The sequence below is a fragment of the Bidens hawaiensis genome, unplaced genomic scaffold, assembly GCF_021521415.1.
Source record: "Bidens hawaiensis isolate Kalapana, Puna unplaced genomic scaffold, B.hawaiensis_p1.1 tig00014981_1, whole genome shotgun sequence".
Taxonomy (NCBI): Eukaryota; Viridiplantae; Streptophyta; class Magnoliopsida; order Asterales; family Asteraceae; genus Bidens; species Bidens hawaiensis.
In genome coordinates this window covers 487751-558967 of record NW_027492330.1, presented here as the reverse complement: position 1 = coordinate 558967, position 71217 = coordinate 487751, and the positions used below count along the sequence as shown (strand labels likewise).

The 71217-nt window shown below is 36.3% G+C and overlaps 3 protein-coding genes and 2 pseudogenes across 5 annotated transcripts; 2 read left to right on the top strand and 3 right to left on the bottom strand.

The window, feature by feature from the left end:
- The first annotated feature begins 6952 nt into the window (after positions 1-6952).
- LOC143548243 (uncharacterized) lies at positions 6953-10643 on the top strand. Its single transcript, XM_077039463.1, has 3 exons — positions 6953-7133; positions 7254-7436; positions 10246-10643. The coding sequence occupies exons 1-3, from the start codon at positions 6953-6955 to the stop codon at positions 10641-10643; spliced, it is 762 nt and encodes a 253-aa protein (XP_076895578.1).
- Positions 10644-20283: 9640 nt separating this feature from the next.
- On the bottom strand, positions 20284-25337 carry LOC143548255 (2-alkenal reductase (NADP(+)-dependent)-like; annotated as a pseudogene). Its single transcript, XR_013137921.1, has 5 exons — positions 25231-25337; positions 24693-24715; positions 21702-21845; positions 21505-21587; positions 20284-20718 (listed from the first exon to the last, which is right to left on the bottom strand). The product of XR_013137921.1 is annotated as a 2-alkenal reductase (NADP(+)-dependent)-like (transcript).
- Positions 25338-32876: 7539 nt separating this feature from the next.
- On the bottom strand, positions 32877-40787 carry LOC143548253 (2-alkenal reductase (NADP(+)-dependent)-like; annotated as a pseudogene). Its single transcript, XR_013137920.1, has 6 exons — positions 40557-40787; position 36900; positions 34502-34678; positions 33602-33768; positions 33409-33491; positions 32877-33255 (listed from the first exon to the last, which is right to left on the bottom strand). The product of XR_013137920.1 is annotated as a 2-alkenal reductase (NADP(+)-dependent)-like (transcript).
- Positions 40788-42015: 1228 nt separating this feature from the next.
- LOC143548226 (2-alkenal reductase (NADP(+)-dependent)-like) lies at positions 42016-44801 on the bottom strand. The gene is made up of 5 exons (XM_077039452.1): positions 44575-44801; positions 43171-43348; positions 42926-43092; positions 42727-42809; positions 42016-42446 (listed from the first exon to the last, which is right to left on the bottom strand). Exons 1-5 carry the CDS (start codon positions 44797-44799, stop codon positions 42065-42067), a joined length of 1035 nt encoding a protein of 344 aa, XP_076895567.1. The 5' UTR covers positions 44800-44801; the 3' UTR covers positions 42016-42064.
- A 14207-nt stretch (positions 44802-59008) lies between these two features.
- LOC143548225 (polygalacturonase-like) lies at positions 59009-60964 on the top strand. Its single transcript, XM_077039451.1, has 4 exons — positions 59009-59449; positions 59595-59884; positions 60005-60233; positions 60546-60964. The coding sequence occupies exons 1-4, from the start codon at positions 59009-59011 to the stop codon at positions 60765-60767; spliced, it is 1182 nt and encodes a 393-aa protein (XP_076895566.1). The 3' UTR covers positions 60768-60964.
- Positions 60965-71217: the final 10253 nt, after the last annotated feature.

The window sequence follows — 71217 nt, the reverse complement described above, 5'->3', positions numbered from 1 at the left end:
TCGGTTTGAAGCTTTTGCAACACCAACCGAAGATGTTGCTCATGCTCGGCCTTGGTCTTAGAATACACCAGAACGTCATCGATAAACACAATCACGAATTTATCCAAGAAAGGCCTACACACCCGATTCATTAGATCCATGAAAACGGCGGGTGCGTTGGTTAAACCGAAGGACATGACCAAGAATTCAAAATGGCCATAGCGGGTTCGAAAAGCAGTCTTCGGAACATCTTCATCGCGGATGCGCAACTGGTGATAGCCAGAGCGGAGATCAATCTTCGAGAAACAAGAGGCACCTTGGAGTTGATCAAAGAGGTCGTCAATACGCGGTAAGGGATACCGGTTCTTAATGGTGAGTTTGTTCAACTCGCGGTAATCGATACACATGCGAAACGATCCATCTTTCTTTTTAACGAACAACACCGGAGCACCCCAGGGCGAAGAGCTAGGGCGAATGAATCCTTTAGCAGTCAACTCTTGAAGTTGGCTTGCCAATTCTTGCATCTCAGCGGGCGCAAGACGGTAAGGAGATTTAGCTACGGGGGAAGCACCAGGGACAAGATCAACACGAAACTCGACTTCACGAGCGGGAGGGATACCAGGAAGATCATCAGGAAAAACTTCAGGAAAATCACGCACAACAGGGATATCGCGAAGCTTCTTCTCTTCAGCAGGTTTGACCACATGGGCTAAGAATGCAATACACCTTTTCCGCATGAGCCTACGGGCTTCGGCGCAAGACATAAGTTTAAGACCACTGGAGGGTTTTTCGCCGTAGATATGAAGATCACCATTTTCTCGAGGTATGCGAATCATCTTCTTGGCGCAAATAACTTCGGCGCGATTATGCGTAAGCCAGTCCATACCAATAATAACATCAAAGCTCCCAAGAGGCATGGGGATGAGGTCGATCAGAAAATCGTTTTCGTTAAGGTTAAGCGTACAATCCTTGATCACAGAGTTTATTAAAATAGTTTCACCATTAGCCAATTCAACTGAAAAATCTTCTTTTAAGTTATCGCGCGGTCGCGCAAGCTTCTGCTCAAAGGCGCGAGAGATAAAACTTCGATCGGCGCCAGTATCAAAAAGTATAGAAGCATAAAATCCGTTAAGCAAAAATGTACCATTAACTACGTCATTATTCGCTTGCGCTTGGTGCGCGGTTATGTTAAAAGCTCGTCCGCGCGTCACTTGGTTTGAAATCTGGTTCACCGGATTCGCTTGTGTGATTTGCACTCGTAGTCTCGGGCACGCGTTCCGGAAATGACTGGGATCACCGTAGTTAAAGCACGATCTGGGTCGTGGGTTTTGGTAGGTTGGTTGTGGGTTCTGCGGGTAGACTGGTGGTGTTGGCGCAATTGGATTGGCGGGAAGGACTCTACAGTTTTCTGCAAGGTGACCAGCGCGGCCACATCGGGTACAAAGTCGACATGGGACTTGAGGTGGGTGGTGGAGTCTACAGGTTGGGCAAAAGGGGTGGTTTCCTGTGTAAGGTTTCTTAGTTGGCGGGGCAGGGAGTGCTGGATTGGTTAAGGCATAGTTGTGGACTACAGGAGGTGTTGGGTAGGCTGACAGAGGGTTAGGCGCATAAACTGGGTGTTGGTAGGTGGGTTGCTGGACAACGGGCGGGTTGGTAAGCGCGTAAGCTTGTCTGCGCCTACGTTTCTGGTTATGGTTTAAGGATTCTGGTTTGGTTTCTGTTGGTTCAGGGACAGTCTTGGTGAGTTTGGTCTTCTCAGATCCCCGCAGGAACAGGGTTCCTGCTCTGACATGGTTGTCACTGAGCACAGCGGCCAATTCGATGGCGTCAGAGAGGGTTACTGGGTTTCTGGCCCATACAGAATCTTGAATTTCCATGGGGAGACCCCCAAGGAATTTCTCGATTGCTCGGCGTGAAGGGGTAACAAGGTGAGGGACAAGCAAACTTAGTTCATGGAAGCGCGTCGCGTACTCGCGCGCTTCACCGCTGTATTGCTTCAAGTTCCAAAATTCCTCCTCCAGGCGCTTAAGTTCGTTGGGAGGGCAGAATTCTCGCGTCAAGAGATCCTTAAATTCCTCCCAGAGCATGCTGGAAGCAGCTTCTGCGCCACGCGCATGAGCTACTCCATTCCACCATGTAAGCGCTCTAGATTCCAGGACACTGGAAGCATATAGGGTTCGTCTGTCTGAGGGGCATTGGGTGTGGAGGAAAGTGTTTTCTATTTTCTCAAGCCACTGGAGCATCACGGTGGCTCCTTCAAGACCTGTGAACTTTGGAGGGTTACCCGCGTTAAAGGACTTAATGTTGTAACCAGAGGTGTTGGTATTGTTTTGGCTCAAAGCTTGGGCTATTGCGGTGGCCATTTCCTGGGAACGTTGCAGCGATCGCCTGCGCGCGGCTTCTTTCTTCCTAAGATGGCGAGCTGATAGTGGAGGCATTCTATAAAAGTTTTAATTTTAGTTAATATCTTGGTTTTATCGCAAAGTATAACCTTATAAAGCTTGGTTTCGCAGAGTTAGATACTATCAAAAGTTAAAGTAAAATAAATGACTTTAAATGCAGACTTAATAAAGGTAACGAATTCGAATCAAGAATCGACAATTCATGTATCACCATGACTTTCCGAATTCCCAATTTAAAATATACGAGCAAACGAGTATTGGAGATTGACGATTCATGTATCACCATGACTTTTCAATCTTCAATATAAAACATACAAGAAAATGAGTATTGGAGGTTGACAATTCATGTATCACCATGACTTTTCAAGTCTCCAACCTCAGAACATAATCGTAAATGGAAATTGAAACTCAACTATTCATGTATCACCATGACTTTTCGGATTTTCAAATCCAACAAACGAGTATGTAAGTAAAATCAATAAAAATCGAAATTCAACAAAAATCGAAATATCGCGGAATAAAACATAAAATCATATACTGCGCAAGCGCGAGCATATTCATAAATAACGAGTAATTAACAATAAGCGCGCAAACATGAGATTTCTCTCATGCGCGAGAAGGGACTCTTAGGTATTCTAGGCCGTTACGTCTAACCACCTATCCTAAAGTCAACGAGCTCTGATACCAATCTGTAACACCCCGACCAAAGGCGGATTATACATCGGGGCGCCACATATTGTTTCATTACTCGTGACACTATTGGGTGTCAATATTTAATAAATACATTCATTCGCGCACGCGCAGAGTAAACACAAGATAACATAATCATCATAAATCAATATATTATAAATCATAATATTCGAACAGCAATAACTTGTCTTGATACATTTTAATCTAGGTCCAAAATAAAGAAAACTTCCTAGGTTATCTCGAGCTCCAAAACAGCTACTGCAAACCTGAACATGTGTTAAAATAAAACGTCAAACACTTGCGTGTTGGTGAGAAATCAAGTTTAATAGTTAATACATAGATAACAATAAATCTGCGCGCAACATGTGTAGGTCTGGTTTTCAACAAGGGTGTAATCTGATCGGGACCAACTCTAAGATTCATAGACTGCCAGTGCTCACAATTGAGCTCACAAACAAGACAAACTGTGCATGTGCAAACAAAAGAGAAAATCATAAACGATAGTTCTCCCGTGTTCATCTAATGGTACCATGAAAACTGCGGAATAGACCGACAAGACGGTTAATGATCCACACATACAAATAAACAGCCAAGTCTACGTCCTCAACACATGGGATACTGCGCGACTAAAGTTCATAAACAGTTTAAGACTAAGTTTGTATGAACACATGAACATCCCAAAACATTAAAAATAAAAAGGGATTAGGTACGAGATTACTCACTTGATAAACGATGTGAGGATAGGTAAAGCAAGAACCAAACAAGCAAAGTTAACCTATAATTAAAGATTATTGTTTTAATGATTTGTTTTAATGTCTTGATTACAAGTTAGCATAATTAATAAGTAAATTATTATATAATATATATTACCGGAAAAGCAGGGTAGAACAGGGAGGGAGACGAAGGAGACGGCAGAGGAAGAACAACGGCAAGGAGAAGATTTAAATTAAGTGTTTGTGTGTGATGTGTTAAGAAAATAACATTATTATTTATAAGGAAACCCTAGGGAACACAATCCCTAGAAAAGGGGAAAAGATCTCCAAAAAGTAAAAGATTCCAAAAGCAAAAGATATCAAAAGATATGGCAGCTGCAGGGGACAAGGGAAAAGCTGACAGGAACAGTAAAAAGGCATGGGCGGTTCAGATAAAGGTACTGGTCAAGCATGGAAAAAGCAGATCTCCAAAAGATAATGTCAGTCACTTTTTCTGCCAACCAATGGGGTTGGTGCGCATGCTGCGCCGAAAGTAACTTTTCAGACATAAGACAGGTTAGGTCAACAGCACAGAAGATAAGACATCACAAAAGCAAACGGCTAGATTAAACAGGAGAAAAGACTCAAGGGTTAAACGCGAGAAGGCATCGAGCGCGAAGGCAAAAGTGCGCGAGCGCGAAGGCAGACAGAACCAACCTTAACGCGTCGCGGGAAGAATTATATTTCTAAGCGCGCCGCGGGAAGAACTTCAATTCTAAGCGCGTCGCGAGAACTATATTCCTTAGCGCGTCGCGGGAAGAACAGTATCCATAGCGCGCCGCGGGAAGAACTAAAATCCTTAGCGCGCTGCGGGGACAGTTCGTCTCGCGTATCGCAGTAACAGGTGGTCTTCACGCAGGCTTCCTTGTAAAGAGTCTGGCGCGTGGAGCTGCGCAGACATCCTTAGGCGGGAAGGAACAAAGGACAGAGGTTCAAGGTTTAAGGGCGGGACGGCGACAAGAGGGAAAAGAAGGCGGAAAGAGAGAAGAGAGACGGGACGGCGGGAAGGAAAAGAGAGAGAGGCGGGAAGGAAAATATATATTATTATTAAAAGTAAAATATAAGTAAAAATAAATATTAAATCATAAAAGAAAGAGATCGGACCAGAGAAACGGGTACCTGGGTCGGGTCGGATTGGGGCAGATGTCACACAAACAACCATAATAACACCATCGCACTTAATATCTAAAATTAGTGTTCTAAATAGCTTATTAGGTATGAAATTAGGGTTTCCGACGGACAACAACCACATCGCCGTTAAGATCTAAAATAAGGGTTTCCGGCGGAACACTAATCGAGGTCTTGGTACACTTACCGTCCCTTTATTCATTTGGTCACTAGTCCGATTGGACTTCTAATCATCGTCTAATGCTTCAATCACCACCAATCGCTACAAAGGGAGCTTCTTTTGGTCGCCGGAAAACGAGAAGGCTTGTACCCTCTACTGTCGTCGCAAACAAGCAACCTCGTGATGCCCAAACCATGTTAGTATACACCGGTTTTGTGGCTGCCCTGATGGTGGTGGTGTTAGTAACGGTGGCAGGTGGAGGTCATGGTGGCTAGGAGAGAGAGAGATGAGAGAAAGAGATGGGGATAAAGAGTGTGTAACAATTACAGCATGTGATGGTGTTAGTAACCGAATCCCTAATCAGAGGAAGGCAGGTGATGGTATAAGGCAGGTGATGTTACCGGATCTGTGTGTTAATAGATACAGAAGAAGAAGAAGAAGGGTAGGCAAAAAGACAAAACTACCCTCACATGCTTCTCACGTGATGGGATTTAACAGAGTTTTTCTAACTCAGTTAGCGTAAAGGACATAACTTGTAGGAAAAAAAAGTTTAAAGTACACCGCCTGCAAGGAAACTTAGAAAAGGACACGAACCGTAATTCGTCTTATTTTAAAGGACAAAATTTATAATTCTGTCCTTTTCTTTATAGAAACACTTTTTTTTTTACTCACCGCACCTATCAAATTGAAGATCTTGTCTTGTTCTGTTTAGACTATGTTGGTTTAATCGGGTTTACGTTAGTTTTATAGTTTGGCTTGAGCGTTCTCATAGAAAACCATACCGCCGACTGTCACTTGACAGTCGTTGTACCATCACAAGAGCTCTCTAGCCTAATACACAGTGGGACGAAAATCCGGGTGGTATCAGGATTTGAACTGACAACCTTACAAAACCTAGCTCAAATCCTTCATTGCCATAATCTGCCAAAAATGACAAGTGGAGATCAAACTTTGGTTTCCACTGGTCCTACCACTTGGCTAAAAGTGGTGGATTCAAAGGAAGCAATACGTTTGTAGCGTTTGGTATGCATGACTGAGAGCATGAATGAAATGACTCATCGTAAGAGAATGAAAAAAGTGGTGTTGGGTTGCATAATTGATTGAATGGCAAGAAAATATAGTTTTGCCCAATGTTTTAAAAACCGATTTTTTACTCGTATCGGATTAGGTTAAAATGGTAAAACCGGGTTGTACCGAAAGTTTCAACCGATTTATGTAGTTTACCTTGGAATTTAATATAGTTGTAACTTCAACTCAAAAAATAACCCAATAACATATGATTTTATAATAAAATATAATACAAAAGTTAATCCCTATTTAAAAATAATACAGCACTACTCGTTTTTAAAAAATAAAATTGGATTCTAATAATCCAAACTGTTGAGCATTAACCAACAATAATCCCAACTGACAATGTGGGTTGTAATAATCTCAACTTTCAGTTTCGTTATCAACAACAACCTTAATCTAACTGAACATTAACTCCGTTAATTTTTTGATGACATGACATGTTATTTACTAATTAAATTATATTATTAATAAAATATCCACCTCATCTTCTTCAACCTATAAACTCTAAGACTCGTCGCTATGGGGGCGCGGAAGGGGGGAAACACCATGGCGGGGCATGGTGAGGTGGGGCGCGGAGAGGGTTAGGGTGGAGGGGACGATGGGCGCGGTGAGGGGTGAGGTGGGGGGCCCACCACCAACGGCTAAATTTTTTTAACCGTTAAAAAAAAATTAAATAATATAAAATACTATATATATATATATACCATTCACCCAATCTCTACAAACATCTCATTCTCCTATTTAAACTTTATAAAACTTTCTTCCCAAATATGTCTTCCGACTCATCTTTGACACCCGACTTCAAGCCCGATATTGATGATATTTCCAATTCGGATTTAGAGGATGAAGCGATATTTAGTGCCGTTCTAGAGGCTGCGCGACTCGTAGTCCAGCATTATGAAAGCTCACAACCACTAAAAAGACGGCCTCATCTTCAACGGGATCGCGTAGGTGCGCATGACCGGTTGATGAAAGATTATTTTTCGCCGGACACGAATTTTGATTCGGAACGATTTCGGCGCCGTTTTCGGATGAGTCGCCAACTATTTTTATGAATAGTTGGTGATTTAGAAAGCGTTTATGCATTCTTCCAACAACGGGCGGACGCAAGAGGTAAACCGGGATATTCAACAATGCAAAAATGCACGGCAGCAATTCGCCAACTAGCGTACGGGACTGCGAGCGACGCCATGAAAGAGTACTTACAGATGTTTGAGACAGTGGCTCGTGAAGCGCTTCACACATTCTGCGAATGTGAGTATTAATATTCTAATTATTTATTTCAAAACCGTAACATTTTGAGCATGAAGTTCATAAGTTATGTTAAACTTAGGTATTCCACAACTATATCATAAAAAATATTTGAGGAAGCCGACTCAAAGCGACGTACAAAAAATATACGAGGTGCATCAACAAATATACGGTTTTCCCGGGATGCTTGGTAGCCTCGATTGCACGCATTGGGAATGGGAAGTCTGTTCTGTTGTGTGACATTTGTCAATTTCGGGTTATTTTATACTTGTATTCTTAATGTAAACCCGACCCGTTTTGTATCCCGAACCTTTCGATATTATTAAAATGATGAATTGTATGTTAAATATTTGTTTTATAGTTATTGGATAAAAAAAACATCCTTTTCGGTTCTTAAAATTCCCCGAAAACGCTCAAAACGAACTCCAGGGACTAAAACTATCAAAATGGAGACTTGAAGGGCCCATTTGTAGTTTGTGCTTTCTTGGGTCTATAACCAACCCATTTTCATGAAACACCCTTTATGAAAGACCCATTCAACTTACCATATATATACACACCCATCTTCTTCATTTGTGTTTGCTCATTTCTTCATTTCTCTCTCAAATTCTTGAATTCTAAGGTTGTTCTTCATAAGCTAATCTTTCATTTTAACTAACTTCTCAATACTTAAAGCTTGATGTTACAACATATATATAATATACACTCCTTGTTTACCTTCGGTCTTTCATTTCTCCGGTCTCGGCCGGTTGAAATGTCGGGCTAGTAAGGCAAGGTTACATGGAGAACTTTATAGTCCTTGTTTATATATTTGACAAATCTAACCTTATAACTTGTTATACTTGCTTAACTTCTACATATTTTAGTTTATTGTTCATATTTGTCAAGTTCCATGGTATTGGGTATGTGGTGACTAGCCTCGGTTTCATCCCGAGTTGAGAACCGAACCAAAAACCGAACTTTTGTTTAAAATCATTATTGTTAACTTTTTGAATGTAAAACTTGAGTATTATTATTTATAAGTTATTTTACAAGTTCCATGGTAATTGGGTATGTGGTAACCATCCTCGGTCTTATTCCGAGTCAAGGACCGAACCAAAAACCGAACTTTTGTTTAAAAGCTTTATTGTAAACTTTTTGAATGTAAAACTTGAGTATTATTATTTATAAGTTATTTTACAAGTTCCATGGTAATTGAGTATGTGGTAACCATCCTCGGTCTTATTCCGAGTCAAGGACCGAACCAAAAACCGAACTAAACCGAGTTCACTCGCTTAAGACACACAAGTGTGTTTTTAGCCACCAAAACTCATATTTTTCTTCAAGATTATATTTTGAATCAATTTTAGTTAATTTCTAAACATACTTGGCATGTCGGTAACCAACTTGATCTTATAACAAGTTCGAACCGATAAGGTCGTATACTCGCTTAACGAACGTTAAGGTTCTTCACAATAGAACTACATACTTGGTTAAGTCTATTTTGATTTTATTGAGTTATCTCATAACATTTATTATTTTGGGAAGTTAACTGTGAGCTTGGTCAATTATCAAGTCTCGAACCGACAAACCCGAACACTCGTTTAAACCTCGTTTTGGTATTCTTATAACCAAGGGTTTTGCAATATCGCATTTTAACCCACATTATTACTTAACATAGGTTGAGTAAAAAAAAAGAAAAAAACTAATGAATAGAATACCGAGACCCGGTTTCGAGTAAACTTATTTTACAAAACTCGTTTATTTAATTTCTCAAATATTTACATTTTAAATCCTAAACTTTATTTATTTACTTTATTTGTCATGCATTTTATTTTAAACCCTTCCAAGATTACCTACTAACACAAGACCCGTTTAATATAGGTCTTGCTCGTTAAACCGATCTCTCCGATTATTCACGACACTATCTTTCAAGTTACTTGTTAATGTGAGTACTTTTTCATCCCCCGTTTTCCATCTTTCGTTTTGGGGGTGGCATTGCATACTTATTCAAATTTAAATGATTTATACTTGAGTCTTAAACCACAACACGTACTGTATATGTTTACTTAAATAAATGCTCGATTTGGTGTTATATGTTTTACATGATTATGTGCAAATTCTTGAATGCTAAGGCGGGTAGCCTCATCAAAGTATGATCATATGTTAATTCTGAGTCTTAAACCACAACACGTATTGTATATGTTTACTTAAATAAATGCTCGATTTGGTGTTATATGTTTTACATGATTATGTGCAAATTCTTGAATGCTAAGGCGGGTAGCCTCATCAAAGTATGATCATATGTTAATTCCGAGTATCTATGGTATCCCCATATAGAAAGGTGTCGTCAATGTATTCTTATTGACGATTTCATTATTGTCGTCAATGTATTCTTATTGACGGTTCGTCAATGTATTCTTATTGACGGTTTTATTATCTAAATTGTTGCTATTATTTATTGTTTTCATATACTAGTTGTGGATTTCACACTATATACTTATTGTCCAAAACTATGAAAATTGCTCACCAACCTTCGTGTTGACAAACTCTATTTTATGCAATGTTACAGGTTTGATGTTAGCTTGATTTGATTACTTTAAGAAACTTATTATCTTGGCTTTAGGATATTAGAAAATAAAAGAACAAGTTATATGTTTATCTATCTATTTGGCATTTTGTATGAACAATTGTTGTGTTATTTATGATGATATGGATTTAAATGAGTTGTTTAAATATTGTAACTTTATAGTGTCATTGTGCAATGAACAATCATGTCGCGCCTCGACATTTCCGCCTTCATTGGTCAGGGTGTGACATGTTGCTTGGCAAGGTCAATATCATCAGGGTGATCATGATGGCCCAACAGTTATTCTTGAGGCGGCTACATCATTTGATCTTTGGATATGGCATGCGTTTTTTGGGACGCCCGGTGCAAACAATGATGTAGCTGTGATTAATGCGTCCCCTATTTTTGACCGCCTCACAGACGGAGTCTCACCCGACATCTCATTTTCCACGAACGATGTCAACTACGAATACGGATATTATCTAGTCGACGGTATTTATCCGGAGTGGGCCACGTTGGTTCTTAGCTTTACGTGCCCGACTGATGAAAAACATCAGTATTTCAAGAAAAAACACGAGTCGGCAAGAAAAGACATCAAAAGGGCATTCAGTGTATTAAAGAAACGTTGGTCTATCATTAGACAACCGGCTCGTTTTCTATAAATGGATAAGTTAAGAAACATAATGTACACTTGCATTATCTTGCATAATATGATATTGGAGGACTCGGGTAGAGCAGTTTGCCAAGGCGAGTACAACGATGAGCCAGAGCCGATCTGTACACTAAATGAAGATGAGAAACTTGCTAATTTATTAAAAACACAAAAAAGGGAAACGAATTTCAGCCTTCGATCGGATTTGGTTAAACATCTTTGGAGTAATAAGCAAGATGATGGAGAGGACGACGACTAAAAATAGCTTTAACTTTTTTATATGTTGTTTTTATTTAATTTATTTTGTATTTTAGTATTATTGTATTTTTTTATTATTGTATTATATATTATTGTATTGGTTTTTTTGTTTAAAAAAAATAAAATAAAAAAGGTTGGGCTTCGAAGCCCCCTCACCATAGAGGGGCATTATGCCCTGGGGCTTCGATGCCCCGAGTGCCTACGTGGCGCTGACGTGGCACTTTGGAGGGGCTTCGAAGCCCCCCACCATAGCACGCAGCCTAACCCATGGCAACCACCACCCAGCTGCTAGAACCGACCATCACCACCATCGAAAACGACCATCACCATCGCCGGATACACACCAGGCCATACAAAAACTGCTCCCCAACACCAGCCGCCCCAAACCACCGGTTTCAGAGGCGACGATTCAAGTCCAGCAACTTCTGATTTGTGCTATGAAAACCTTAGATCTGGAAACATTGCTCCAATGGTGGTGCAAAACAGTGGCGGTTTGTGTTTTGAAAACCCTGATATGCGAAACCCGGTATCACCTGTTCAACCGGCCGGTATGAACCGGTATTTAAAACACTGGTTCTGCCAAACTAGTTTTGCCAAACATATCCTAAATATAGTTAAAATACAAACAAGAAAATTATGTAATTAAATGACAAGAATTGATAAGTAACTTAAAAACGTAAATCACAACCTCTTAAAAGGAACGAGCCTAACATCATAGTGCAACATCTTTTGAGGTTCGGATTCTTACCCCTCCACTTGTTATTTTCGTGCTCGATTGTTAAAATCCGTTGCTGTTTCGCATTCTTTTGGAACTCCTAAATGTCTTTGGAATATTAATCGGATCTAATTTATTTCGCCTTAAGGCTCGGTTATCGCCGTTTGGCCAACTAGTGGCATAAATGTTGTTTGCACCCACCATGACGGCGAGATTGCCTCCATTGTACTAGCGAGGTACTCGGCCAATTAGGAGGCGTATTAATCGATCATAGGTTATATGTATTTGATATTTGCGGATGGCTGGTGTATGCCAACACCCCCATCACACTATTGGGTGCATAGTCTGCAACCTATGTAGCCGCACTGATATGTTATATGTTTCGGCTCGTGGGTATCATCCATATGATACGATTTACCTTATTGGCTTGCATACTTGCATCATATCATTTTATATCATGTCATATAGTATTTTTTTTATCTTGTTATAAACAAATGTTTACTTAATTATTATTATTCCTTTACTTGAGCATTTTATTCGTACTGAGTATTCGACTCATTCTGTAAATCTTTTTCATAACAGATTCATAGGTTACTCCGGGTGAGGAGCCAAGAGAGAGAAAATAATTGAGTTCTAAGATTTGAATGCAAAATGTTAGTCGTTTTTGTAGCATCTCTACTTAAGCTAGATTTGGCAACTCTACTATATGTAATAAATAATCAACATTTGGGCTTTGTACTTTAGCATTTAACTTTGAAATGAGGTCTCACATATTGAATACTATGATATTGACACGCCACCCCTCTTTAGGGTGGGGTGTATCTTGCCGTATCCTTCTTAGTTCCCTCATGTGTTGATACATTCAGATTGTAATTAGTACCTCCTCACATCTGTTGGTGATTTGACTCTGATTTTCTCCCCTGCCTTCATTGATTTTGCTTTGATCTCTTGGTTTGTGTAGAATAAAGAAAACCCCGTCAGGTGTAATGTATTATTGATCAACTATATATAGGATTGCAAGCGATAAATACAAGAAAATATAATCAAATACAATCTCCTAATTACGGTAACAGTATAATAATCAAACTCTAATAATATATTCTATAATATTCTCTCTAATATTCTCCCGCAGTCAGAGCAGTTGAAAATCAGATGCTTTGACTGGAGGGCAAAGCTTGTGAAGATACACGATTGACTGTCACATGGAGAAGGAACTCGATTGGTTATAGAATCTAAGAAGATCGGTAGCGTCTTGACCTTAGTTAGGCAACGGATAGGCATGATGATAGGAGCTTCGACTGCAACTGAAGGAGCTAAAACTGAGTAGGCCGAAGCAACGACTTGACAGCACAACGGCAACATAATAATAAATAAAAACTACCTTTTCTTTTTACAAAATTAATGACGGAGAAAAAAAAACAAAAGCTAAACAAATTACAGAGCAAAAGAACTTTGTAATGGGACATAAACTAAATAAATAAAAAAAGGAAATTTGGAAATAAATAATCCCACGTTTTGTGTATTAGTCGATAATAATCCAACCTTTAAAAATCACTAGCAACGGTCCCACCTTTTAACTATTTTTTCTCACTGGTCCTCCGTTCTTAACGTCGTTATGTTTTTCCCTGGTTTCAAACCGATGTTTTAGGGCTTTTGATCGGAAGAACGATATGAGTCGACTGATATAAAACTTATCTCGAAACGGTGATTCAAATGGCTTGATTTAAGCACCCGAATTGAAACATTGTTTCATCATTTGGATCACCATTTTGAGATAAGTTTTACATCGGTCGATCGTATCCTTCTTCCGATCAAAAGCCCTAAAACATCGATTTGAAACTAGGAAAAAACTTAACGACGTTAAGTATTTTTTAACGAATGACCATTGTGATAAAAATAGTTGAAAGGTGGGACCATTGGTAGTGATTTTTAAAGGTGAAATTATTATCGGCCAATACATAAAAGGTGAGATTATTTATTTCTAATTTTCCAGAAAAAAACTACACTTTTTTTTCAATCAAACGATAAGGTTTTTTTCTTAATTAGAAAAAAAGTAAAAACAAAGGCAATAACAAGATAAATATAAGAATTGCCGAGAAGGCAAAAATAAATACTCTAAAAGGAAAAATAAAGTTGAGAATGATCAAATAACTCAAAAGTCAAAAGTGGTTCTTCAAGTTTAAAACACGATTCTATATTGCACTCAGAACCGAAAAACATAACCAAATAGTTGGCAGCGTGTGATGAAGCGTTGGCTTTTACTTCTGTCCTTAGGTGTGTCATGTATGGATTTGAGATAGAAAGTGGCGACAGGGATAGACCTTAGTCTATGGCGGTGGCGGTAAATTATAATCTACAGCGACCAATCAAAATGCGGCAGCGGCCAGCGGGTTAACCATAGTCAACGATATATATGTGTACAAACGTCCTCGGGGCGGGACGAGAACAAGAAGAGGAGAAATAAACATGTCAGAACCTCTAAGGCTCTGATACCATGTAGAATCCCCGTAAAGTGTAATGTCATGGCTGTCTTCGAGAACCCCTTAAAATTTTGAGACCCGGGACGAGTAAAAAAACGGCCCTCTATAATCGACCTCTCAATTATGTAATAGCAAGATAATTTGACAATTTTACCAATTAGATTGTCTTTCAAAAACCTAAAACAAACAAATAATAATAAACATATTACTAAAATTACTCATATGAAATAAATAAAAGTTTTTTTCTATTAGAAAATAATACGAATTGTAGGAATTGAACCAATGACCTTTCTTTCCAGAGTCTAGAAAACTTTCTATTCAACCAAAGAGTCATTTTGTATGTTTTTGTGTTAAAACAAAACTACATATAAAATATAAAATATATATTTTTAACAATGATGGGCCTCTCGGGATAGTAGACCTAGGTCCGTTGCCCTCCTCGCCCTCCCCTTGGGCCGGCCCTGCGTAATGTATTATTGATCAACTATATATGGGAATACAACGAGATAAATACAAGGAAATAATCAAATACAATCTTCTAATTACGGTAACAGTATAATAATCAAACTCTAATAATTTATTCTATAACTAGGTTATTGACCCGTGTATTACACAGGTAAAAATATAAAAATTGTCAATAGATTGCATGTATAATTTCAAACGACAACATATTTTTTAATGTCATAATAATATGAGTACATTTTTTCTTTGCATTCTAAACAAAATTTTATGATTAAAATGAACCAAAAATGATAGAACATTTCATCAAAAGGGTTCATGTTCACATAGGCATTATAAATGAAAGTTAAGAACATTTTTAAATGCAAAAAATAGAATACTTGTAACAAAATATAACCAATTTCAAGTGTGACTAACCACAACGAGCAAAAGTTTCATCAAAAAATAACAACAAAGTTAACAAAATTGAAAAAAAGTATACACACAAATAAATCCATCATCAAGACAAATAGATACTACGTACTAAAAGTTTGATCATTCATCTCTTTGAGAGATGAGAATTTCAAAAAAACAAAAGCAATTTCTTTCATTTAAAATTAGTAGCTAATTCAGCATTTAGCAAATAGTTATTAATTAAAACAGTTTTGATCTAATAATTAATTAACACTAACCTTAAACATTTTCTCCTCACCAAGCTTTAACCAATAGTATAATGAAGTCCGGACCGTTTTAAGTGTATGCCTCTCTTTGGGGTGGTAATATTGCAATTGCAATAAACATCCAACAATCTACTACTACATGTGTTGACAACATTCAGATTTCAGTCTAAACATATCCTTCACCATTAAATAAGAAGGGGAAATAGTTTACACTCTAGAATCATTCCACCCATAATAGGTAACTTCGTTATCGGGGGCGGTGACTGACAACTATCGATAATATCTAGGTAACTCCATTCGATGTTTCCATTTAATTTGACAAAATGGTAACTCAACTGTGTCACATTCATTACACCACTTTGGCAGGCGAATCGAATCGATTGATTAACTATAGACTCAGCAACTTGAATTTGATCTACAAAATCTCCAAAGAGGCTTGCTTGTTTGTACATTTCAAGAACGGACGCAACACAAAAAGTTGACTTTCCATCGCCGTATACCCAATCATCTTGTTCGGATATCGTTAATAATTAAATGACGAACTACATCTTTCAACTTCCACTAAAATTTCAAAAAGTTCAAGCCCCTTCATAAAGTCAACCCGCATCAGCATAATTTTGACCCATTCATTTAAGAATGCGTCGATTAGGTTATGGTTTTCTGTAAGAGGTCAAATGGGTAAATGAAAAATAGATAGGATTGGGCAAACAATATACACATTTGAGTAAAATATCATTCTATTTGAGTAAAATATCATTCTAATTCCTGTGATTCTACCCAAATAGCCTTTTTAGTCTATTAGTTTAAATTGTGTTTTTTGGTTCAATAATTTAATTTTTCGTATAAATTCCAATTCACTAACATCGTCCAAATTTTCTGTTAATTTTTTATCGAAGGACCAAAATATCCTATTCTGTTACTTAGTCAAAGTAACAAAATCGTTTATTATGACTAAGTAACACATAAAGTTCAAGGGTATTTTGGTCTTTTAATAATAAAAGCTAATAGAAAAATTGGAGAGGTTGGTGCGCTAGAATCTAATGATACGAAAATGCAACTTTTGACTAAAAAAGTCAAATTTAAACAAATGGACCAAAAGGGTTATTTGGGTCAAACCAAAGGAATTAAAACCGTATTTAACTCTATATATTTTATAGTCATAATTAATTCATTTATTATCATTAAACACCATGTCATATAAATTTAAAGAAAATTATAGCAAACCTGAGTACCGAGCCGTTTATTCAAGGCTTCATTCCACATATTAGCTACGAGCTACGTACGCATGCTAGATTTGATTCCACACAGTCACAACGGATGCAACCTGCAGCATAAACAATCATTTAACATTTGTCAGCACGCCAAATGTTCATTTACCTAATAAAGTTGAGAAACACATTAGATTAGAAGAATGTTATGAAGGGCCTCTCGGGATAGTGGACCTGGGTCCGTTGCCCTCCTCACCCTCCCCTTGGGCCGGCCCTGCGTAATGTATTATTGATCAACTATATATGGGATTACAATGAGATAAATACAAGGAAATATAATCAAATATAATCTTCTAATTACGGGTAACTTTATAATAATCAAACTCTAATAATTTATCCTATAATATTCTCTCTAATAGTTTGTCTTCTTGTGCATTTATATCATTGACCTCCCAGCTCGTTTATCGGTTCTCCTTTCCACCTTTCTTTTGGGACTCCTCATTGGCTTGTAGCACTTGTTACTTTTACTTCTTCAATAGATCAATATGACCATGCACATCCTGTGCAGAACTTTAAGATTGAATGTTCTTGTTGGTGTGCAATTGATTAGTCTCTCTAGCTACCTTAGAGCATTTCAACAGCCCCTTAAAATGATGTGGATGTGAGAGAGTTTTGTAAATTATAGGGTGATATTATGAGTGGTTGTGAGTATAAATTATAGGATGAAAAATACAGTGATTTTTTGTAAATTTGGAGAGACTACTTTGTTTGCCCCAATTTATTTTTTTAATATTTATTGAATTGGTTGTGAGTAAAAAAGAGTGAAAACTGTAATAATAAATGTATAAAAAAGTATTATTTAATTGAACACGTGAAAAAATGTAGTGTTTTTAATGTAATTATATAGATAGAGATGGGGATCTGCCGAGAATGCTCTTAAATAACCCCCTAAATAATATTAGTAGGTGAAATCCAAAGTGTTCATCTTTAACTTTAGGTAAAATCCCCAAAATGGCCAATTTACAAAATGAGATTCCGAATTTGTCCCTCCAAATTCAAGTTTTCAGTTTTCTCCCATAGGTATCTCGTTGCCGTCGACATGTTAGGGAATACCAACGACGTGTTACTAAACGAACCGGAGAATGACACGTGGTCGGAATAGGTCGTCTACGATGTGTTCTCCATGCCATTTCATCGCAGACGCGCTGTATACATGCTCTTGTTCATGACGTCGACGCCGGGCTGCCATACCTGACACCCGTGTTCACATCGCCGGCAACGGCTTACCAGATCTCATGGCCGGCGACTTGTTGACAAAACATAGGGTTGACGATGCGTTTCTGGTGCTAACATAGGGTTGAAGATGCATTTATGGTGCTAACGTATGGTAAACACCATACGATGCGTGAGGTATTAATTAAAGCCGGGTTCAACTCATGCGTTTAGTATTTTCAAGACTTGAAAGGTCAATTAGTGGAAAGGGTTGTCTTTTGGGTGTTGAATATGGTGGCTATCTCAAAGCAAGTGTAATAATAACTGTCTGTCATATGAATTCCTACCTATTTTTACTAAATCAAGTAATATGTTTTATGTTATTATACCTTTTCAGCATGTGCATGGCTGGGTGAAGCATATTATGAATGATCGGTTGGAAGCATATAATTCTTTTGTGTTGCCAAAGGAGGTTTTCGTTGGTCGATTCTTCCTCCGTGTTTTACCGAAGCACCAGATTGTGTAAATTCAAATCTTGTTAACAGAGAGGATCCAAGACATCCTCCATTGTGGGATGTAGATCTTGTAAATGGTAACTTGTCTTACGTTACATGTTTTAAACATTAACGCGTCGTGCATTCCCTGTTTTGTCCACAAAGGCACCGTGGAGCACCTGTGTAGAGCAGAAATGAGTCGTGGTCTACCTGTTAGCGAAAACAAGTCGTGCCCTATCTTCTTCACCGCCAACATGTTGTTACATACCTATGTTTACATCCACTAAGTCGTGGCCCAATACTAGATCATATTATATGGTTATTTACTTACATTAGAGGCTTGTTTTTTTATTCTTGTCACTTAATGATCTTCACTTAAAAAATGGAAGGCGATAATATTGTAGTTTGTTACGGTGGCAACTGGGAATTTGGAAAAGGAACTTGTAAATACCTTCCACTTGATTGTAAATGGCACGGTGCAACTCTAAGATCTAAAATGAGCTATTTAGACCTGATGAAATACATTAAACTTCGGTTTAGTTTTACCAATATTTCAAGATTATCTTATATTTTCTCAACAGACCTGCACCCTATTGATATAGAAGACGATTATGACATGTCGAGTTTTTTTAAACGTGTTGTTCAAGATGATAAAGGTAAGTTGAAGTTAGATCCTATTTCTTTCAACGATCATTTTCCAGTTGAAAAGGAGTCTTTATAAATGCCGGATCTGAACATACCTTTTGATTCATCCTATGAAGTTGATGGTGGGTTTTCAGATCATAAAGAAAAAAATGATTGTCATCTTGAACCTTCTTTTGTTGCTGAATTTTCAGAAGATAGTTTTGTTCATCAGCATCACCAAGCATTACTTCTTGAAGGTTCTTTGAAATCAAAAAAAGTCTGAAGTGTGCTTGTCTGTCAATCCAATTTTAAACAAAGAAGCATTACAGCTGGAACTAGGAATGATGGCACTAACAGAAGGCTTTGAGTTTAAAACCAGTAGATCTTCTAAACAACGATTTGATGTATGTTGTAATTCGGAAGGTTATGAGTGGCTTTTGCGGTCACTCAACGTCTAGGACACAAGCTTTTTATGTGTTGTTTTTTAATGACGTTCACACTTGTTCTAAAACGCAAACACTCCCTCATAATCGCAACGCAAATAAAAAAGTTGTCACTCATTGCATTGAGAATTTGATTAACGACAAAGGAAAGGATATTATGAAAATTGTTGGTCAAAGATTTATGGCGGATTTATCCTACAAACAAGCTTGGAGAGGGAAAGTTCATGCCGAAAGTATTCTTATTGGTGTTTCTGAGGATTTGTTTGCCAAACTCCCTAATAGATATTCACTTTTTTTCTTTTTTTTCCACAAATAAACACGTCGTGCATTCCCTGTTTTAAACATTTCGGTCACTAATTTGGCGTTAAAATCTCGCCGGAGTAGATGCCAGAATCATCGGCCGGAAAAACGTGGTTGAAATGATGAATATCATCATCGTACTCCGTAAATTCCACCAATTGCAAAGCTATGATATGGACTGAGGAGGATAAGATGCCGAAAATGATGAAGATGGAAGTTATAATTCAATGTTTCATTTTACACCCTTGGACCTTGAAAGAAACCCAAAACCACCCTCAACTTTTTCCCCGTAAGCATCCACGTATTCGCCACATAAGCAATTTTTGACAAGCAGGCGTGCCACGTCAGAAAATCACTAACGGAGTTACCCTCTGTTAGTCGTGGTCTGTTTAAAACAAATACCGTTTTAGTTTGTACTGCCACTAGCCAACTTTGAAGTTGGGACCGTTATTTACCAATAGAGCATAGTTGGGATTATTTAAAACCAATATTCCTCCGGTAAAAATAGCAAGACCAATATCAAATTAGCAAGTATAAAACGCTAGTTTTTACCTTCTACATTAACTAAGTTGGGAAAGTTAACGTACAAATAAAATTATCGTACTAATTGAGAGAATCAGGTAGAGTAACTATATATACAAGTAGAGTAATTATTACATAATTACTCTACCTGATTCTCACAATTAGCACGCTAATTTCATTTGTATTTGATCCAAACCCAACTAAGTTTGATTTAGTACTTAAAGTCTCGAGTTTACAAATAATGTTTTATTTAAATCAACCCGGCTCATTATTAAAACAAAAATACAAACAGTCCACACATGTTCATAAAACAGACGCATACAAAATGTCGTCTCATTCACGGGCCACAACCACCACTTGCTTCCCAACGTTTCTACCAGAAAAGAGCCCGATCAAAGCCGCGGGCGCACTCTTGAGCCCTTCAGCAACATCTTCAATGTAACTAATCTTTCCTTGTTTGATCAAAGGCATACCATTTCCAAATACTTTGGAAACATGTGAAAGTAATTGCTCACAATGAACCCTTGCATGCGCAGACTTTTTGTTACTATGTGCGTTAGGTTGCCCACCCCCTCCCCTTGCTCTAGATTGTATTGTGAAATCATCCCGCAAGCTGAAATCCGACCGTTAAATCTCATATTTGAGAGTACTGCCTCCAACATTTTTCCCCCAACGTTCTCAAAGTAAATATCGATTCCATCGGGAAAGTACCTTGCCACATATTAAGGGCAAAATAGTCATTTAATAAACACATATATTATGTTTGAATCAAAGCTTGATGCAAAACTACTATCGAGCCGGGGGCTCACTGGAAGCGGTCTCTCTATTCCTACGGGGTAGAGGTAAGGCTGTCTACATCTTACCTTCTTCAGACCTTACCATAGCTTTGCTATTGGTGGGATATACTGAGTACGATGATGATGATGATGATTATGTTCGAATCAAGTCGAGTCTAAACATATTGGAACTCATTAATAAACTAGCTTGAGCTCGCGTCTCAGCTTGACTAGGCTTGCAAGCCTATTATTTTTATAACTTTTATTTAATATATTTTTATAACAATTATTGTTATATATAAAACTATGATAAAAAAAGAAAAATATATATTATTTTTATACATAAAATTACATTATAAATGCATATAAAGATAGTTATGAAAATTTAATAAATAATAAATGAGCCAGCTCGAGCTTTGGAAATGGATCTATAAATGAGCCAAGCTCGAGCTTGGGCTCGGCTCTGCTCTGCTGATTCGTTACACCCATACTAATAAGGGTCGCTCTTTATGTTGCTTAGAGGTGTCAAATTAGAATAGGTCAAAATGTGTTCGCTGAGTTGGCCCGGAACATATTTTGTTCATACCTTTTTTAAAGATCTTTTATACGAATACAATAATTATATTACTATTTCAATGGGTCATTCTAAGGTTTGGCTGTTTTCTTTTTTAACTATTGTTTATTAATTTAATCTCGAGTGACAACTATGTTTAAGGCTAACCTTTTTAGAGCCGCATCTAGATCTTGCTCTTCCTTATAGTTAAACGCCTCATCATATCCAAATTTATTCTTCAGCAAATCAACCTTTAGTGATGAAATACATACAAAAATGGCTTAGATAAAAAAAAATAATAAAAATCATCAAATTTGTAGCAAGGAATTAGTAGAGCCTATGGTAAACGTTTAAAACACGCAGACCTTTTCTTTTGAACCAGCACTTCCAACAACATAGCATCCTGACAACTTTGCAAACTGACCAACGAGCTGACCAACTGCTCCCGAAGCTGCTGAAACGAATACATACTCTCCTTTCTTTGGAGCACAAATTTCATAGAAACCAATTGAAGAGGTATGTACCCGCCTCAACACCAAGTAAGGCGGGTCAACCCACAAGATAAAGACATTATGAAGGCACAAAGCCAAAACCCAGGCGCATGGCGCATACAAAACATGCTCAGGCATCATATGCTCGCGCATCACATATGCGCGCGGCGCATATCGCATGCTCTTGCACATCACATATGCTCGCGCGTCACATATGCGCGTGGCGCACCAGCGCGTGGCGCATATCACACGCTCGTGCATATCACACCTGCGCATGAAATATCTGCGCGTGAGAATAAAAAGAAGACTTCGCGCATCCTCAGGATGGGCGCATATCACACGTGCACATAATCAACCTCGTCCTTATCCAAATCAGGATTAGGGCAACCTTGATTGTGCACGTCAGACAATCTTCTAGAAGGCATCTTTTTAAGGAGTAAGAATATGCTGATGTTGACAGCTGCCAAATGAAGGGTCGACAACTCAGCATGACACATGTGCTACCACATGATTACAACCAACGAGAAAGCGCCAGGTGTCCCAGAGGACACATGGCGCAGTGCGATTGGAGGAGGCCAACGAGGCTGAGCCCAACCAGTGGAAACCCTAGCACTATAAATACAGCATCAACTCCACTTTGATGACACATTCATTCACACTCAATCATTGACAGTTACAAGCAGTGATATCACATTCAATCATATTGAATTATATTCACTCACAGTCAGTTACAGAAAAACACACAGTCACATCATCAAGGGTATTCAGCGATTCAGCAATACTCTTGAGATTGACTTACCTACAAACATTATTATCTTCTCCAAAAGATACTGATTCTCACGCCGGAGGGTTACCCCAAAGAGGACCCCTCTGTCCCTTTCTGAGGGGTAAGTAACGGCGCTGTTCATTTTGTAGGTGGAAGAACTCGGATCCAGAAGAACCATCGGTGAAATAGTTTAATCACACCCGAGGAAAGTAGATCTGCTACCAGTGAGTAGATCCACGTTTCTTCATTGGCGCCGCCGTTTGCCCGGACCTAGGCAACATGCAGCCAAACAGGGTGGGAAAGCCCTGAGAGGCGATGAGGTTGTCGAGATCGGCCTGCTTCAATTTGCAGGGGATTTCATTCCACCTTTTGGTGGCCTTGGTCCTCCCTACTTCCTCCGATGTGGTTTCAACAACCTTCTTCCCCTTTCCTTTTTGCTTCAATGTCGACATCACCACAGATTTCACACGGCGTCTTCGAGAGGCAACGGAGGTGATTGAAGGGCTAGACGAGTATGAACTATCAGACATACAACTGTAATAGCCGATAATCGAGGATTCGAATCGATGAAAACACTCAAATCAGAATGTGAAAGCAGAAATTTGAATTTTCGCAACAATGAAGATGAAGATAAAAATTTCCTAAGGGCCTGCTTTTATAGGACCAGGAGAGAGAAAAGTGGCAGCTGATCGGATTCCACGCGCCCCCACTCGCAGGGGCAACCCAACGAAGGCGCGACACGTGTCCCTAACAGCTGTGTGAGGTGACAAACCGACCTGCCACGGAACAGACACGCGCCCCCACTCGCAGGTACTAACCAATGCGAGTGCGACACGTGTTCAAGACAGCTGTGAGGGGACGTGAAAGGCAACTGTAGCACCTCGAGCACACGAAACGTCTGACATGTTTACGGCGCACGTCATCACCAACCAACCACGTGTTTGGACCTTTCGTTTTCAACCAAATGGATAGAACTTCGCGCGACGATGGAAACAACCAAGAAAACGACAAAACCCCCTACAAAAGGACAACTCAGTGAGTCTAATATCTATCTTACCGCGCTCGCGCGAGATAAGACACACATTAGACTGGGGGGGCTTGAAGAGGTATGTACCCGCCTCAACACCAAGTAAGGCGGGTCAACCCACAAGATAAAGACATTATGAAGGCACAAAGCCAAAACCCAGGCGCATGGCGCATACAAAACATGCTCAGGCATCATATGCTCGCGCATCACATATGCGCGCGGCGCATATCGCATGCTCTTGCACATCACATATGCTCGCGCGTCACATATGCGCGTGGCGCACCAGCGCGTGGCGCATATCACACGCTCGTGCATATCACACCTGCGCATGAAATATCTGCGCGTGAGAATAAAAAGAAGACTTCGCGCATCCTCAGGATGGGCGCATATCACACGTGCACATAATCAACCTCGTCCTTATCCAAATCAGGATTAGGGCAACCTTGATTGTGCACGTCAGACAATCTTCTAGAAGGCATCTTTTTAAGGAGTAAGAATATGCTGATGTTGACAGCTGCCAAATGAAGGGTCGACAACTCAGCATGACACATGTGCTACCACATGATTACAACCAACGAGAAAGCGCCAGGTGTCCCAGAGGACACATGGCGCAGTGCGATTGGAGGAGGCCAACGAGGCTGAGCCCAACCAGTGGAAACCCTAGCACTATAAATACAGCATCAACTCCACTTTGATGACACATTCATTCACACTCAATCATTGACAGTTACAAGCAGTGATATCACATTCAATCATATTGAATTATATTCACTCACAGTCAGTTACAGAAAAACACACAGTCACATCATCAAGGGTATTCAGCGATTCAGCAATACTCTTGAGATTGACTTACCTACAAACATTATTATCTTCTCCAAAAGATACTGATTCTCACGCCGGAGGGTTACCCCAAAGAGGACCCCTCTGTCCCTTTCTGAGGGGTAAGTAACGGCGCTGTTCATTTTGTAGGTGGAAGAACTCGGATCCAGAAGAACCATCGGTGAAATAGTTTAATCACACCCGAGGAAAGTAGATCTGCTACCAGTGAGTAGATCCACGTTTCTTCACCAATATAAGCAGTCATACCAGGCATACCTAAATAACGATCCAAAGATAAAAATCATGAGGAACTGAAAATAGAGCCGTAGACATGGCTAATTGGGCTAACAGGCCGGATTGACCTAAGCACTATTTGTCCAATGCTTTTTATAACTCATTAATTTGAGACATGATTACAAAGACTATTATTTCATTTGTAATCTAAACTTGAAATAACATAATTAGAAGATTGTATGCATTAAAAGTACACTTTCTGCGACTTTTGACTTGTATGACAGGTACTTTTTAGTTATTTTTTCTTCGTTTTACTGGTTTGACATGTTAAGAGAAAACATCACCAAAATCAGACCCATTTTAAGTAAAAGGTAAGACACATGAAGAATCCTCTTAATTTTGTATAATTACTGTTGCACCTAAGAGGTGTAAACAAGTCGAGTGAGCCGGAGCTCGATTAGGCTCAAACTCGGCTTGTTTAACTTACAGGACCTTGAGGTTCAAGCTTGGCTCATTAAACATTAATTTATATACATCAATTTAAACAGAAAGCATACCAAGAATTCCTGTATAATAAGATAGAGGCACATCAGTATCCTCAATCTTGACTAAAGATTCGGGTGATTTTATAATGCTGTATTCCTCCCATCTGGTCATTCCAGAAACCAGGTCACCTTTTTTAAATTTCGAATGTCCAGAATCAATAACTTTAGCTACTCCAATTCCCTCTATAGGCTACAAAATAGTAAAACTTACATCAAAACACAAGCTGAAATTGCACATTATGTTCTTTAATAATATTTCAAATAACACCAAGTGGATGGATGAATCATCTTATGAAAACGAGCCAAGTCGAGCTCTATTTCCAAAGCATGAGCTCGGGTCAGTTTATATTTCATCAACTAATTTTTATGCACTTATGATTATATTTATATATTATAATTATAATTTTAATTTTTCATATATAATATAATGTGATATATTTTAGATAGTTATTTTTATCATAATTTTGTATAAAATAGTTATGATTATGTAAATATACATTTAAAGTGTGCATTGAAAACCAACACATGTTATTCCTTTTGCATTTGATACTTTTGGGTTCCTTGTGCCTGAGGTTGTGGAGCTACTTAGCCGTGTTCGATGGGTTATCCGTAGTAATATTATGACTCCAAGATCAATCAATGTACGTAGTTTATCAAAAAGAGTTGGTTTTACAATGCACATTTACAGTTTAAACAATAAATACAGAAAAATTATGATATGATGTTCCTAGTATAGTATATATAATTCGAATTGATCGTAACCCAAAGAATGATCGTTTAATTATTGAAAATATGAAGTCACTGGCCGAACCAGGGGTGAAGGAATCGATGTAACTTCCTTGAGAATTGCTCGACCACGCATGTACGGATCACATGATAGATAAAGATTCTTCATGAGAACGCCGTTGGAATCTTCTGGAAGTTTGAGGTTGTTGATGGTTGAGGAAGTAAGGAGGAGCATGTCGGATTCCTTGGGGAACCCATTTACGTAGTCCTTCAACACGATCTGCTTGTTCTTCACTTGCGCCATTTGGTTGTGTGAGATTGTTGAGCAGAAAGATGAACACTCTGGGCCTACTGAGAACGAGGTTTCTTAAGTACACAGTTGGCAAATGACCAACCACTGTCTATTTGTCGAAAGTGACGAACTACTTTTGTTTTTGTAGTGGCCAAATTTTGTAATACAAAAACAAAGGACGACTCGATACCTTTTCTTTATAGAAACACTTTTTTTTTTAATTAGGCCCATGCTGAGCTTGGCTTGTGCGTTTTCACGAAAAATCATACCGCCGACTGTCTCTTGACAGCCGTCATGCCACCACAAGAGCAGAACTCTCTGGCGTAACACAAGGTGAGACGAAAATCCAGATGGGCTCGGGATTCGAACTGACAACTTCACAAAACCTAGCTCAACTCCTTCATCGCCATAATCTACCAAAAGTGACAAGTGGAGATCAAACTTGGGTTTCAATTGGTGTCCTGTCACTTGTCAAAAGTGGTGGATGTAAGGGAATCAATACGTAGGTAGTGTTTGGTATGTAGGAATGAGAGCATGAATGAAATGACTCATTATAAGGGAATGAAAAAAGTAATGTTTGATTGCTTAATGGAATGAAATCAATGATTACACATGAAATCTCATTACACAAAATCATTCTTTCATATCCACTTTTTTTTTTTCACATTACTTTCTCAACAATCACCACCATCGCTACCACCACCTTACCACCAGCGCTACCACTGGTACCACCATCATCGTCGTAGCCACCATCGCTACCGCTTGACCACCGCCCTCCCCCCAACCATCGCCACCGCAAGCACCACCCATGGCCACCTGGCTACCACTGCCATCACCATTGTCGTCGCCAAAGCTAGGGGTGCAAACGACCTGAGCCGAGCTCAAGCTCGACTAGGCTAAAGCTCAGCTTGTTTAATTAACATAGACTCGAGCTCGGCTCGTTTCAAGCTCTATTTTCAAAGCTCGAGCTGAGCTGAGCTCTTGCTCAACTAGGCTCAAGCTCGGCTCGTTTAATTTACATACATTTGAGCCCGGTTGGTTTTGAGCTCTATTTTTAGTTCAGCTCGTGAGTAGATTTTCAACCTCAAACTCGGCTCGAGCTCGGTTTATCAATTACTTATTATATAATTATAATTATTTTTATTTATTTTTTCTATTATAATTTTATGTATAAAATAATATATATTAATTAGTTATTTTTATTTTTTCGTAACATATATCTATTAATTAATAATTATTAAATATATATTTTTAAAAAATTATATAAACAACAGGCTTGTTTAGGTTCGCGAGCCGGCTCGAGCTCGATAAGGGAAGCTCAGGATCGTGCTTGTTTATTAAGCGAGCTTACTTTTAGGCTCGAGTTCTAGCTCGATTAAGCTCGACTCGATCGAGTTTTTTAACGAGCCGATCTCGAGTAGCTCGCGAGCAGCTCAGCTCGTTTACACACCTAGCCAAAGCTACCACCACCGTCGCTATTGTAATTCTTTATTTTGGTAAAGAAATATTTTGAGATTGAAGCATTTTTATCATTTCTATTTTATCCCTGCATTTTCTGTGGATACTAAACAACATAAAGTAATAATTAATTTTATTTCCCTAGGTTAACCAATCTAAATAAATAAATGGTAATGATTCATATTTAATTCCATTATCCATTTCATTCTCATTACATTCTTCCTCCAACCAAACAGTGAATAGAAAGGAAAACTTTCCTTTCCTTTCACCCTCTTTCATTCTGTGTTCCCGAGTTTATTTAACGAGTATTCTTTTCCATTTCTCCTCCTTTCCCTCTTTCGTTTATTTTCTTTTTAATTCTTCCCATTTTGGAAAGAAAGGTTTTCCATTAGTTTTCTTTTTTATTTTCCCTACTTTCCTTTCCTTCCTTTTACACTGTGTTCCCGAGTTAATGAATATGGGGAACACAACATAATGTTTCTTTCCTTTCAAAAAATCTTGGGAACACACCACCATTTTCTTTCCTTTCTTCTTTTTATAACGTGTTCCCGAGTTAATTTATTGATAGAAAAGAAATGAAATGTGGGGAAAGAAAAAAATTATTATGTTCCAGAGGTTAAAAGAATGAAAAAAAAAAAGATGGGAGAAAATTGTGTTCTTGAGTTTCATTAAGTGGAAGAAAAGAAAACAGATGAAAGGAAAATAAGGAGAAATAAAGAGTAACTGGAATGAATTGTTTTCTTTCCCATTCGGAAAGAAATGGAAAGAAAGAAACGAAAGGTAAATGGGGAAAGAAATTTTTAAAAAAAATCCTTTCTTTTCTTTTCTCTTATTTAATTGAACTCGAAAACAGAGCATTAACGAGACTTGGTGATAACTTTTTACATGTTAATACAAAAAGAGAGTAGTTGAATAAAGAAAATAAAATCATTACTTTTTATAAGCCATCGAGAAGTGTCATCGTGATAGAAAAACTCAAATAGTTTATTATAGTAAACTAGGTTACGTATCCGTGTGCAACATGGGTTGGAATAAATAAAGTTATTCAAACAACGACATTATAAGAAATGCAAAAAATGTGTTAGATGTTCATATAAATATGTATTATATGGTATATTATATTACATATTAAACAATATGAAAATGGAAATTCTAAATATCTAAATATTTCTTTTTATACAACATTTATTGTTTTATTTGTGACTTTACCGTATCTCTCTCTCTCTCTCTCTCTCTCTCTATATATATATATATATATATATATATATATTATGTCTTCATTTTTATCTTTGTGTTCTTATCAAATGATGTAGAATATTGAACCGTATGTAAATACTCATTTTGCTTCCTTTTTTATTTCTCTCTAGGACAATATGGTACATTTTTCTTTTGAACCTTAAGGTGTCAAGTGACACAAAGACACTCAAATTTAGGTCTCAAGTTCCACAAAAATCCTTTTATTTGTTATACAAAACAAAAGGTCAGTATAATCACTTGGTTATTCAAAAATATATAGTCAATAAAAAATAGAACTATATAAAACATGCAATCAATATAGTTAGCAACTCAAAATGATTCATTACATATTGTGGCAATTTCGACCAGTTTAGTTTTGAATGGATTTATTCGAGTTATGTTTAATCAAGTTATTAGAAAAATAAATTATATTTGATACTTATGCTTTTGAAATGAAACTTTAAACAAATTTTTTTTGTAGAAAGTTTATTAAAAATTAAATTTTAGAGAATAACCCGACCCCTAAGTATGTTAAAAAGTTTCACAATTTTCAAAGTGCTTTAATCAATGAAAAAAGGTTATTTAAGGTCGGCTTTATATAATCACATTTAGTATGTCATATCTAAATTAAAGCACATCATTATTAATATAAGTTTAAAATGGGCGGGTCGGATTGACTTGCAGTCACTTTTATCTAGTTATTTCATTTATGAATAAATAGCGTATCATTTTGATTTTTGTTAGCAAATAAAATTCAATAAATTTAATATTTTAACCCATTTGAGATAAAAGCAGTGTTTAGAAACTGGACCATATTGGTCGTCCAACCAACAAATAAATCAAAAAAATAAAATATAAATGGTTGGTTGTTCGCAAACCAGCTTTCAAACGGCAAAAAGAACCCGAAAAAACCAGTTGGGATAGCATTAAATATTTTTAAAATTGAGTAGCTATACACAATAGTTCATGTGTCGCCTAATGATAATGATAAGTTTGATGCACTACCTTGTCTTTTATAAATGTTGGCTTCCTTCTTGATTCCTCATTGGCGCAATGTGAGATGTGATATAGTTTTATTTGGAACCTTAAAGTGCCATAAAGATAGTCCAATTAAATGTCAAGTGACACAACTATATTTTTTGTTTATTATATTAAGGATGAGTTTTCATTGTTTTCTTTTTTCTGCAACATCAGAATATAATAGGCATTGTTCGTATTAAAGACCGTAAGAAAAATATAATTAAAACAAATATGCTTGGTAAATTTAAATTATTACTTTTATTTTTCAAATTAAATTCAAGTTAATAAAATTAATAATGATGGAATGCCATTTGAAATGTTTGACAATAGACTTTTAGATGCATTAACTGAAGCATTAAGAAAAAATAGGTACAGTGTTATATGCTAGTTGTAATATAAAATAAACATATCTCATAAATTTAATTATAAGCAGGTAGACTAATGATACTTTGTTGTATAACTCATGCTAGAAACATCGTTCTTAGAACTTATAAGGTGAGCTTTTGATTTTTTTAGACATCGCCTTATAATTTGACAAAAATATACATTTATATAAAGGAATCATATGAATAGTAAAAGAAGTATAATATAGCATTAAGCATAAACAACATGACATAAATTAAAATTGACCAACCACCTCATACACTCCGGTTTGGTTTATACGATCCGGAATTATAAAAATCGTAAACTAAACCGTTCGTCATGATTTTACACATTTTTTAGTGGGTACCACCTTCATGTTTGTTGTATCTGTGACGAATGGTCATTTTTTTATAAAACAACTTCATTTTAATATTCTAGTTTAACGGGCAATTACTTTTTATTTTACATATTAATTTATTTAGTTATGAAATGATGAAATGGTTTCTGCGTGTTTTATATGGGAGCTATAAAAAATTATCACCCGCTAGGTAAATGTAAATTACCCAATAGGTACATGTAAATTTTATATAAAAACCATGTGCAATACAACGCTTTTAACCCAGGTATACAAAATATGTATAACACTATAGAAAGGCGAGTTTCATTTCAAAATGAAAAGTTTGATCGGTTTAACGGTTTTAAAGGTAACTAAGAAGACACCTAGTTGATATACATGTAATTCACACATGCTTAAAAGTACGAAGAATACTGTATTAATATATGATGCACAATATAAAATACGTACTTTGATGTAGGACTTGTTGTAATTAAAGTAAATTGATTGAAGAGAAGTAGAGCTATGAAAGTTTCTTCAGGTGTGTTTGTGAGTACGAACACTATCAAATAAAGGTGTTTAGTAGTAAGGAATGAACAAGACCAAAGAAATTTATTTTTTGAAGTTGTTGATACTGAAATTCAAAAGGTTATTATAGAAATAAACAAATTTTACGATAAGTAATAGCAACTGTATATTAGTTGTCTGCGTAATTAGTGGTACATGACTTAAAGAAAATCTAGTTGACGACTAATTTTATAACTAAATATTAAAAAAATCAATGAATACATTTAGTTGTGTATAAGGAAGGTTTTTATTTCTTTATTTTAATTTTAATTAGTAATATTAATGAACTAAAGCTTCAAAGATAGGGTGCCATATGACACAATATTAGGCTAATTAGGGATAATGCGGTTCAACCATTATTTTTGTTTATTATAATAGTAGAACTAGATAATTTGATTACCAAAAATAAATATAGAATATGATGATGACATGCATGGCTGTTCTCGAGTTCCACTTAATGAAAGAAAGGAAAAGAAAGAAATGGAAAGAGTGAAAGGTGTGTGTTCCTAAGTTTTTTTTTTCTTTTTTGAAAAGAAAGAAAAGAAAATATAAAAACTTGTGTTCCGAAGTTTCATTTACGTTGTGTTCCCGAGTTCATTTATTGATGGAAAATAAATGAAATGGATGGAAAGAAAAAAAATTGTTGTATTCCAGAGATTTTTTTTAAAGAAAGAAAAGAAAGAAAATTGGAGAAAATTGTGTTCCTGAGTTTAGAGAAGGTTAGGAGGAAATGATTGATGGTTTGTTTGCGAAATTGGGTGAAATATGGAGTTGTTGAGATGGCGACGGGCCATAGGATAAAGGATGAGGCATACACAACATTTTAAAAACCGTCCTTTTAATTACTTGTCAGATCAGTCAAACTAGATTGAAAAATTAAATATTATTACAACCAATTTAAGGACGAAAAAAATACAATGATAAAAACATATACAAGATAAAGATAAAGATATTTTCTGTAAAACTATACTACATTCAAGAGCGAAACTACGGGAGAGTCGAAAAGGTTCACTTCAGTCACTAAAATTCGTACAATTTTTTATAAAAAAACAAGGTGTTTATTTTATTAAAAAAACAACTTCAGTTGCCGGTTGAAAAAGAAAAGAACATTGTACCAATGACTATATCTTTTCTTATTTTTCTAGATTTCTAACGGTGGCCAAAATTCGTTTATTGAATCAATATACTATAGTTTCAATAAGTCTGTACACGCCATTTTACTTGACCATAAAAAACAACAATTTGCTCTTTATTACAACTCTAATTAAACTGATATTAGAATCATTATGGAAAACAAAAATCAAATTTCCTTCTACACTAATTAGGATTAATATAGTAGTCTAAAGTCTACAAGTAATGTTTTCAAGCGGGCCAACCCGACCCGTTTAAAACCAATTTTACATTCAACCCATCACACAAAATGCTCATTCAACCGTCATACCTTTTCTTTTAACGATTATCTTTCAACACGTCAATGGCTTCCAGTCCTATCATTCTTGACCAAATCAAACCAAAAATACAAAAACCAACACGTGCTCATAATATTATAATAACACGTCTTAAGAGTATGCATATGTATACGGATATATATCTATGTATGTATTATGTATGCGTATATAGCATTCAAAGCGAAATCCTAAAGAACAAAGAACTCGACTTGCCTCATTCACGAGCCACAGCCACCACTTGCTTCCCGACGTTTCTGCCAGAAAACAGCCCAACCAAAGCTGCGGGTGCGCTCTCGAGCCCTTCTGCAATGTCTTCAATGTAATAAATCTTCCCTTCTTTGATCAAAGGCATAACCATTTCCATGTACTTTGGATACATATGATAGTAATGTGTCACAATGAACCCTTTCATGAGCACACTTTTTGTTATTATGTGAAATAGGTTGCGCACCCCGTCCCCTTGCTCCTGGTTGTACTGTGAAATCATCCCGCAAGCTGAAATCCGACCATTTAATCTCATATTCGGGAGTACTGCCTCCAACATCTTTCCTCCAACGTTCTCAAAGTAAATATCAATCCCATCGGGAAAGTACCTACCACGTTAAATTTTAAAAACTAAACATCTCAAAACGCTAATCTGTCAACTACGAAGACAAAAGTTCTCACTTTATAAAACGTGTTAGGAGGCTGTGTGTGACCATTTTATTTTTATTTTATCTAGAGTGACAACTATGTATCAAGCTAACCTCTTTAGAGCTGCATCTAGATCTTGCTCTTCCTTAAAGTTAAAAGCCTCATCAAATCCAAATTTGTTCTTCAACAGATCAACCTTGGGTGATGAAATAAATATACAAAAATGATTTGGATACAAAAAATTAAATGTATGCCCATGAATTGTATAAGTAGAAACTATGGTACCAAAGTTCAAAACACACAAACCTTTTCTTTTGTACCAGCACTCCCGACGACATAACATCCTAACAACTTTGCAAACTGACCAACGAGCTGACCAACTGCACCCAAAGCTGCTGAAACAAAGACATGCTCTCCTTTCTTTGGAGTTCAAACCTCATAGAAACCAGCATAAGCGGTCATACCAGGCATACCTAGAAACAATCCAAATGGTTACGTGTGAGGTTGAGGCGAAACAGTATTTGTTCAATACTTTTTTATAAATATATAGTGTCGGACATGATTACGAAAGTTATATTATTCAGTTATAATCCGAAGTGTTAAATAAACCGATTTTGGAGGTTGTATGCATTAAAAGTATGCTCAGTGTCATTTGCCTTATCTGGGTGGAAATTCCGTCCTGTATGACAAAGGTAAGACGCAGGAAGAACCCTCTTCTAACTACTAGTGCGTACTTGTCACGAAAACTAGCATGTTCTTGAGCTGTTCTAGTTCGGCTCACTAGCCTAAAAATAAGTTTGTTTATAAACGAGCCCGAGCCTGAGCTTCACTTATCGAAGAGCCTGAACTTCACTTATCGAACTAGCCTAAAAATAAGTTCGTTTACGTTCGTCAACTGTTCGTTTACGCTTTAAACGAACGAACATGAACAAACACAAACATTCCCATTTTCTTAAAGAACGAACATGAACAACAAAATTTGTTTGATTATATGTTCGTGTTCATGTTCATGCTCATGCTCAATTAAAGTTAAATGAGCAAACACGAACATGCCCCCGTTCGTGTTCGTTCGGTGTTTACAAGCCTAGCGGGTAGGCTAGGCTCATTTACACCCTATTGGTACACATTATTTAATGTAATATTCCTGTCTATATATGTGCGCGCGCACGCATATCAAAACCAAAATCAATTCAATAGAAAACATACCAAGAATTCCTGTGTAATATGATAGAGGCACATCAGTATGTTCAATCTTGAATAGAGTTTCGGGTGCGTTGAGTACACTGTATTCCTCCCATCTGGTTCCTCCCCAAACTAAGTCACCTTTCTTGAAGTTTGAATGTCCGGATTCGAGGACTTTCGCAACTCCAAGTCCTCTATAGGCTGCAAGATAACAATGGGTTCTATTAGTAAACAAACTTAACGAACATGAACAAGGTTTATCTGTTTAACTTTAACCGCACAACACAAACGAACACAAATACTTATAACAAACAGGTATTTTTTGCCCGGGTTCCTTTGTTAAGGAAATAAACATGTTCGTATTCATTTATGTTCGTTAATTAATAGTCTAAATGACCATTCAACAAAACTAACATAAACAAACACAACCAAACCATGAATACCCAAATTCAACTTATCTTTGATGGGCTGAAAATCTAAAATGGGCTGCTAAAGTGCAAATTGAAAATTAATTGTTCATTTGGCTTATATCAAACAGGTAAAAAACAAAGGGTTTCCTTTAGAAAATCGATCGACTTTAGGGGGGTGTTTGGGATTGCTTATTTTTGTTGGAGGTAATTCCCGAACCGAGTTATGGGTCGGGAAGGTGGGGCCGGTTCGAGTTAATGGATCGATCTCATTAATTAATTAATTATTTTAATTAGAGATAATTATCTATTTTATTTATTAGATAAAAATGGAATTTTATTTAATAGATAAATAGGAGTTTGTATTTTACTCTAATTGTAATCGAGCCTCTATATAACCCCAAAGAAATCATGTAAGGGTCATTAGAGATTTGATCAAGTTTTGAGTTATTTTCTTGATTAATAAAATTGGTGAGTTGTGCCAACGTATTCTCCGAGTTAGTTTGTGTGTGTTCAATTCGATCTGGGCCATTAATTGGTTTCTTCAAGTGGTATTTGATATTGGGGTTTTTCAAGTAAACGGGTTCGGTTCTGAAAAGTGGTTCGGGGCTGATTTGTTTGTGTTTGTTCCAATGGACTGGAGCAAGGGAGTTCGACACCATTAAGTGTTTACCGACAGAAGAAAAAAAAGGGCGTCAATGGCAGTTGAAGAAGAAAGGCCGATAATCTAACCCAAAGCGACCGGGGGGATTTCGTTACAGGTTCCGAAGCTGAATGGAACTAATTACATCACATGGGCGATTGTTGTGGAAGCGATTTTGGACGATCAAGGGTTATGAGAAGTCGTTCAACCAGAAGAAGGTGCGGCTATTGATGCGAAGAAGAATAAAACAACAAGGTCGTTTTTGTTTCAAGTTGTGGAAAGTGATATTCTTCTTCAGATTGCTCAATACAAGAGTGCACGAGAAATATGGGCCGCTTTGAAGGCACAATATGTTGGGGCCGAGCGAGTCCAAAAGGTTCGACTCCTAACGTTGAAAAGTGAATTTGAGAAACTCAAGATGGCGGAAAACGAAACTGTTGATCAGTTTGCAGGAAAAATAACCTGTATGGTTTCAAAGGCAACGGGTCTAGGTTATGTATTCACGCAAGATGCTTTAGTGAAGAAGTTACTCGACGCGGTTCCAGACAAATACTTCAACCTGGTAGCCTCAATCGAGCAAACTGTTGATCTTGATAGTATGAGGTTTGAAAATGCTGTTGGAAGACTTAAGGCGTTTGAGGAACGTTTACGAGAGCGAGAGCGCGCTTTTGAGTCTCAAAGTCAGTTGCTTTTCAATCGATCAGAAGGTAGTTACAAAGGTAAATCGTATGATCAGTCAGGTAGCCGAGGTAGAGGTGGGCCAAGTTCATGTAACATCTAGGAAAAACCCCTATTTATTTTGGACCAAATATGTCAACTTTGAAAGTTGAAAGATTAAAAATAGTTTCAAAGGCAAGTAATGGGAAGAATAAGATAAGAAAAACGTAGCATTCTTATGTTAAGGAAATAATAAAAATCCATCCTACATGGAAAGATGGAAGAAAAGGGAAGCATTCTCCATGGGCATAAATAAGGAATGGAATTTTCATCCCACATGGAAACAAACAAAGAAATGGAAGCTCTTTATAAGGAAGCAAGTTTTCATAGAAATGTTTTAATGTGACTAACCACTCTCCATAGTCCTAGCGGAGGGTGCGAAGCACCCGACGCGCACGCGTACGGACTCGGACTCGGGCGTAATGTGGCGTTTTGATGGCGCACTTCGCACGCTCGCATCGCCGCGAGCCATATAAAGGCCGCTTTAGTATTTTTGGAAACTGGAAGTATGATCAAGAAGGGACAAGTTATCAAAGACAAGGGACTAAAAATGAAAAATCTAATTTTCAGGACCCATCAACAAGACCATCGCGCTACACGACGGTCCATGATGACGCAACAGACACGTGTCGCGACGGGATGACACGTGACAGACGCTAGGGCTGAGTCAGCGGCCACGCATCATTCTTCTGACATTGCGCTTCGCGATGCCCTAAGCTAAGGGACCATCGCACTACGCGATGGATCCCAAATTCGGCTATAAAAGGGAGGGGGTCACGGCACATTCAAATCACACCTCCAACACATATTTTCACACACACTAGCCTCGGTTTGTGTGCCGGTCTCGTGGAACGTGCCAAGCTCCGAAGCTCTGACAGTCTAAGCTCTAGTACGCGATATAGAGTAGAGGTGCTACTCGATCAGTCATAGGCATTTAACTCCAAACACCCGTACGAGGTAGGGGTTCTGATTAAGTTATTATTTTATTATTATAATAATAGCTTAGACCATAGTCGGGGGTATAGCCCGAACCTTGATTACTGATAAGCATAATATAACTTTTCATAAGCAAAGGTTATAGTTAATTATAGTTTCTTCATGATTAAGAAACATAATCATTTTCATGCAAAGGGTATAATTAAATAGTATTTCTTAATAATTAAAAAAGATACAATTCATTCACAGGTTATAGACAAAGTAATGTTTCTTTTTAAAGAAGAAACCTGGTATAAATGTTTCTTCCTGAAGAAGAAACCTGATATATAATTAATAAATAAACAAAGGGACTAAATGTCCACATGTTTTATACAAACAAATAAATTATCAAGGTTATAGCTATACAAAACGGACTACGGGGTCTAAAGCTAGATCGTTGATCTAGACATTTATACAAATGTTATACTCGTACCATAGGTCCGAGATAACAGCCAATCAATCAATCTGAAAGCTGAAAACAGAAACAGGAATCAGTAACATAAACTGATTTACAGACAGGCGTCAGTAACCGAAACTGATCAATATACAGGAATCAGTGTCAGAAACTGATTTACAATCATAAAAGGTGAATACGCCCCAACCTTTTACAACTCTTTTAGAGTCTGAACTGTTTGCATGGGATTTACGAATCCTTAAAACTTTGTAATACAATAATGAGAAACGGGCATACTCAAATTAAGAGTATACATGTGTCTGGATCCATACATACATGGTGACTCGGATTTCCCCGAGGCCATGCATATCATCAAACATGCCTCTGGTAGTCTATGGGACTTATCAGAGAAATGATATTGTGTATATAATTAATTGTACATGTACTTAGGGTAATTGTAACCCAATTGAGTTGGGTGCCTAATGAGTATTGTCACAAAGGTATTGTTATTGTTTACACACTGGTATTATTGAGTCAGCGTCATTCACCGGCTGTGTGCTGACGTATTTTTCCCCCACATTTCAGGGAAACTGAAAAAGGATAGAACTGACAGGCATGACAGATAGAAGATTGAAGACATAGTCATTAGAGGTGATCTGATGGCTCAGATATTTTATTCAGAATATTATTAATAAATTATATTTTCAAAAGACAAGTATTTGAAATATCAAATGGGTATTCTGGCCCGACATTTTATAAATAAATATTAAAATTTTAAAGAATTTCGCTAATAACCCGCAACTCTGATATACTTTCAAACCCGGATACCAACTAACGGGCGTCGCACCCAGGCCCTAAGTCGGGGTGTGACAGTTCATGGGAACGTGGAAGAGGCCGGGAAACCATAGGACAAGGATCGTACCAAACCGAAGGACGAGTAAGAGAAAGGAAAGACCGCTCCCAGATTAAGTGTTTCGATGTGACGAGATAGGACACATCGCGGCCTCGTGTCCGGAACAAAGACGAGCAAACCAGGAAGCAAATCTGGCTGAAACAAAAGAAGAAGCCGATAGTGATCCGGGTGGCTATTTAAATCTTCACGAGACGGTTTATTTAAACGAAGAACGAGTTAACCCGAAAAGGCTTGAAGACGAGAAAGTGGAGGAAGGCACTTCGTATCTCGACAACGGAGCGTCGAACCACATGACAGGTAACCGGTCGTATTTTTCTGAACTCAACAAAAATATAACAGGTAAGGTAAAATTCGGGGACGGGTCGTGTGTTGATATATGCGGTAAAGGGAAGATTTTATTAAAATCGAAAACCGGAGATGATCGGGTTTTATCTGATGTTTATTTTATACCAAGTTTGAAAGATAATATTATAAGTCTCGATCAAGCAAAGGAGAACGGGTGTGATGTTCGTATGAAGGATAATTATTTGCTCTTGTATGATGATGGGGGTAAACTTATGATGAAGGCGTTTCGAATGAGAAACCGGTTATACACGATTAAATTAATAGTGGGAGTTCCGGGTTATGTTAAGAAATTCACGCCGATTCAGGAAAAGTTAAATGATTCGAGAACAAAAGATGATCAAGGAAAACTGTTGTTCGCTCGATTAGATGACAAGAATCGCAACCAAAGGAGCGGTTACGCGAGTTCATGCGGCCGAGTGAATGGTCGGGGACATGGTCATAAAGGAGGTCGAGTTCAGGAGAGCCGAAAGAACGAAGTTATGGATCAAGAGAAGTTCCAAGAGGTGAAGACCAAGATGATGAGGACCAATATGGTTGTGAAAGCCGAGAAGGTCAAGATCGTGGGTCAAATCAAAAGGAACAAAAGAGACGTGTTCGAAGTTAAAGGTCCGTTTATTCCGGTTCGGAAATTAAGGGGGTGATTGTTGGAGGTAATTCCCGAACCGAGTTATGGGCCGGGAAGGTGGGGCCGGTTCGAGTTAATGGATCGATCTCATTAATTAATTAGTTATTATAATTAGAGATAATTATCTATTTTATTTATTAGATAAAGATGGAATTTTATTTAATAGATAAATAGGAGTTTGTATTTTACTCTAATTGTAATCGAGCCTCTATATAACCCCAAAGAATTCATGTAAGGGTTATTGGAGATTTGATCAAGTTTTGAGTTATTTTCTTAATTAATAAAATTGGTGAGTTATGCCAACGTATTCTCCGAGTTAGTTTGTGTGTGTTCAATTCAATTTGGGCCATTAATTTTAAGCAACTTATGAGTTATTAATTTTTGAAAAAATTAAAAAAAAAGGTTAGGTATCGTATGTTATTGTGAAGGGGTAAGTTAATAACTTACAATATTGTAACTTATTAACTTATCCTGAAAGTTACAAGGAGGTAAAATAAGGAATCCAAAACACACCCTTAAACTAATATTAGGAACATATAAATTTGAATGGAAATTTAAAATAGGGGTGTAAACGAGCCAAGTCGAGCCCAAACTTGTCTAGACTCGAGCTTGGTTCGTGAATACTTTTTCAAGTTTGAAGCCTGTTTCATTTTAAGCTCTATCTTAAAGGTCAAACTCAGCTCTAGCTCTACTCCTTTTACTATTTATTAATAATTACTTTATTTATAGTTATGTTTTGTATATACGAATAATTTCATATAAATATTATAAAAATATATATTAAATAATATTATAATTTTTGTGTATAGCATAACATAAATAATTTAATTATGTTTCTCATAATTTTTCATATATTAATAAATATTATACACGTATATATTAAATAGAAGTTATATAAATATGGCTGGTTTAAGAAGCCGGCTTGAGTTTAGCAAGCAAGTGAAGTTTAGGCTTGGGCTCATTTATTAAAAAGGCTTGTTTTTATGCTCGGGCTCGTTTAATTATAAACGATAACCGTCGAATAAAGAAACAATCGATGAATTAGGATGAAGTTACCGACCGAACCAGGAGTGAAGGAATCGATGTAACTTCCTTTAGTTTTGCTCATTCGACCACGTATGTACGGATCACATGAGAGATAAAGATTCTTCACGAGGACGGCGTTGGAACCTTCTGGAAGCTTAAGGTTGATGGTGTCAGAACTAACGAGGAGCATGTCGGATTCCTTGGGGAACCCATTTACGTAGTTCTTCAACACGATCTGTTTGTTTTTCACTTGTGCCATTTGTTTGTGAAAGTGTTCTTGGATAGCAAGATGTTAGCAGGTTTTAAAATTCAACGCAGATGTGTACAAGTTTTAAGGTTCACATTTATCTCACACGTCCAACTAATCAATACTTAATTCAGTTTCTAATTTTAAAGTGAATTGTTGAATAAGGAAAATAAATTTATTATTGTTTGTTTGAAAATGATGGTTGTATATTTTAACAAGTGTTCATATTGCTTAAGTAATTGACTCTTGCGATTGCCTTCTAGTCTAATGGCACGAGTTTGATATTTAAGACTTTATGGCTTATTTTTGAAAGTTTTGAAATCTGACTTATGTGGATTTTCTTGTGGTGGTAGGTTTTCTTTTTTATGGTGTTTCTGAAGCAGTTGGGTCTAGAGCGTCAAAATCAGTATAGATAGATTCCGTCTTGAAGAGATTCACTCATATATTAATGGTAGTTTCAAACACGATTAAAAAAAAGTATCTCTTATTAAATATATTCATTTATGATTCACTCAGATAAATGATTTCTGCTTTAAGAATCTAAATCAAAGGTCAAAAGTTATTTCATTTGTTTAATTAAGTCGGTTATGATAAAATCATTTTCTATGCACCTGAAATTTCAAATGTAGTAATTTAGACCTAAGAAAATAAACATTGTAATCAAACACCCCACTTCCAGACCCATAAAAGTTAGTTCAAGAGTGTTTAAACGAGGGATAACCTACACAAGATGGACGTGTTAAAAACTTGAATCAAGATGGTTTAAACGAGCTCAAGCCACAATATATATAAGGTTATCTAGTAAGCATACCAAGTTTCATATGTCGAACCTGACTAAGTTCATGAGCTTAACAATAACTAACTTTTATTTAGTACGAAAAATTGCAACTCCATGATGGATTTAATTAAATAATATATATTATAATCATCATTAGGCATGTGAGGAGATAGCGGCTCTATTTAGTTAGATCAGTGTAACACACAAAGAGTCAAACTTCAACGCGACATCTAATTCCTACCATAAGTTAAAATAGTTGAGCTTGACTCGACTCGACTCATTCGTCTACGCCGTTAATATGACGAGCCGATCTTTAACATCAATGACCCTGCAGTTTGCAAATAACAAAGGGCTTGGACCCTCCCTCCATCCATCCTTTCAGTGACCAACTACTTAGGCATATATTTACTCCTTACAATCACATCCTCAACTAAATCAAACCATATTCAACACATATGCTTTTTCAATACTAAAAACGACACCAATCGTATATAGGTAAACCCCTAAAGACATCGACTCATTCACGAGCCACGACCACCACTTGCTTCCCAACATTTCTACCCGTAAACAGTCCAACGAAAGCTGCGGGTGCACTCTCGAGCCCTTCTGCAACATCTTCAATGTAACAAATCTTTCCTTGTTTTATCAAAGGCATGACCATTTCCATATACTTTGGAAGCATGTGATAGTAATCACTCACAATGAAACCTTTCATGAGCAGACGTTTTGCAACCAGCAAAAACAGGTTGTGCACCCCGTCCCCTTGCTCTAGCTTGTTGTATTGTGAAATCATCCCACAAACTGAAATCCGACCGTTTAATCTCATGTTCGAGAGTACTGCTTCCAACATCTTTCCCCCAACGTTTTCAAAGTAAATATCAATGCCATTGGGAAAGTACCTGACATTATTATACAAAATAACAATATCAAAAGACTAATAGGACGAACTGGTCAACTAGGTCAAACGGATCGAAAGTGGCCCAAAGTGTGTTTTTAAGGCATTAAATTCCTAAATCGCAAAAAAAACTAATTTATATTGTTAAAAAAATAATTTTCTATATGTGTTTATATAATAAAATTCGGACAAAAAGTGGTTAGGTTCTTCAATCTGACCCGACATGTACCAAAATTAGTTAATTCGACCCGACCATTTTGCTACTTTTAGATTCTCATGCTAACCTCTTTAGAGCTGCATTTAGATCTTTTTCTTCCTTGTAGTTAAAAGCCTCATCAAACCCATATTTATTCTTCAACAAATCAACCTTGAATGATGAAATACACATATTAATCAAAATATATGATAATAAGCAGCAATGAATTAGCAGTCATATACTCATATTAATCAAAAGGACTAAGGTAAAGTTTTCAAAGAACTGACCTTTTCTTTTGTACCTGCGCTCCCAACAACATAGCATCCCGACAGTTTTGCAAACTGCCCAACGAGCTGACCAACTGCACCCGCAGCTGCTGAAACAAATACATACTCTCCTTTCTTTGGAGCACAAACCTCATAGAAACCAGCATAAGCAGTCATACCAGGCATCCCTAAACAACGATCCAAAAGAAAAACTAAATCAAACAATAAAGCACATAAATTAAACACGCTTTAATCTGTAAACATACCAAGAATTCCTGTATAGTAAGAAAGAGGCACATCGGTATCGTCAATCTTAAATAGAGCCTCGGGAGTATTGATGATGCTGTATTCCTCCCATCCGGTGAATCCCCAAACAAGGTCACCTTTTTTGAAGTTTGAATGCCCGGAATCAAGAACTTTGGACACTCCATATCCTGTTATAGGCTGCAAGATGGTAAATATTACGTCAAAACACAAGCTGATATAGTAAATTGGTGTCCATCAAATTAGATATATTTGGTGTCAACAAAGTAATTACGTCACAAAGGCTCAGACTTCAGATTCTCTTTTAATTTACTACAATTTTTAATTTGATTTTCACTGTCACCTTTGCACAGTTTAAAAAAAATAGTAAAGAAAAAGCCCGGCCCAAACCGTTTTGGTCGGTTTGGTTTTTCTTTTTCCAAAACCGAAGTTAGTCGTTCGGCCCCAAAATTTTCATCAAAACCATCTAAACCGAACCATCAACATCTAACTTGGGGATGGCAGAAAAAGCCTAAATATTTGGGATGGGAATTCAGGTATGGGATTATTGATAAAAATTTTAGCGGGATTGGGAAGGGATGGTTATATCCAAGCATGTTTACCCGTATTGAAACTAAATATATTTATATTATACAATCATATATAATATAATAAATACTATTTCAAAGTTGTTAAAAGTTATAAATGATTGAAAATATAGATATGTTATACTGTACTTGAGTATTTGATATTTTAAGTCAGTTTTCGGTAGGTTTAAGATATGGTTTCGGTAATTTCTAACCCCTAAGTCATAACCCACGAAGACCGGTGTAATAACTAAGAAGTAACAGTTTCTTAAGAGATATGTGATACTGTTTTTGTGGGTCTTGTATAGCACTTTGTTAGCCCCTTGTCAATGAGGTGGTGGTTGAGTGATAACGAAGAGACCTGGTGTTCCAAATTACACCGGTTCAATTTCTGCCCCCACCATTTAGTTTCGGCGGCACATGGTGATGATGGAGACTAGGCGAATAGGCGGCGATCGCTAGTTTGATCCTTGAACTGATCGAGTTTTACCTCATCGCACTGTCATGCCTTCGGACCAGTGTTCACAGCCTCATGGGCATTGGCTTTAGGTGAGGATTTTCCCCGGTTAGGAGGGGAGTGTATCCCATGCGATGAAATTCGCTAGCAGCCCATTCGAAGGACTCGATGACCGGTAATAATAATAATAATAATAATAATAATAATAATAATAATAAAAGTGTCCTGTTGCCCCTTGACTTTGCAGTAATTGGATCAAATGGAAAACATTTAATTAATAATAATATACCAATTTTATAATAATGAATATAATAATAAGACTCTTATAAAAGCCTAATTCCTATTCTTCTATAATAATCGTAATTAAAGATGAAGTTACCGACCGAACCAGTAGCGAAGGATGGAAAGTAACTGTCTTCAGATTTGGTCATCCGAATTCGCGTGTACGGGTCACAAGAGAGGTAAAGGTTCTTCACGAGAACAGCATTGGAACCTTGTGGAAGTGTGAGGTTAATGGTGGCGGAAGTAAGGAGGAGCATGTCGGATTCCTTGGGGAACCCATTTACGTAGTCCTTCAACACGATCTGCTTGTTCTTCACTGCTTCCATTTGCGTGTAAAATGTTGTCGGATTTTCGGTTGAGCGGCGAATGTAATGTGTTGTCGATGTTGATGATGTCCTGATGTTAATGTTATTGTTATTTTTCGGGTTTCGGGTTCTTCGGGTTTCAAAATTTTAATTTTAGACCCAAAACCCAACCCAAATTTCTCAAGGTTTTTTCATGGTCGGGTTTTTGGTTAATTGGGTTTCGGTATCTAAAAAAACAAAAAAACTAAAAAAACTAAAGAAAAGCTACAACTCGATTAGTAAAACAACATATTTTTTTACCCGTTTTGTAAATAATCAAATTATAAATAAACATAATCCGGTAAAGCAATATTTTCTTCTATTTCGGTTGTTATTAGAAAAGATATATAAACAATAAATAGTCAATCATCTATAATATGTGGGATATAAATAAATGGAATGTGTAGTGTGTTTCGTATGCAGTGTACGTGTCTAGAAATCAGACCCAAGAACCAGCCCGAATTACTACGGTTCGTATTTTTCAGGTCAGGTTAGTTTGGGTTTTCTCGGGTTGGGTTTCGGGTTTTGGGTAGAGTGATAACCCTAATTGATGTGAGTGGATGGCATGGAACAAACATGTTTGTATTATGACCACACAGGAATAGGATTGATTGTTTGGAAGCCTGATTCTGCCCAGTTTAATCACCGGTCAAATCTCTTAAAATCGAATTACATTTATTTATTTATTTATTTTTTATTTTTAACTGAAACATAATTTTATTATAATGAACTTTGGAAAAGAGGGTACAATCTTTTAAATCTTGAAGGCGGTGAGAATTCAGCGTTCTTTCACAGTTTATAAGTGGTCATAACAAATCTACCGGATCAACGAGGGAATTTATGGAAGATGTTAGAAAATTTTTTGAAAAGAAATTTTATAAACCGGTCGATAATAAACTTATCTACTCCTTTTCGCCATGAGGAAACTAAATGGGTGGTTTGAGATTGCGGTGGGGAAAAGACTCCTGACCCAGATGGGGTTCACATTCAAATCTATTAGGAAATTTTGGGATGTATTTGAATTACACAGAAAGATTAGTAATGTTGTAATTCAATGGAAGCTTTACACGTGGTCATACGAACAGCATGCTCGAAGGAACTGTTCAAAGTAATACAAACATTGCGAAACAGCCCGTTGGTTTCCCACTTATTCTATGCTGACGGCGCAGTAATTTCTTGATGATTGGTGTAATTCAAGCTTCATAAATCTAAAGAGAAGTCTTAGATGCATCCACGCGACCTCAAGATTGAAGGTTAATCTCCATAAAGTACATTATATGGGGTAAAAGTGGGTTTGGATCTTGTAGAGACAATGAATGCAGCTCTTAATTGCAAGGCTTGCAAGTTCCCATTTTATATTTAGCCATTTAGGTTTACCAATAGGCGCGGACATGGGCTTAACAAGAAATTATGAACCTATCTTAGACAAGTTCGATGCAAAGTTATCAAAATGAAGTCTTCTCCTCAATTGCTCAAGGAACAAGATGAAATATGCAGGCCGCCTTTGTTTTCAATGAAAAATAAAAAACTTTTTGTTTGATCCTGACACTTGCTAGAAATGGTCAAGTTATTAGTTATATCTGTCCAGTGAAAAAGTAATCGATAGTACGACCCCTTCAAAGTTTCTCCCACATCCATAACATGAGTAGTTAAATATCCTCCATTTAATCAACTATGTTTTCTAATGTAGGTTATAGATTTCTAAAATTTATCCCCTTTCCCCCAAGGCACCTCAAGGTTACCTTACTCAAATCAGTTCTAGGATGTCTGGGGTATATAATTTTCAATCTTTAAAGCCCTGATTAATGTGCTAAAACATTTGTCAAAACGAAGAAACTTCTTATGGGGTAGTGATAATGAGAATGCTAAAAATCAGTTTGTGGTGCGGCAAAGGATTATACGAGATAAAGAACCGAATGGTTTAGGGGTTTAAAGTTTGAACACAACCAATATCGCCCTACTTGCTAAATGGTGGTCTATATGTAAAAGTTGACGGTCCTCTCTATGGGTTAAAGTAATATCTTCTACACATATGAGCGCTCAGTAGTGGGTTCCATTCTGGTCAAAAAATCTCTTGGAGGAACATGAAAAAGCATTCAAAAATTGGATCAAGACGAAACCTGAAACCTAAAAATGATGAAAAGGTTACATGTGAAAATGGGCATGGGAGACAAAATTCTATTCTAGCTTAACAATTGGGTAAGCGATAGGCCGTTAGAAGTCATTTTTCTCTTGTTATTCCCCTTGGAGAAAAAGAAAGATATTCATGTTAAAGATTGTTTTGCGGTCTAATAATGAAATAAAGCGGGTATGGCGATGGTCTAGGACATCTAGATCGACCCATTCGAACCTTTTATCCACAGCAGTGTTGAATGGGGGAGGATCTAGGGTGTATCCAGGGGTTGCACGGGTTACCCCTCAACTTTCATGGTGAAGTGCAAAATTAGGGCAATTTTTCTTTTCTTTTCTCGGTTTTATGTACTAATGTACTATGATACCTCTGAGCAAATATTAGGTTACCCCTAAGATGTATTGAGATGAAAACTGTCACACCCCAACCTAAGGTGAAATATGCCGGGGTGCGACATAATTGTATCATAGCTCAAAAGACACTAAAGTAAATACACGTGTCAATATCTAAATTATTTATTTCATATAATTCAAGTACGCAAAAATACAAACATTGTCTCGAATTAATAAACATTACAACTTAAATAAATAAGAACAAAATCCGTCTTTATTACTCATGCAACCTAAAGTCCAATCTACTCTTTAATCTCTTGCTTCATCCAATATAGCTACTTGCGCCATGCGTGAAAATATATAGTTTGTCAACATAAAGTTGAGCAAGTAATCACGGTTTTTGAATACATATAATACTAAAAATGACAATTCCTTGCGATAAATATGAACTACTAACTAGCATAACAATAAATATAAAAATTGTCTTTTCACTCGAATCACATAGATAGCGAGCTACTCCAACGACGTATGATCATACTGATGAGGATGAGGATGGGATACCAACCACCATAACTTAAAAGTAAAGACATAATCACATTCACACGTATAATCAACTGAGCAATATCATATAAACGCAAATAATGGAATTGTAGTGTAAAATAAAATGATTGAGTTTGTGAACGCATAACGCCCCCAAAATATAAAACGGTAAAAAGGGGGATGTGAATTACTTATATTTAGCGAGTAGATTAGTGAAGATGAAGCGACAATAACAATTAAAGTGAAAACGGCCGAGCTCCTCGATATGTGTAAAGGGCCTATTTGTTAACAGTAATATTAATAAACGAAGAAAATTTAATGAGACATAATGACTTGGGATTTGATGGTGGTTTGCGATTAACGAATTACTAGTTTATTGTTATAATAAATTTGGAGATTAATATATATATATTAATGATTTGTATTGTTATTATTATCATTAACATTAATATTAGTGCTTTGTCTTAATCCTTTATTTATAAATAAATAAATAATTACTATTCATTAACCATAAACTTATATATAATATGTTTGATAAAAAAATGTTATACACATGCATATTTATTTATTAGCGGAATAAATTGTTTGAAACTACAATTTAGCTCGGTTTATTATTATTATTATTATTATTATTATTATTATTATTATCATTATGTGCTTATAAATAATTACTCGGACAATATTAATTATATAGCGTCTATATGAATTTATATATAGACCAATTTAGAAAATGAGGGTTCATGACAAGGAAAACGTAAATCCGGGGTTCGATTTAGAAGGACTATCAATATCATATTATATATACACAAATGTTTATATGTATATATATATATATTCATAAGTTTACTTATTAAAAGAATGTAAGTTATGATCACGGGTCAAAATGAGGCAAAACAATAATCCCGGGGTTTAGTTTCGTTAAAAATAATGATTATTAATTCATATATTATGATAAGCAAGTTAAAAAAAATCAAAACAAACAAAAAAAATGGCAAAACCGGGCCTAGGGACTCAAACTTGCGCCCCAGGCCGGTTCTCTGAGTTAAAAATCATGTACTGGCCATCAGGCCAAGGCCTCAAAAAAGTTATTACATGAAAATGATTATTTAAATACACACAACTATGTTCTTCACTATTCAATATTAAACCCTAGTTGTTTAATCAAGTTAATCAGGCCATGATCGTTAAAATTGATTTGGGGGTTTTGATAGACGGTGAAAAACGAACTCAATGCATATAGTACTTACCGTTAATTATCACAAACTGATGGTGAATGGAGTAAAAGGGGTTGCGGCTTTTGCTTGATATTAAAACCGATACAGAGACTTCGTATGGTAAAATTGAGTTAGGGCTATGAGTCAAAATATTGTGAGGGTTGTGTGTGCGAGTTTAATTGAGATTTCGTGGTGTATTTATAGTGATAAAAGTCCTGGTTTGGCCGTGGTTTAATTTGGTTTCGTTAGCTGTCGGTTATGAGTCATTTACCAAGATTAAAGTGTCGGTAGATTAGTATTTTAGTGGAGAATCCTTTTTATAAAGTCAATTTCGTGATTTGTGGCGAAAAAAACGACTTGCCATGGAAGGCGGGAGGGGTGTCGGCGACGGAAGAGAGGGAAGAAGGAGGTGGGAAACATTTTGAATAATATTTGCAATTAAGTCCCTGCTCAATAGAGTTGGATATACATTTGGTTAAAAGTTACTTAGGGGCATATTTTGTATATCTTTGATAGTTTAACAATAAATAAATACAATAATTAATTAAACAAATGCAATATTTATAAAATAACTAAAACTACTTCGGGTGTCGTAAAATGATTGTTAATAAATTTATTAGTTTGATTTAATAACAATAGACCGAAATTAAAATTTTTAAATGGGTCGGGTTTTCGAATCCAAAATTTAACGAATGTTACAAAATCAGAGTGAAATAGCCGAATTTTTTCTTGTCACTGGGGGCTTTGCAAATGCGGTTAGTGTGAGGAAGATGATCATTAACTAACATGATCTAATATCAACATTGGGCCTTTTTAGAGCCAGAGCCCATTTCACTATATAAAAAAAAAGAAAGTCTTTAAAAAATAATGGCCTTTTTCGATAGGTAACAAATATTTTATTTATTTGTTTCTTTCGTTTTTGAAAAAATGTATTAGCAATATTATAACTTCAAATTTAGTTGTTAAACAAAGATTTTTTCATCTATTTATCTGTGTATCAACTTCGTATAAAAAAAGTTAACATTTTTATTTACTTTTAAAATTTATTTAGTTTATTGTTTATTAATTTTGGAATAAGCATTTAGTTTTTTATATATTTGAATAATATTTTTTTTATTGTTCGAAGGCTTAAAAAAATACAAAATTTGTCAAGGTTTTTAAATACATTGATTATTAAAAGAAAGTAGTCGTCATACATTCGTGAATACAACAAAAGTTAGCTCGGGCCCTCCCAATTAAAATGTTCTGGTTTCGTCAGGGCCTTAGGGGCCATAGGTCAAAAAAATTTGGGTTACCCATGAATTTTTATTCTAGATCCGCCAGTAGTATTGAAGTCGAACCTAGATTTGTGGTTATGGAAAGATATGGTTGGTACGGTGGAAGACTTTTTGTTCAAACTTGAGATGGGAACTAGATAATAATACACATTAGGTTGTTAATGGTATCTTTTGGATGAAATGTATTCTAATTAAAGTAAATTGTTTTGTTAGGAGATTACTTCTTGATTGGATCGCTACAAACGTGTCACTGTTAACACGAGCTATTAACATTGGAAAAGATACATACGGGCTGTGTAATATGTTTCGAAGTTGTCGGTGCATCTTATGGTTCATTGTGAGGTGGCTAAATGGGTTTGGTTGATTATACACGCTTGGGGTTAAGTTACCAATGTCTGATAACTTTGATGTTGTGAGGGATCTACTGGAGTATCCAAATAAACGTAAGAATAACGAGGAGCATGTGAGGCGTCCAAGCAATTTCGTTAGTAACGTGTTGGATGGTCTGAAGAACTTGGTGAATAACACTAAGAAAACTTCCTTTCTTTTGTTCAAGCACATGAGCAAACATGCGGGCTTGAAGTGAAAGAAGTGATACAAGTTTAATTTTGTTAAATTTCTTATTTGATTAATTAGAGTTCGTAAAAGCTTTTTTAACTTTGCGTATGTACTTTTTTATTTCCTTGTATATTTGGGATTGTTGCAACTTGTAAATTACCTATTAAAAAAAACACTATTCTTAAATTCTATACGTTTTGAGACACATTGTGAATGTGAGAACAGTAACTTTCCCGTGCAGTTTGATCTATGAACTAACTAGCATTCACATTTCAGCTTTTTACCCTATCTATCTATATAACTTAATAATAGAAAAACACATTTGTTTAAAAAAAATTATTTTTAAAACTCTTTCACTTCCTATTCTCTCTCTCATATTCAAAAAAACATATTTTATCATTTTTCTCTTTTTGATAGCATTCACAATAACTTATAAAGGCTTGACTTTTAATCTTGAAGAAGTTCACATATCTCCATTTTATAGATTGAGACGCGGGTAAAACATTCAAATTCCATTCCTCCTCTCTATCAACATAAGTTTACTATAAAACACGATAACACATGTTCCTAAAGAAATCTACTATTGTTATAATAAACAGAAATGATGGTTAGACCACATATTCTTTAATTGGCCTAATATTTTATCAAGTGGTACTCCTATCTTTTCATCTTTAATTTTTAATTATTGTATTAAAATAAATCATTTAAAACATTCCATAACTTATCCCTTTATCACATCAAAGAACTAAAATTCTAACATATTTTTCCCCATAATATTTAATTTTAACAAAAATATTTTTTTCTTGATGATATCCTTTTACAATATTTGTTTTAAAATTTTAATATAGCATTTCATTATTTCTTACAATTTAATGACTTATACAAAATAATAGTCTTAATAATTTCATATAAAAAAGTGAACGCTTTAAATTTTATACTTAATCTTATTTTTAATTTAAACTATAAACTGCACTTAACACTTTAATTTTGAAAACCATTCATGATTATTAAATTCTTTCACTTTCCGACTATAATTATAACTTCTATTATATTTAAAAAATAATAGTAATATTAATAATAATAATAACTTGCTCAAAAGCTTAGAAACTAATTTTTATATAATCTTACTATCCTATGTTTTTTATTAAAATTGGTTTATTTCACATAAAAAAACAATGCTAACAACGGTAATTTTCATTGCCGACCATTTGGTGTTACATGCTCAGATGCATCGAATCTTGATAAATAAATTTCTGGAAAAATACATGTAAATATGACCAAAATATCTAATGGTCGCTGTTATCCAAAACCTATAATGGTTTCATGTTGTTTGGGATGTTTTGTTGCTTTGAAAAAATGAAGTCGTTTTGTATATTTAAGATAATGTTTTTTATGTTTTAAAATACTTTTTCAATTTTTGTGGACTAACATTGTTTTAAACTCTTAGTATGCTTATATGTATATTGAACTAGCTTAGCTACCCGTGTATTACACGGGTTTAACGATTTAAATTTTTTAAGTAATAAAAAACTCAAACATATATGAAATGTTTAATAAACATACATATCCCCAAATTACATTTGAACCATAAATCATTTCAAACTTCTATAAATAGATGACATTGTTATTGTTTTTTCTTGTGGCCTATGTCTCCACGTAATGTCACAAATTTTAACAACTCAAACAAATTATACATACAATGAATATTATTATGGGCTAGCATATAACCTAAATAGACTAACATGTGTACCTCTTCAAACTTCTGCACGATTTGATTCTGCTTTGACCCGTTAGTAGTTTAAAAAAAAACAAAATGCGTAAAATGTTATTTTTAGAAATTTGACTTGTGTCAAATAAAAAGTACATGACAAAAAATATTGACTTTGAATCTAATCCGAAACCAAATTTTAAATTTCCAAGATCAATCTTTTGATCTGTTACCAAAGTCATGACCCCATAGATTTGTCACAAAAGTCATGATCTGAAAGTTGAAACATACTTTGGCCGGTTAACTATTTTTTAGATAAAAATGCTTTTTAACCTGTATCAAATTTTGAATCGATTAACAATATTTTGTAGTAAAAAAAACGTTGTTCCCAAACTGCCCTTGCTAGAGATTATAATTTGAGACTATTTTTTCTTTCTTTTTTTTCATATTGTCCAAAACGCTTGATTCAGTTTTAGCTAATCTACTGTAAAAAATTTGCTATGACAAAATATTCATTTGCACTCATAAACTTATAAAATTCTGATGATCGATTCTTATCTTCTTAGCTACCTTGCTGTTTTTTCACACCTATTTTTTGATTACTAAAACGCTACTTATAATAGTAATAATGATGACATAAATAATATTAGTAACAATAATATTATTTTTATTTCATTTTTATTATTAGTATTTATTAATTATTAGGTTTTATTAATTATTAGTTTATATTCATTATGAGTATTTATTATTTTTTGTATTTATTAGTACACATGTGACAAAGTGAAGGATTAGAAAGCCTTGTGAAATGACACATAGGATAGAAATGTGTTAGGAGATGACATGTGGAAGTAGTGGTTTTCTTTTATTACTTATTATTATTATTATTATTATTATTATGTAAGATGTGAGATGTTAAACACAAATATTAATTTATATTGCTTTATAATATAATATATTTATTTAAACTTTACGTATTGTTTATTTAAGTATTTGTATGAGTTATGTCAATCTTTTTTTAAACACGATTCTTCATAAAAATATAAATCACTATGTCAAATTGATATTAGTACTAAATGATTTATGTTTTTAGTAACAATCGTCCGTTGTTAGTAAGAAAACTTAATTAAATAAATTTTAAGCATATATATACAAGGAAAGTTTTTAGATATTTGTGTCGCACTTTCTAGATTAAAATTAGAGATGGAGTCAATCTTCTAATATTCAATGAAGGGGGTAACTACAAATATTGTATATGATGAAATTTGTAGAGATTAATAAAAATTTACCATATAGTTTTCTTTTTCTTTTTTTATTTTATGAAGTTTTATTGTATTCAACGTTGTAATACATATTCATATTCATTCATCTAATTAATATCAAATTAGTATAAGTATTTCATACTTTTTTGATTTTTTGTTAATATAGTTTATCTAACCCATATATACACGGGTATTTAACCTAGTTGTTTATATATTAAAAACCTCATACATCCAATTTTTAATCTTTAATTTTTATCTTACTCATAATTAACATTTATTTATTATTTTTTCTCTTTCTTACACACTTACAAGTTACAACAAATTACAGAGGCTTGGATTTGGGCCCCTAGTATAGAGGTTTGCTTTTGTTTTCTCTGAATTGTTCTCTATTATAGAGAATGAGATTGAATGGCGTTTTGGATGGTTTCCTAAAATTATTCTTTAAAATCTAGAGGTAAAGACTAAAGAGCATATAGAGGGTGGCATGTGAATAAGATGTTTTTGTTAGACGTTTCTATATAATTTAGAAGTAAATCAATTTTAGAGGATGATATGTGAATGCTATGAGAGAATAACTGGATCTTTATATCTTTGCTTTTTTCTACCGAGGTTCTTCGTCTGTTGAAGACCACGTGTTCCTAGTCTTGCACATCTTTAATGTCATCATATATAAGTCATTGCAAGCCATAACTTTTCTCTCTTTTGAGCCTGAAGAGCCTTCTAGTGTAGTAATTAGGTGATGAACTGATATTATAATCAATTATTGTAAACAAAAAATACAAAAATTTAAATTATAAATTAAAATTACAAAATTAGCATATATGACACCTGCTACCAAAGGGCTTGTAGTCCAATGATGCCAAGAATATCAATTTGTTTGACAAGGGTGGAGAGTTTCCTACAAATTAATAAAAGTGCGATACTTGTTATTAAAGTGTATCCGTAGCCTACATTTACTCCCATTCATTTTCTCATTGACTATGTAACAAATGTAAACTTCACTTTATGATAAAATAGATATGAGATTTGACTATTGGATTTACTTGTGTTTCTTTCTTAACACATTATAATCATGATTTTAACTCATTAAAACGTCCCTAAAACCTATTGCCATTCAATCTCTGTATTCTTCTCTTCATATATGCTGAACACAGTTTTTTTATAACATGAATACCATATTTGTAAGAAAACGTAGAAGTGGTTGTTGGTTGGTTATATTGCTAGAGATACAACGAAAGTCGGCATATGAATGCAATATTAGGATATTGTTTGCCTTGGCTGTGCCAATAACCTCCATTCCCAGCCTTGACGCATCATTACATATGAGCGGCTAAGAGCCTAAGACCTTTGTGATTGTTTCTTATGTTCTTTGAATCCATGATCCTATTTCGCAAATGCATAAACTGAAAATTAGTTATCTATCATACATATCACAGGATGTGGGCATTGAAGACTGGTAAAATAGTTGGTGGTGGGCGGTGGTGGTGGCGGACGGTGGGTTATGGTGGTGATGGACGTTGATGGTGGTGGGTGGTGTTGGTGGCGGACGGTGGGTGGTGGTAATGGACGATGGTTGTGGCCGACGGGTGGGTGGTGGTGGTGATGGACGGTGGTGGTGGTGGTGGTGGTGGTGATGGACGGTGATGGTGGGTGGTGGACGGTGGTGGTAGTGGACAGTGGTTGTGGCGGACGATGGGTGGTGGTGGTGATGGGTGGTGGTGGTAATGGACGATGGTGGTGGCGGACGGTGGGTGGTGGTGGCGCACGAATAGTGTTGGTGGTGTTGAACATTGGGTGTTGGCAGGATGTTAAGAAATGTGAAGATGTGTGAAGAAGTTAAACAATAGCTTATTTTTTAAGACCATAAAAGTAGTTTGCAGATCTTATTTAAAAAAAACCAAACAGTCTTTAGAAGCTTATGTCTGCGCGCCCGCATACATAAGTCTCTTGCAAATGTTTTAAGTAAAAACAAACAAAACCTAAGAAAGTGTCACACACTTGCAAAGTTGCATGAATACGATGATAAGCACACATGTGACTTGATAAGCTATGTCACATTTCAGCTGCCAACGTTATAAATCAATTTCCAGGAAAAATACAAGGCATGTGAAGCCGCGATATGGGGTTTGCAAGAAACAAGGGTTTACGTAAAACACGTGCCTTCAGTTACTTGTATGTAACCCAATCCATTTCGATCATCATTATTTATTAATCAAAAAAATAATTAAATAATAATAATAATAATAATAATAATAATAATAATAATAATATTTTTTCGTCACTTTCCTCCCATTACTAAATTACATAACATATTCAAAAAAATCACCGAATGCGGTGTTTTTTTAAAGGTTAAATGCACTAAAATACGTCAAACGATGCTAGGTATTGTCAGTGTGTGTATCATACTAAAGTTATTGTTTTGAAATTTTATCAAGCTTAAAATTTTATCATTATATATGTTGAATGACTATAAACTAAGGGTAATTTGTTTACTCATTTTGTATTTTGTATTAATATAAATTAATAATAATAATAAATCAGTAACACGATTTTTTTTATTTTCTTTTAAATTTCTAAGACTTATATACATTTTTCATCACAATAAGAGATGAGAAACAATAAAAATGAGCAATAACCAAACTGCTAATTGACGAAACCAAACTGGAATTAACCAATAACCACATTAACCTAAATCGATTATCGTTATTTTTTAGCCTCGGTTAATCGAAACGAAACTAACTGAATCTAACCATTCATATTTTCATATATTTTTAGCTTGTATTTATATACCTCATTTCATGTATCTCTCTCTCTCTCTCTCTATATATATATATATATATATTTCATGTACACACACTTTCATTTTATGCATCCATTTCATGTATATCTAAGTTAAATTTGATTCTGATTATTAACCAAACTGAAAACAGAAATATTAACCAAATAAACCGAATCGATCAACCAAAAACCAATTGGTTAATTTGGTTGAGGCTAATAACCGAACTGATCCAAACTTGCACACCCCTAAGAAACAGTTTTAAAATATCATATCAGGATGTTACACTGAACTACAACTTGCAATGCAAGTGCTACATCCTTACATGTTGAAAACCAATAATCGTTTAACCGAACCCGGTAACTGGTTCTCTACAATCTAAATTTTCGGTCATATTATGATTTTACGAGTCGGTCCATCTTATGCGTGCTTGTGTAAACCAACACATATGTAAACTTAAAATAAAATAAAAAAGAACCCAAGTAAATGTGAAGACATAAATATTGGCCTAAAGTTATGGCTTTAAAATCGGAAGAATAACATCAATTCCATGTTTAAAGGTCACGTTACCCCGCCATCTATGGATCCTATTCCTACCTATGAATCACGTTTAGCTTCCGGTTTCGAATTCCTTATAATACTAAACCTCCATTACAATTATAGTTTTTTTTTTCCTTTTTATGTAATTAATAATTATAACTTTTATATTGATATGAACGTATCATGAAGTGATAAAAGATAGCCTTGCCTCATTTGTTTCTTCTCATTTTGGGCAACCATTTATACTTTTATATTCATAATGCATTAGTTACTAATCCTCATCATTTGTATCGTTTCTAGTGATACATTTTATACACAGTGTCGATTATATTTCAATTCAATACCTCTCTGGACATGATATAGTTACTAAGATCAATTTAGTGTTGGATACATGAGGCCCATTTATCTATTACTTCAACTTGAATGTGTTCATTAGTTGCTCCATTTCTCTAGTAAATGGTTTTTTTTAATCTTTGGAATAGAATGCTTCTTAGAATTATCGCCAATATGTTGTTATCCTCTAGGAAACTATTATTAAGTAGAGCATTAGCAATTAGTATATGTGAGCTAGTCACTCTTTAGGTTAATGAACATTTCTTATAATTGGTTGGTTATATTTAGTAAATGAAATATAGATTGACCATTTGGTTGACATTGTTTAGTTTGATGAACAAGGAGAGACAACGATGATTCTTTTCACCCGCTTTTTGTCTGCCCCTAATGTTAAGAATGCTGATTCATTAAAATAAAATCAGTAAATTGGGCCTATATAAATCTCTCGATTATGACGCTATAAGTTGTGTAGTTTGAACAATTTACTTTCTACACGGTTTGCGTGTACCATTTATGCTTCCATGCTCGTGTTTGAACACTTTACTTGCTTTTCTCATAAACACGTTATTTTCTCCATATGATATATCACATCCCTTTGTAATTCCTTTGCCTCACAATGAGACCGACCAGGTTATTTTCTCCATATGATATATCACATCCCTTTGTAATTCCTTTGCCTCACAATGAGACCTTGTCCTTATTTGTCACACAAGTCACAAGTTCATAGTGGAACTTTAATAACTCATAAACATGCCCAGAAGATGATAATAAGTTAATAACACTTCTACTAATAATCAAATCCATATTAACATTAACATATATGTAAACATATCTACTTTCATTATTGTGTTGTGTAAATGCCCACATTTTCTCGTAGAAAATTCTAATGCTCAAGTCATGTAGCCCAATAAAGCCACATGTAATGGTTGATATCACAGTCGGTTTTGTATGTCATTCTTGTCACCTAGGATGGAGCAGTCTCTTCCTAAAGAACTTACGCATATCACACTTCGATTGAGCTCGAATTTGATCATCTTTTAAAACTTAAAAGCCAAAAGTTTTTGACTCTTTTGTAAAAATTATTTAGTTAACACAACTATTGTAAATTTTATTTCTATATTTTATAGTTGTAGCTTTTAAAAACGACAATACATAATGACCATACCATACTAACTAAAAAAGAAAAGTACAAATCTTAGGTTAATATACATTATCCCAAAATAATATAACTCAATGATGACAAGACATGTTATGTTTCTACCCGGCCCGTTAATTCCGGATCGCTCCATGATCTCCTCACAATATAACTAATAGTACGGTACAAACATTCACAGCAACAGAAAATATGTATCGTAAAGAGTGAGTTGACTTATATAACATTAAATTATTAAACCTTTGATTAATCAGGATTATCACTGCTAATTAAAAACGGTTAGAAGCTGGTATCTCTAAAATCTCCCCATAAATACACCCACTAACCCATCCACATCCCACACATTCACAAGTCACAACCCAACCCAACCATGGCTAACCACCTGCTTCTTTCACTAGCCACCCTCATACTTATTACTAGTATTGCAACCACTGTCTCCGCGGCCACTTACAATGTTAAAACCTTGGGAGCGAAAGCCAACGGCAAAACAGACTCAACCAAGGCGTTCATGGCTGCATGGACCAGTGCATGCGCCTCAACCAAGCCCGCCATTGTGTACGTTCCGAAAGGAAAGTACATGGTTGGCGCGCTTCGGTTCAGTGGTCCATGCAGGAATGGTGCCATCATGGTTCGCATTGATGGAACCTTGGTGGCACCGTCTAATTATTTTGTGCTTGGTAATGCCAAGTTCTGGCTGCTTTTCCATGGCGTCCAAGGTGTCACTATTGTTGGTGGCACCTTGGACGCCCAGGGTGCGGGGTTGTGGGCTTGTAAGTCATCTGGGCGTAGAAACTGCCCAGAAGGAGCCACGGTATTGAATTGTTAATTTTATATTTATTTTGTATATAATGGAGCAACCCTTGTATCTCAATTTATCAGGGGTTGCTCCATATATTAATATTATACTTCGTACGTTTGTTTATTTGTTTGTGTTATATTTTTTATGATTTGTGCAGAGTTTGGCGATTTCGAACTCGAATAATGTTATCGTGTACGGATTGAGTTCGGTGAACAGCCAAATGTTTCACATTGCGGTGAATGGATGCCGCAATGTGAGAGTGTTGGGGGCAAACGTTGTGGCGCCGTGGAACAGTCCCAACACTGACGGCATCCATGTCCAGTTGTCGACCGGAGTCACAATTTTGAACTCCAAAATCAGCACTGGGGATGATTGCGTATCGATCGGTCCAGGTGCAACCAATTTGTGGATCGAAGGTGTCGCTTGTGGACCCGGCCATGGCATCGGGTATTAGCTTTAAATCACTACTAGAAAACTGGGTATTACGACTGTAAAAAGTGTTCAAAAAAATAAAATTTTAAAGAAGTTAATAATTTGATTGAATAAATGCATGATCACATTTTACAGCATTGGGAGTTTAGGGAAGGATTTAAATGAACAAGGTGTTATGAACGTGACGGTGAAACGGACCACTTTTAAGGGTACCAAAAACGGTTTTAGGATCAAGGCTTGGGCTAGACCAAGTAACGGGTTCGTCAATGGCGTTCTATTTCAGAACGCTATTATGACCAGCGTCCAAAACCCGATTGTTATCGACCAAAATTACTGTCCGGGTAACAAGAATTGTCCCCATCAGGTATCCTTTTGCATCATTTTCATGTACCTTTGTGAACCTTTTTTTTTTTAATTTATAGATGTTTAAAAAATATAGTTAGTTTTTGTAAGTGTTTGATATATAACTCAAGAAATCCAGTTGTCTAGAGAACTCAACATCTCAACATATTTTTTTCTTAATTCATTTTAAATCTAGTTTGTTTTTTTTAATAACTTACATTATTAAACTTATTTAAGAAATCTAAATACAAAGTTTTTTAAAATTTATTTGTCTTAAATAAATAAATAAACTCACTTTTGGTTCAAAAAGGCTTAAATTTGGTAACGTTCACAGGTCTCCGGCGTGAGAATAAGCAACGTGAAGTATCAAGACGTGCATGGAACATCGGCGACAAAAGTGGCAGTGCGATTTGATTGCAGTAAAAAGTATCCGTGTAGGGGAATCACGATGCAAGATGTGAATTTGAGCTTCAAGAATCAGCTACAGGCGTCTGCATATTGTGTTAATGCGGCTGGAAAGTCTTCCGGCGTGATGAAACCTACAAGTTGTCTTTAGAGTGAGTGAGTATGCTGAGCCTGTGGCTGGAATGTTGTATTTGAATCGCCTGGCTTTGCATTGATGATTATGATTGTTTAGTGGTAGATTTATTGGACGTGACAATTGTTGTTAATTGGGAATTTTGTGTTATATGTATTCATATTGATTGAGGATATTCTCAATCATACCCATTTTGTTATCTTTTATTTCACAAGGTTAGGTATTTTAAGTACGTATAATTCAAGAAGTAAAGTATGCAAGTATGTAAAAGGTATAGAGATAACAAAATCGATTTATAGAGGTTCAAGTGGATGTTAGTTACTCTAGTGTATGTCCTTTTCGTGATTCTCCAATCAAGTGCTCCACTAAATGTTTCCCTAAAATGGTAAGGATCACCAAATCAGTATTTCACTGTGTCAAGATAGTCAATCCTCACATTTCTTCTTTCTTTTTGCTATTATATATATATATTCTTTTTGGTTTCTTTTCTTCAAATTGATGTTAAATATGAAGAATCTTAAAGAGAGATATTGAATGTGTATATATGTAAGTTTAGCGCAAAAGGGGTTAAGGAGATAGGTTGCAAAGGCTTCCATCTATAAGCATAACAAGTTAACAACACAATATAGAAAGTAATATATTTTGGATATTTAGTTTTGCTAACTTAAGTTGACCCGTTATGAAACTAAGTAGATTTTTTTATTTTATAAAGTATCTATTTTGGTGATTTGATTTTGCTATTTTAAATAGGATGTAAGAGCATTCTTATCTCACCCCCTATCTCTAAACCAAAAATTACACTAAAACTCATAATATTTTCTTTCTCCATTTCAATTAAATAATACTTTTTATACATTTTATCATTATATTTTCTCTTTCACTCACTCACAACCACTCTCAAAACATATTAAAAATTATAGGGGATGAATAGTAGCTTTTCAAATATACAGAAAAATCACCACTTTTTCTAAAATATAAAAACTCTTCACTCACAACATCCTGAATCATTCTCTAAATTATAAAAACACCCTCACACAAAATAAGGGGTTGGATGAGAATGCTCTAAAATACATATTTTCATAATCTATCCGGAATAGAATTTGGGCATGGTTACTTTATATGCAATTAACCCTTCACTAATTTCTTAGAATTTTGATGATAACATTGAAATTTGAAGTTATTGTTTGACATGTCTGAAGTCAGATTATGAAAGAGACACACCATTGGACTTTCAGGAGTCCACTATATCTAAACTTTGATATTGATGATTCTTGAATTCTCATGAAAATGTGGTAGCCATCAAATTTCAAAACTGATAATCTCTAACATGTCTCAACTTAGATCATAAGGAAAGAAGAACAGTTTGACTTATTGAGTTAACATGGTAAATCTGGATTGTGGAATTGATATTGATTCCTAGGGGCTGAATGCGTGAATCTGAATACGACTTGTATATTTATTTGTGTCAAAAAATCTTTTTACAAGGCGGTTCTTTGTTGAAATGGATGTTAGTAGGGTAGAGACAAAACTGTAATGATAAAGATATAAAAATAAATATTATTTAATTAAACAAAATAGAAAAATATAGTATTTTTTAATGTAATTATAAAGATACGGATGAGGGACAGGACTAGGAATGCTGTAAGAGGGTAAATTTGTGAAAACCTATCAATATTTAAAGAATGCATTTAAATTTTAAAGAATACCAATAGGTTACCCCTATCACCTATCTTAAGAATGCATTTATAGTTTTAATGCATAATTCAATATTTGTAAATTGTTATTAAACATTGGCACGGGTGTACCTTCAGCATTTAAAAATTGGTGTGCTTTAAAATGAAAAGTATATAAGTTGAAACAATCTAATATTATTATAATAGCCTTTTAACTCACATTATGTAACAATAAATGAAAAATATGTAAGAATTTTATCGTAACTCACATTAAATTTTTTCTAGACAACCTTACGTTTAAAAACGCCCCACTACGCATCTTTAATGAGATATCTAATATGATATTTCCCTGTTGTTAGTCATTAACCAGTTGTCAGATAGTGAACCAGCCACAAAACTTGTTTAGTTGAGTTTCTTTGAACCGACTGTTTATTAGTTGGAGTGCTTGCGAAATAGATTGGGGGTCGAATCGAATTTCAATTGTTTTTTCTTTCAAAATCTAATTTATTGGTTTGTTTATTATTTGAGACTTCATGCATTATTTATTTAATAATAGTTCATATTTTGTGAATATTATAAATATCAAAGCATTTTCATACATGATAAACTTTTACGAGTGACAAGAATATAGAGATATATATAAATAAATAAAAACTTTGATTATGTGACATGTCCGTCAATAGTCAATCCACTTCGTTGCTAGGTTGGAGGAGTGCCGATCCAGTCTTACGAGGTTCGAACAAGAAATACACTTGAAAGAAATAACAATGGGAATGTCAACCTCACTTGCCACAAAGGTACTCTCTTACCAACAAGAACTACAAAACAATGTTGACGACGACAAAGCTTCAAATAACGACGATGATTAAACTCCAAACAACGACGACTACGAACACATATTTCTACAACATATATTTTGGTTAACAATGTATTGCAATTGTTTTTTTTTTTCTTTTAATGTCCAAAAGGACCAAAATTGAAAAAATATTACTTTTTTATAAAGATTTTGCATTTTTGATGTGCACGATGTATTTAATATAAAAAAAATAAATCTCACAGTTATTATTATTATTTTATTGAATGGCAAATTGGCTATCTCCTAAACTCCTAAATAAATTACACTATACACCAGGCTTTCGTCAAAAGAAAGAATTCCTCTTACCACTAGACCAAAACCTTATTAAGCTTATTTTATTTTTTACTACGAAAATAGTAAATTATGATTAGTATTTGAGTTCATAAATAAAAACTTAAGTTATAAAAATCGAATTTTCCAATCCCGAAACCGACCCAAATCGGTTTGTACAGTTTCGGGTTTTTTACTCATAAATTGATTTTTACTCCAATGCGGTTTGGACTTTGTTGCTTTGTTAATTGTTGCACTCGGTCAAGAAGATCGGTACTGGGCTACCGACTACTTTGGCCCATCACTTCTTGCAGTCTAAATGCTGCTTTCTTTAGGCCACTTTCAGATAAGTCAAGCCCACTCACAAATAAATAACCATGGATTTCAGTACTAGGGGTGTTGAAAATAGTCGTGATCCGAAACCGAACCCGAAATGTCCGGAAAATCTGTATCCGTAAAATCCACATTTTCAGCTTTGGACGTGAATTTCTGAAAAGTTGATATCCAAAAATTAAAATAAAATTAGCAAATCTATTACATGGGCACAAATTTATTATGTTATTGCATATTTGAAGGTTTACAAGGGTTGGATAATGGATGTTACAAAGGTTTAAACTTGAACTACTTTTGGAATATATATTTGAACTAGTTTGTTGTTTTTGGTTGTTTGAATTTGAATTTATCTATGAATTTGTTGAATGTTTTCTGTGTTTTATTTTGTAAACTTGACAAATGTCATAGCAGGTGCAGGGTCGGTCAAAAATACGGAATGCAGGCTTTGTTTTTGCCTATGTAGGAAAGGATTTTTTGTTTTTTCTTTTAAATTTCGGATATCTCTTTTTGTATCTGAACCCGTATGTAAAATTTCGAAAACTTTTTGAAATTTTCTTATATTCTAAAATCAGATATTCAAAAAACTAGATAATCCCATCTTTCGAAATGTCACAACATTATTTCAAAGCCTAGGGTTTGGCTTTTTTAAGATGACACTTATGTTTTTAGTTGATTTTTTATAGCTTATAAGAGAAGAACTATTACTAGTTTAAAACAAAAGTATTAATTATCTAGACTACATAGCTTTTAGCTAAAACTAGTTTTATAATAAAAATGCATAAATTTAAGATAAGTTTGGAGGGGAAAACTGGAAGAATAGAGAGAATTTGGAATGTGTTTTAAAATAAATTGATAAGAAAAATAAATATAATAGTAAAATTAGTTTAATATCTAAGAAATAAAAAAGAATATACATTAGGATTCATATACGCCGGTGTCACGTGACATTCCAATATAGAATTAGTGGTGTGTGGGCCGATTTCGATGCCTCTTGGACAAACATTAATGTTTCAGATTCTTTTCATATCATCTCTCATCAATCTTACTGAAGAGGTAGGTCCCAGCAGAGCCCAGTTGGACCCGCATGACTCACCTCAAACAGGGACGTCTGCGCAGAAACCAACTGGATCCGCAGGACCAACCATGCTCAGAGACGTGACGTCCTTACGCGCAGTACGCAAGCTGGTCCCGCAGGAAATGCCTCCCAATGATGAAGGACTCCGCCTGTCCCCGCAGCCTCGGATACAAGCCATTAGGGAAGGCCACCCGCGCAGCAAGGCTACACGCACAAGGCACTTAGCTCTCAATCGTTCAGTGTCACCTGAAGGAATGAGCGAAGCCGGGAACAATCCCGCACAAGGGCGGGAGGGGGAATACTCCCGCCCAAATAAGCCAGTCCGTACGATACAGGAAGATCTTCTGTACTGTACCTGACGAGGTATGGGAAAAAGATCTGACTAAAGATACGACAGCTTATAGACAACAGTATGGCGAGCAGCATGCTCCTACACTGTATGTCACTATTAGCCGATGCCTACTCACCAACTCTTGTCATACCACGTGCGTAGCTGACAGTTGGTGGAAAAGGAATAGTATACAGCAGGCCTGGTCGCTATCAGCCGCTACCTACCCACCAACTACCAGCAGGGCACGTGCGTAGGCTACTGTTGGTGAACAGGAACACTGTTGCAGCCGGCCATACCTCCTTGGAAACCTACCTTCGGCTATAAATACCACAAATGGTATGACCATCTCATCTTATCTTGTATGATCACATCTTATCACATTATCATAATATACCTGATATCTGCTCTAGCAATCTCTTAATATACTTTTATATTTAAAGAGCAATCTAGTCTGATTCTCACGCCGGAGGGTGGTCACAAGGAGGAACCCCCCCCCCCCTTCTCAGTGACGAGCTCACGGTGTCTGTTTTGCAGGTTATCAGAAGAACCATCTTCCAAGGGTCCAACCCCTTGTGGGAAACATCTATCTAACCCCCAGGTTACCAGTAATCTGTCCGGGGTCCGGTTAGTGTTTCTTCATTGGCGCCATCCGTGCATAAAGCTAGAACTTCATTTTTCTCCAGTTTTTTCAAACTTCTACAAAGATGGTTAGAGAAATTCCGGTAACCACAACCCCAGCTACTGGGGGAAATACCGGTAACACAGTTTTTACAAACACTACCCCGGTTATCCAAGCCGGGGCAAGTGAAGTAAATTTTACGAACACTACCCCAGTTACTCATGCTGGGGCAAGTGCAGTAAATGATCGCCTACTGGGATCCACTGATACCCAGGTTGAGAAACGAAGACTCCCCCGCCAAACTCTCGATGAAGTCAAGGCATGGGCGGAGGCACGACAAAAGGAATTCCAGGCTGAGTTGAACGAACGCTTGCGTTCCATACAACAGGCCGACGAATTCGAATACTGGGAGGATGACTCGGAGGAATCCGACTCCGACGCGAACCCTCGCCATAGGGCAAAAGGGAAGCGTAAGGAAATGGAATCCCAACCGAAAAGGCATTTTGGACAAGCCTTCAAACCAAAAAGCACAGGAAGTCCACGAGACTTCTCCAAAACGTTCAGACCAAACATTGCAAATGCAGGAACGTCCAAGTTTGCAAGTGTAACACCCCGACCAAAGGCGGATTATACATCGGGGCGCCACATATTGCTTCATTACTCGCGACACTATTGGTGTCAATATTTATTCATACACACTTTATCGCGCACGCGCAGCGGGGAAAATAAAGTACATAAATCAACATAAATCAATATATTATAAAGCATAATATTCAAATAACATAAACTTGTCTTGTTACATTTTAAATCTAGGTCCAAAACAAAAGTAAACATCCTATGTGTCCTCAAGCTTCAAAGCAGCTACTGCAAACCTGAACATGTGTTAAAATAACGTCAAACACTTGCGTGTTGGTGAGAAATCAAGTTTAATAGGTAATCATAGATAATCATAGATAATAACAGCAAATCTGCGCACAACACGTGTATGTCTAGATTTTAACAAGGGTGTAATCAGATTGTGATCAAGCCTAAAGTAGTTCATAGATCATAGTTCAATCCATGCTCCCAATTGAGCATAAAAACGAGAAAACATCTGTGCAAGTGTAAACAAAGAAAACCGTAAACGATAGGTCTCCCGTGTTTATCTAATGGTACCAACGGAACTGCGGAATAGGCCGAACAAAGCGGTTAATGATACACACATACAAATAAACAGCCAAGTAAACATCCTCAACACATGGGATACTGCGCGACTAAAATTTCATAAACAGTTTAAGACTCAGTTTTGTATGAACACATGAACATCCCAAAGCATTTAAAAATAAAAAGGGATTAGGTACGAGATAACTCACTTGATAAAGATGCGATGTAAGATAATGCAAGAACCAACTCTTAAACAAGCAAAGTTAACCTATAATTAAAGATTATGTTTCAACGATCGGTTTTAGGTCTAGGTAATAAGTTAGCATAATTAATAAGTAAATTATTATATATAATATATTACCGGAAAAGCAGGAAGAACAAGGAGGAAGACGGAGGCAAGAGAGGAGGCGGCAGGAGGACAACGGTAGAGAGCAAGAGGGAGGAAGAGATAATAAGTGTAGTGTGTGAAGTGTTAAGAAAATAGTATTATTTATAGGCAAACCCTAGGGGACATAAACCCTAGAAAAGATTTCCAAAAGTAAAAGAAAAGATATCAACAGCAAAAAGATTCCAAAAGTAAGATCTCAAAAGATAACAAAAGATATCAAAAGCAAAAAGTAAAAGATCTCAAAAGATATGGCAGCAGGAAAAGAGGAAAAGCAAAAGGGAAAGCTGTCAGGGAACAGTAAAAAGCAAAGGAGGAGTCAGAAAAGGCATGGGAGAAGACAGATAAAGGTACTGTTAAAGCATGGAAAAGCAGATCTCCAAAGATAGTCAGTCACTTTATCTACCAACCAATGGGGTTGGTACGCATGCAGCGCCGAAAGCAACTATTCAGACAAAGCAAAGCAGGTCAACAGCTCAGAAGATAAGACAACACAAAAGCAAACAGGCTGGATAAAACAGAAGACTAAAGGGTTTAGCGCGAGAAGGCTGAGTGCGCGAGCGCGAAGGCTGGCACAACAATCCTTAGCGCACTGCGGGAAGAATCACAAATCCTTAGCGTGCTGCGTGAAGAACTAGAATTCTAAGCGCATCGCGGGAAGAACATACATTATTAGCGCATTGCGGGAAGAACATGCATTCTTAGCGCGCTGCGAGAAGAGTTCTCTTCACGCATCGCAGGAACAAGATGTCTTCGCGCAGGCTTCCATGTAAGGAGTCTGGCGCGTGGAGCTGCAGACATCCTTAGGCGGGAAGAACCAAAGGACAAGCAAAGAGGGAAACAAGGCGTAAGGGCGGGACGGCGACAAGAGGGAAAATAAGGCGGAAAGAGAGAAGGAAGAGGGAGGGGACGGCGGAAAGAAAGAGAGAGAAAGAGGCGGGAAGGAAAAGTATTATTATTATTAAAAATAAAACATAAGTATAAATATTAAATAATAAAAGAAAGAGATCGGGTCAGAGAAACGGGTACCTGGGTCGGGTTCGGATTCGGGCAGTTGTCACAGTCTCCCCTACTTTAAGAAATTTCGTCCCGAAATTTAACTCGAAGTAGGATGCGCAGAGAAAAGGTACGGGTACTTGATCTTCATCTGATCTTCCCTTTCCCAAGTGAACTCGGCTCCGCGCTTGGACTGCCAACGAACTTTAACAATAGGGATGCGACTGCGCTTGGTTTTCTTCACCTCGCGATCCATAATCTCAACAGGCTTCTCAACAAAATGCATAGATTCATCAACTTGAACTTCATCAAGTGGGATGTGAAGGTTCTCGTCAGCTAAACATTTCTTGAGATTGGATACATGGAACGTTGGATGCACATTGCTGAGCGCGGGCGGCAGGTCAAGTTTGTAGGCAACTTTTCCTATACGCGCGAGAATCTTGAATGGACCAACATAACGAGGCGCAAGTTTACCTTTCTTCCCAAAGCGGACAACACCCTTCCAGGGCGACACTTTGAGGAGAACAAGATCACCAACTAGAAATTCGAGAGGCTTTCGCCTGCGATCAGCATAACTCTTCTGTCGGCTTCTGGCAGTCAGCAGACGATCACGGATCTTGGCGATTTTATCGGTTGTCTCTTGAACTAGTTCGGGTCCTGTGATTTGAACTTCACCCACTTCGTTCCAACAAATCGGTGAACGACACTTTCGACCGTAAAGTGCTTCAAATGGGGCCATACCGATACTAGAATGATAGCTGTTATTATAAGAAAACTCGATCAAAGGTAGGTGTGAATCCCAATTACCTCCAAAATCAAGAACACAAGATCGAAGCATATCTTCAAGGGTTTGAATGGTGCGCTCAGACTGTCCGTCAGTCTGAGGATGATATGCTGTACTCATGTCCAAACGAGTTCCTAGCGCAGATTGGAGAGATTTCCAAAAGCGAGATATAAAACGGCCATCGCGATCGGATATGATGCTCAAAGGAGTACCATGACGGCAGACAATTTCCTTGACGTAAAGCTGCGCGAGATGCTCAACATGGTAGGTTTCACGAATGGGCAGAAAATGAGCAGACTTGGTCAAACGATCCACTATTACCCAAATGCTATCATGTTTGCTTGCTGTCAAAGGTAACTTGGTAATAAAGTCCATCGCTACACATTCCCATTTCCACGTAGGAATTTCTGGTTGTTCGAGCAAACCAGATGGGCGTTGGTGTTCAGCTTTAACTTTAGAACAAGTCAGGCACTTAGCTACGAACACAGCAATATCCTTTTTCATGCCAGGCCACCAATAAGTAATGCGCAAATCCTTGTACATCTTATCAGTGCCAGGATGAATAGAATATCGAGATTTGTGCGCTTCACAAAGGATATCAGCGCGAAGATTCTCATCACAAGGGATCCAGATGCGATTGAGATAGCAGAGAATTCCACTCAGGTTAGGCACAAAGAGTGCTTCCGCGCCACACGCTAACTCGGCGCGAAGGTTGCCATTGCTGATGGATGCGCGCTGCGAGTCGCGAATGCGCGATTCAAGATCGTTTAGGATCGGCGCGAAATGAAGCTGGGTGCGCGGCAAGATACAGTTAAGCTGGCTGGGTTTACGGCTGAGCGCATCAGCTACCACATTAGCTTTACCAGGATGATACCGGATCTCACAATCGTAATCGCTGATGAGTTCGTTCCATCGGCGTTGCCTCATGTTAAGTTCCTTTTGATCAAAGATATGCTGAAGGCTTTTATGGTCAGTGTAGAGGATACACTTGGTTCCATAGAGGTAGTGTCTCCAGATTTTCAAGGCAAAAACAACTGCACCAAGTTCGAGGTCGTGAGTTGTATAATTCTTTTCATGAATCTTAAGTTGCCTTGATGCGTAAGCGATAACCTTGCCTCGTTGCATAAGAACACAACCGAGACCTTGGTTAGAGGCATCACAATACACAACAAAATCATCACTTCCCTCAGGTAGCGCTAGAACAGGAGCTTCACACAACAAACGCTTGAGCGTTAGAAAGGCTTCTTCTTGCTTCGAGCCCCAAATATACGGCTTACCTTTGTGCGTTAGAGCTGTTAAAGGCAAAGCGATCTTTGAAAAGTTCGAAATAAAACGCCGGTAATAACCAGCTAAGCCCAAGAAAGAACGGATTTCGGTTGGAGTAGATGGCGTAATCCAGTTCTTGATTGCTTCAATTTTGGATGGGTCAACATGAATACCCATCTCGTTCACAATATGGCCAAGAAACTGTACTTCATCCGACCAGAAATCACACTTGGAGAGTTTGGCAAAGAGTTGCTCGGCTTGAAGCTTTTGCAACACCAAACGAAGATGTTGTTCATGCTCGGCCTTAGTCTTGGAATAAATCAGAACGTCATCGATAAACACAATCACGAATTTATCCAAGAAAGGCCTACACACCCGATTCATAAGATCCATGAAAACGGCGGGTGCGTTGGTTAAACCGAAGGACATGACCAAGAATTCAAAATGGCCATAACGAGTACGAAAAGCAGTCTTGGGAACATCTTCATCACGAACACGCAACTGGTGATAGCCAGAACGGAGATCGATCTTGGAGAAACAAGAGGCACCTTGGAGTTGATCAAAGAGGTCGTCAATACGCGGTAAGGGATACCGGTTCTTAATGGTGAGTTTGTTCAACTCGCGGTAATCAATACACATGCGAAACGATCCATCTTTCTTTTTAACGAACAACACCGGAGCACCCCAGGGAGAAGAGCTAGGGCGAATGAATCCTTTAGCGGTCAACTCCTGAAGTT

Coding starts and splice junctions, on each gene's coding strand:
- LOC143548226 (XM_077039452.1), bottom strand. CDS start 44,799: ATGGAAGCAGTGAAGAACAAGCAGATCGTGTTGAAGGACTACGTAAAT. Junction 43,349..44,574: donor CATCCTTCGCTACTGGTTCG/GTCGGTAACTTC, acceptor ACCATCTTGCAG/CCTATAACAGGATATGGAGT. Junction 42,447..42,726: donor CTAAATGCAGCTCTAAAGAG/GTTAGCATGAGA, acceptor TAATAATGTCAG/GTACTTTCCCAATGGCATTG.
- LOC143548243 (XM_077039463.1), top strand. CDS start 6,953: ATGTCTTCCGACTCATCTTTGACACCCGACTTCAAGCCCGATATTGAT. Junction 7,134..7,253: donor TCTTCAACGGGATCGCGTAG/GTGCGCATGACC, acceptor TTGGTGATTTAG/AAAGCGTTTATGCATTCTTC. Junction 7,437..10,245: donor GCTTCACACATTCTGCGAAT/GTGAGTATTAAT, acceptor TTGCTTGGCAAG/GTCAATATCATCAGGGTGAT.
- LOC143548225 (XM_077039451.1), top strand. CDS start 59,009: ATGGCTAACCACCTGCTTCTTTCACTAGCCACCCTCATACTTATTACT. Junction 59,450..59,594: donor ACTGCCCAGAAGGAGCCACG/GTATTGAATTGT, acceptor TGATTTGTGCAG/AGTTTGGCGATTTCGAACTC. Junction 60,234..60,545: donor ACAAGAATTGTCCCCATCAG/GTATCCTTTTGC, acceptor TAACGTTCACAG/GTCTCCGGCGTGAGAATAAG.